Source organism: Paramormyrops kingsleyae, chromosome 15 (genome assembly GCF_048594095.1).
Source record: "Paramormyrops kingsleyae isolate MSU_618 chromosome 15, PKINGS_0.4, whole genome shotgun sequence".
NCBI classification, from domain to species: Eukaryota; Metazoa; Chordata; class Actinopteri; order Osteoglossiformes; family Mormyridae; genus Paramormyrops; species Paramormyrops kingsleyae.
Genome location: NC_132811.1, coordinates 27,907,113 through 27,958,650, shown reverse-complemented (window position 1 = coordinate 27,958,650; position 51,538 = coordinate 27,907,113). Strand labels below are relative to the sequence as shown.

At 40.7% G+C, this 51,538-nt stretch overlaps 2 protein-coding genes across 2 annotated transcripts; both read right to left on the bottom strand.

The window, feature by feature from the left end:
* Positions 1–2,550: 2,550 nt before the first annotated feature.
* Positions 2,551–18,608, bottom strand: LOC111838782 (claudin-18). The gene is made up of 5 exons (XM_023802090.1): positions 18,317–18,608; positions 4,139–4,303; positions 3,915–4,062; positions 3,218–3,328; positions 2,551–3,001 (listed from the first exon to the last, which is right to left on the bottom strand). Exons 1-5 carry the CDS (start codon positions 18,534–18,536, stop codon positions 2,860–2,862), a joined length of 786 nt encoding a protein of 261 aa, XP_023657858.1. The 5' UTR covers positions 18,537–18,608; the 3' UTR covers positions 2,551–2,859.
* Positions 18,609–42,939: 24,331 nt separating this feature from the next.
* On the bottom strand, positions 42,940–50,002 carry LOC111842965 (uncharacterized). Its single transcript, XM_072699908.1, has 5 exons — positions 49,953–50,002; positions 46,105–47,142; positions 45,855–46,010; positions 44,358–44,447; positions 42,940–43,574 (listed from the first exon to the last, which is right to left on the bottom strand). Exons 2-5 carry the CDS (start codon positions 47,125–47,127, stop codon positions 43,257–43,259), a joined length of 1,587 nt encoding a protein of 528 aa, XP_072556009.1. The 5' UTR covers positions 47,128–47,142; positions 49,953–50,002; the 3' UTR covers positions 42,940–43,256.
* Positions 50,003–51,538: the final 1,536 nt, after the last annotated feature.

The window sequence follows — 51,538 nt, the reverse complement described above, 5'->3', positions numbered from 1 at the left end:
AAATGAGTAACCTTAAATGGGAAATACTGTTCTGCAAAGCAAGAAAGTCTTATAGCAGGTTAACAGAACAGCTTAAGTTGTTAGAATGAAAGGAAGTTGGTTTACTTGGTTGAAGAGTGGGGGGGGGGGGGGTCTTGGCAGTTGATGGCAGAGCTGCAGAGCTGATGGCACTCAGGAAGGCGCGGCGTTTGGAGCAGTGGAGTGGAGCCCCTTTGGATTCTCTCTCCTGGTGAAGCTTTGTCTTGGGTGCTGTTCTCTGTTCAGCTGGGCCTTCACCGGAGGGCTTCTTGTGGGTTTCTCTTCTCCCGGGCTGATGGTTGTTCTGCGCTTGATGATCTGTTTGCCCCGGCTGATGATGGTTCTCCTCGGGCTGGTGGTTGTTCTCTGCGCACCATTGTTCTGAGGTGCCAGGTTTTTATGGTCTAAAGTTCATGAATAGGGATGACCAGGAATTCGACTCCTGGCCCAATGGCTGGCCATCCATTTGGCGGGCTTTCGGAAGGGGGTCTGTATCAGTCCTTTTGGGATTTATGGCCCGACTGATTCTCCCTTTACTGATGATTTTCATTAAGCTGTTATAACTTTTGATACATCCACTTTTATGGTAATCACTGACCAGATTTGGAATCAGGGGTGATTAACAATCAGTTTGACACCAAACATGCCATACCAGCTTCACAGGTACATACCTCATACCATCTGCATTAATTGATTAAACAATTAATTATTTTATCTATGTGACTGATTCACATCAGTATAGGATACAGGTGTTTTGGGTTGCACCTCAACAGATGTTACACTTTGTGCAGACATTACATCAAATATTCATATTACAAACAGCACATCTTATCCATAGATAGGCGTGGCCATTAGTTTGTGGTAATATCAATATAAGTTGCACATCTGGACACAACATATCTTGGTTGGTGTGGCTTATTCTAATTGATCTTCTCCAAAATGGATAATGTACACCTTAATTCAGTTCTTTTTAATATAGCATGGTAGAACAAAGAAACTTGGTGACGGTCCACCAAGATCAGATAAGGACCACAAAGGAATGTTGGAACAGAAGGGGGGGTTGTTAACAAAGAAGAAAACTCTCTAACTCTCTAAAAGTTAGGACACATTGGTTACACTCATTTTCCAGATTCTTCTGGTATACCATGAGAACATATATACAATGGTAGCTATACCTATCTATTTATTTAAATTTATATGTGTTCAAGTGCAAAGGGGTAAAATAGGTGATACTCCGTGAACATGGTTATAAGGGTGGCACACAAAACACTAAGATTGTCTAAGGACACATACAAACATAACCTATCTGTATATTGAGACTAGTAGTCGTGATTAAATCAATATACATGGTATACAGAAGCCAAACTTAAATGAAACTTCCTTTAGGGTGTTCGTCTGTTGGGTGAGTGATATGTAAGGCAGAATGTATGGGGAGGGGGTTGTGTGCCAAGTCGAGGGACCCCTGTCCTTGAGGTCCACTCTGCTTGTCTGTGGGTCCCTAAATCTTTGGGCAATAAAAGTTGGAGTGCTGGCCTCCCTTGTTATCTGTGTGTGTTTGTGTGTGTTTATGTGTGTAACCCCCCTTTGGTGCCTCTCGTACCAGGCTCGGCCTTGTCTCAGGCCACCTGGAATTCAGGCCCTGTGATATGTGCATGTGTGATCCTACAATGTGACATTGGATGCCTGTAATGAGACCTTAGAGGGTCTGTTAGGCACACAAGTTAGTTTCACAGTACAAGAGACCTGTGTCCCTTGATAGAAAAAATGTTTTCATTGACCCGCTACAAAAAACAGAAGTAGTCAGTAAAACTTGGCTGAAAGGACTGAAATCGCACACAGATGGCAGCATATAAATGTATACCACATAAGTAAAAACAAAAACAAACTTAGCAACCAAAAAGAAAAAGGAGAAAAAGGACAATGTCTGCTGACACTCACTACTCCATATAAGAACAAATATAAGGCATTAATTAGCCTGCCCCATGAATCATGTTTCAACAGGGGAAAACAAAACAGCCCTCACAGCTTTCACCTAGGTAACGAAAAAGCCTGATGAAACAGGCTGAGCAGGAGGTTGATGCTCAATCCACAGCCTGCAAGTAAAGGTTGACCAACACAAATTGCCTCTGTCAACCACAGGAACACTGTTGACACCGAATTTCAAAGCACTTCAACAAGAGGAGGTGGGGACCATACATGATGCATGCCAAGACAGATATGCTAAACTATTTATAGGCCATGGGAAATACCCTAATAATTAACCACTACATGTGTGATCCAAACACTGGGAGGAGCCAGCAGCCCAGTCACAAATAAATTATGGCCTTTTCAGGTGAAATCTAGTGTTCACCTGCACTGTATGAACAATATAGTGACTACACGAAGATTTGAAATTTTTAAGTGTCTCATAATATCTGCTTAAACATTTGAAAAAGAAATACGACTTTCACATGAACAGGTCAGGCAGAAAAAGGTTTATTATATTTATGTAATAAATGTATAATGGTTACACATCAAAAGGTCTTAGTACCACTATGACATAAAATGTATATTTTACTGTTTTGTACAGAAAGTAATAGATATTGGTGAAAGGTAGACCGACAACAGAATTAAATGTGTAAATGTAAAATGTAACAAAAAAAAACTCCTTTGACATATTTCGCAATTTTTCACTGCTCGCTAAAACATGATAGTATTCTGTTATGATTTGAGATGGTAATGTAATCTTTTTCCTCCATTATCTAGCAATTATCAAAGTTTTCTCTTGAACAACAAATGCCAATTTACACTTACTGCTATTAGTATAAATTTTCATAAGTTTAATAATGGATACTGAAAGGCTCAAACATAGTCATATTTCATGTTTGATCTCCTGCCATCTTCACTACGAGCCTTGTAGGAGTCATTGTAAATTTGTCTTTGTCTGTCCTCTGATTTGTAGATTGTATTATGGGAGGGAGCTTTATAAGACACTGCATGGAACCTGAATTAAAATGGAGAAAACAGAGACAAAAATGGAGTGATATTAGATTATGACATTTTATCCTATCAAAACTGATCTTGGATACATTTAAGGAAATCATTTAAAATAACATTTATCTTTAATCTATGTGGTTTAACGTTTTTACATCTTAATTTAGCTGAATAGAATTACAGAGAACTTATTCCTCAAATGTACATAAACCAAACTAAAACTTACTGAGATTTTTCAGGTTGAAGTCCCTTACAAGCCACACACATCATAACTCCACCCACTGTTAAGATGCCCCCTGCCACCCAGCCTACAAAAAGGGCAGGTCCAAAAGTGTACCTGAAACAAGAGAAACACTATATAATAATCTAAAATATCTACAGTATCACATTACTTAAACAGACTTAGATGACATCTTTAGTACACTAAGCCATGCATGTATATATGTATTGGTTCTGTTTGCAGTGGTGGTTTAATGGTTAGGGAAGTGCACTTGTAATTGAAAGATTGCAGATTTAAATCCCCGACCAGCAAGGCACCACTGAGGTACCCTGAGCAAGGTACCGCCCCCAAGCACTGCACCCCCGCGGCTTAATTAGCTGCCCTCTGCTATGTCACAACGTCACATATGGGTTAAATGCAGAGGACACATTTTGTTGTTGTGCATTGTGTCCTGTGGTGTGTCAACAATGACCACTGATCTCTAAATTCTGTACTGTAAATCCTATGTGCTGAACCACACTTCTTGTTGAATGTACCTTATAGGACTCTGGACAAACTTTGTCACAAGCATTTCATACATTATAGCATCATATTTTATAAGCAGTACATGTAAAGCATAGATAGCAACAAATATGATGGTTTTATTCAGAGTCACTAAGTCTCCGTAGGAAAACAATGTTCAAAATATGGAATTTTCTTTTACCTAGGAGTTAGTGGTGCCCCAATTCCTCCAATTCCCATTCCTGCCATTGAGCCCATTCCTCCAAATTCTGTAGTGCTGAAGGTGGTCATCATAAAACTGCTCACAACGAAATTAGCGAAGACTGAAACTCCAGCAATTGTACAAATGCCTGAAAGAAATAGACTATTCATTTAAAAATGGTAAGACTTTGGGTTACAATAGGTTAAAGACAGAAATTACTCTACCTGAGAGAATAAACATGATTCCAGATGTTAGTGTCAAGTTAGCCTTGACTGTGTCTTCCATACCACCCATTTTAATACACTTCAAAGCAAAAATGGCTATAAGGGCTGCTATTCCTGCAAGAACAACTCCAACTATCATCAAGGCTCTCACAGCTTGGAAGAGACCTGTAAAAAAAAATGTGGTTATAATGGGAATAAATTTTAAATAAATGAAGATGTTTCCTGAAAAGCAAAGCTGCAATACTCTATCTTATCTATCATTTTATGTAATTTGCTCTTTTAAGTACAATTGGCACATTTTTAAAAATCCTTGCAGTCAGTGACAGCCTGAAGGTTGGAACCCAATGCTGGGTCTCCTCCCTAGTGATACCTTGCCAGCTGTCTTGAGCTGGTGCCTGTTTGTTGGTCTTTCTGCTGTTACGTCGGCATGTGTATGTGCATGTATTCATTTTTCCCTTTGAGATCCCGTTCTGCAAGTCTGCTGATCCGGATCCACATTTTCCACTTCTCACCATGAAAGCAGTGTGAAAACTGGATGAACTGGTTTTTTGTCGCCTTGTTCCCATTTCCTGCCTCTTCAGTCATTGACTATAAAAGACACCTCACCACCCCATTTGATATCTTTTTGCTCGTGCTTTCTGTCTTTGCTTTTGTGTTTGCTTACTGTATTTCTGACCTACTGTTACGACCTATTTTTGGCTCTCGAGTCTCACGCTTTTGGATTTCGATTCGGTTTTGGTTATTTGGCTTTGGTGTTTGTTTAGTCCAGGTGAATCAATTTAGAAATCACCGCCTACAGCTGATGAGCAAGCACCTTAGTGAGCAGCTTAACATCGGAATTCATCAAGAATAATGGGTGATAGCTGGAACAGTCTGTGGGGTCTTTGCCTTGTTTAAGGAGTCATCAAGGATGAATTAAGAGAAGGATGAAGATGGGAAGCAGAGATAGCAGAATAAGCAAGGGGAAGAGAGCTAATTTCATACATGAAAAAGGGGGTGATAGTGGGAATTAGGATGTTTTTAATCTGTATCACATGAAGGGTAGTGACATGACCATATACCATATTGATGAAATAGTAGTTATCCTCAGAGAAGAGCCTATTAAAAAAGAACTAAAAATAAATGGACAAAATGTAACCTATGAAGTGGACACTGGCTGTGGATACACCATAATGTGAAAGAGGGAATTTAACAAACCCAAGCTAGCCAAGTGCAGGATAAAGCTCAGAACATATGGTGGTAATAGAGTTCCAGTATTAGGAGCAGCTAAAGTCAAAGTGGAACATGAAGGCATCAGCAAGATGTTAGCAGTAGAGATTGTCAAAGGTTCAGGGACAAGTCTAGTTGGACAAGGTTGGATTAAAGCTATGAAGTTACACTGGTAGCCTGTACATAACATAAGGGAGAGGGAGGATCCTCTATATGAAGTGCTTTTGAAACATGAAACAGTGTTTAAGGATAAGTTAGGGAGGCCGAAAGACTTCACAGCAAAAATACATGTAGCCAGGGATGCCACACCCTACTTCTATAAGCCAAGGTCAGTGCCTTGTGCTATGAAGAAGAAAGTAGAGCTGGAGTTAGAGAGGCTCTTGCAGGAAAAAAATACACATATAGCCGGTGAAGTTCCCAGAATGGGCAGCACCCATAGTACCAGTCCTCAAACCAAACTCCAGGGCACAAATTTGTGGATACTACAAGCTAACAGTAAACACTGTGTGTCACCAATTGAACAGTACCCCATTGCAAAGATAGAGGACATGATAACTTGTTTAACATGCAGGAGAAAATACAATAAGTGAGACATCAGCCATGCATGTCAACAGATTGTACTGGATGAAGAATCAAGAAAATATGTCACTGTAAACACACAGAAGGGGCTGTTCACATACACATGACTACCCTTTGGTGTGAGTTCCAGTCTAGTCATCTTCCAGCATACTATGGAGGGTGTACTGCATGGAATCAAGAATGTTGCAGTATACCTGGCAAAAAGTTACATGTGGTGGTCTCAAATGGATATGGACACAGAAAACAAGGTAAAGTCATGCACTACATGCCAAGGACATAGAAAGGCACCTGCATGGGCACCACTTCATCCCTGGGAGTGGCCTGAGTGTTAATTCAAGAAACACACCACCATAAACTTATGGAAATTACAGTCTATATTCTCGATCCAACATCCGTTGTCCACATGCTACACTCGACGATCGCTCCGCCCCCTCCCCAACACACGTGAGCAATCCCAACAACCACCGCGATATACAAAATATTTGAACACACAACTGAACAATTAAAAGCTAACATGAACAGTCTAAACATTAACATTTTCTTTTGTAAAACATAAACATGACAACAATCTCACTCTTCCTTTTTTTTTTTACAAGTGCCATACTTAAGAGTAGCAGAGCAGTTGCCCCTTTCTTGGTCAAACAGTTTGCAAGTTGTGTCTTGGTAGGTGACCACATCACACTCTGGACCTTTTCACCTTCGATCGTTTCTCAGTAACAGATTTTGTGGATCTGATAGCATCAGCTAGGGAATGGTTGTCTGTGATACAGGTTATGGGTAACCTCAGTCCATCTACATCACCTGTGATGAGCTCTGAATACAGTGTAGAAAGGAATATTGCATTATCAATGCCATCAGCCAATGCAAGAGTTTCTCCAGCAAAGCTACTGCGAACAACCCTCCTTATTTTCTTCAACTGCCAACATAGTGGTGAGAACTTGATGCTTGAGCATGATGAAGTGCCCACCTTGTGTGCCTCCATCCGGTAAATTTCCCAGCGATGCATCACTGAAAAGAACAAGCTTCAGTTTTTCTTGTTTTCACAAAAACTGAAACTTCAGCTTCACACAGTCAGTTTTCAATTTTCTCACAATTTTATTGCCGTCATGAAGGTCTTGTACCGTGGCATGTTTCACTGATGAAGCTAGGTAACACACATCGAACATGACATCAGGTCAACTCTGTCTTGCTATCCAGAGAAGCTGACCAACCTTAGATCTAAGTTGATCTACCTTAGCTTCATCAAGTACAGAATCACGCTGTAAAGCCCGAGTGGATAGAGGACAAACTCTTAGCATATCTTTCTTGCTGTACAAAGACAGTGTCATTGTCTGTGGAAACTTCCATGCCAATGTAACAGAAATGATCCATCTCCTCTCTGCCAACCTGAAAAGCATTTTTCATGTGAGAAATCACAGTGCCAGAGAAATCAGTTGTGCCTCCCCAAATGAAATCATCCACATGACATCCACGTACTCCGTTAACATTGCCCTTCTGATTCAACCAGTAAAACACAGCAGGATCCACCTGAGACACCATGCCCCCTGTTTTAAACACAGCGTATCTCATTCTTTTGTACCAATATAGTGAGGCATCCGCAAGTCCATAAACACATTTTTGAAGTTTCCAAAGCTTGCCAACACAGTTAGCTTCGGGTGGAGGATGAATGGAGATGTCACGGTCTAATGAAACCCTTTGCAGAAACGCAGATTTTATGTCCAAAGAATTGAGTTTCCACTTATTCTGGCACATCACAGACAGAAGAAATCTAAAAGATTCAGATGCACATGTTGGAGAATCCATAGGACGTTGCTAAATTTCAAGCTCTTCAAAGCCTCTAGCTACCAGCCGTGGCTTTGCTACAAGTCCATTTGAGGTCTCTTTCATTGTGCAGACCCATCTTGTTGAAATGCATTTTTGCCAACATCTATGACCTCTTCAAAAACATTATTATTCTTCCAATTACCTAACTCAGCCTGTTTTGCTACTTCAAGTGACGCATCATCCATCACAAGCATATCTTCCTCTTGACTGAATTGAGTCTCTGAGGTTTGAAATGGTCCAGTGCGAAGATTGTCCACACGTGACAAGTCAGCTGATCCAGATGTACCAGGAATACTAGCTGGTTCTGAATACTTCAAGTTGTACCAGTTACTCAGTTTTCCAGTTGTCTTTCCTGCACAACCAAGAATTTCAGCTGTGCAGCTACTTCCATTCTCTTTGCCAACATACTGAACAACCTGTCCTTTCCTCAGATTGAGGGATTTTGTTTGTGTCATTACTTGAGTGTCTGGAGCATTTCCCACCTCACCTGCTCCATCAGTGCTGTCCATGTCATGTCTTTCCATTTCCTCCTCACTTTCTGATGTGGAAAGAGTGTAGCTGTTGTTACCTCTTTTCTTTTGAGAGCATTCTCCTTGCATCAAATGTTGGCTTTCACACTCAGTTTCTGCTTGATTAGAGTTACGCACATTGCGAAGCCTTGTGTGATGTACACGAACACAAATGCCACCATGCCTGACAAATACAATCATACCATCTTGACCAATTACAGTGCCTGGTCCCTTCCACTCAGCACAATCCATACGCTTGTAATACACCTTGTCACCTACTGTGTATTTTGTGTCAGTATTTCGAATCTGTTTTCTCAATGCTCTCCTTATTCTCTCAGAGCATTCTATCTCAGTGAAAACTTTTCGCGCCGCATGTAATGCAGTGATGTGCTTCCCTACCCACTCAAGTGCAGGTGGGCTGTCAGTAAGGACCGAAGGAAGATTAGGATTGCGTCCAAAAATTAACTGGTATGGACTAAAGCCATGGACATATTCCATTGTGTTTTTTGCCATCAAAGCCCAATCTAGAGCAGTTTTCCAATCACTGTCATGATCCTTTTTGACTTTCAGCAGCACTTCTGTTAACATTCGATTATGCCGTTCGAGAAGCTCCATAGGCTGTATGCAACAGTGGTTTTAACTTCAATGTTAAAATTCTCAGCCATGTCTCGGACTTCGTCATTGTTAAATTCTCCACCATTATCACTGTACAGCTTTTGTGGTGGGCCATGCACAGCTATCCAACAGTGAATGAAGTGTTTCACAAACTCTGAGGATTTCTTTGATGTGAGGATGCTGCCAGCACTGAATCAAATGAAATGATCAATGACATGTAAGTACCATTTGCCATGTTCTAATTCGTGTAAGTCTACTGCAACAATTTCATTGTACCTAGTTGCCATTGGCAGGCCTACTGCTGGCTTCAACAGTGGTCTATTGCATTTTAAACATGTCTCAAAATTGTCTACTATCAGTTTCAAGATTGGACCAATGTCTTTATCTGTATTACCTGAACAGCTAATTAGCCTCTGCATTTTATATGCAGAAGCATGTCCAAATTGCCTGTGGAGCTTCAACAGTGTCTTCTGCCTTTCCTCACTGTCCATCTTCTCAGTCACTGTGAGGATTTCACAATCAGGAGTTTCATATTGTGCTTGCATTTTTCTAAACTCCTTTCTATTGTCATTGTCCATAATGTTAACACAGTAATGCCCTGAGGTAGTTACTGTAGCTCAAGAGAAATGGGTTCTTTAAACATAACAGCCTGATCATTCTATAAATCAAGCACAGCACCTGCTCTCTTCAGTGGAGTCTTGCTCAATAGCAGTGGAATGTTAACAGGTACCACTTCAGTCTCAATATGACACCTTGTTTGCCCTATTTTTGCTGGGATCCTAACTCTTTTAGTAGAGTGAAGAATTTTGCTATCACCAAATTTGAATGCCCTGTCACTAGGAGTGCAAAATATTTTGATGTTATTACCGTGATCAAATTCTCTGACAAAATTGTTAAGCCATTTCTCACCGCACACTGTACGTGTACAAGCTGTATCAATAACAGCAGATCCTAGTGCTTCAATTAGAAAAACTTCTGTATTAGAGGATGATTCTTCATTTAATAAAGTGATATTACACGTTTCTGTTTTTTCATCTTCAGCAAGTTTTACTTGTTCACTTTTATGCGGGCAGTTCTTTGCCCAATGAAATGTGCTCTGACAAACTGCACATTTCGTTCTCCTTCCAAATTTATCTAATGGATTTGTGCCTTGCAGTGGCGATCTCATTTGACTGTTTTGTGATCGCACGTTGCCCTACCACTTTTGTTCCGAAAAAAAATGTCACTCTGTTTCAGATGGATGGGCCTCCGAGTGTCGTCTACCATATCTCCAAAAATGAGCTTAAGTGCAGTTTTCATTGACTCAAACGTGAGGTTTGTGCAAGCAGTTAAAGCTAGTTGTTTATCTTTAATTTCCAGACGAGCAGAGTCTAGTAATTTGAAAGCTAACACCGCATCAGTCAGAATTATGTCATGTTTGCTCATATGAGTGTACCGCTGTTCAAAGTAAAAAATAAAGCGATATACAAAATATTTGAACACACAACTGAACAATTAAAGCTAACATGAACAGTCTAAACATTAACGTTTTCTTTTGTAAAACATAAACATGACAACATGAGAAGCCATGGAGAAGACTCCACATAGATTTTGCAGGTCCCTTTATATGTAAAATGAGTGGGCATTGTGGATGCCCACTCAAAGTGGCTAGAGGTATACCCAATGACCTCAGCTACATCAGCAACAAAAATAAGCTGTCTGAAGGACAACTTCAGCATACACGGTGCCCCAGAGATATTTCTGTCCGACAATGCCTAGTATTTTGTTAAGGAAGAGATCAAAGAATTTATGACATGTGATGACATGAAATGGATTCACACAGGTCACATCAGCACCGTACCACCCCTCATTCATCAGGTTGGCTGAAAGAGCTGTACAGATTTTCAAAGAATTCATGAAATACAGCAGAGGTGACATATTGGAGACAAAGTTAAACAAGGTATTGTTTAGCTACCACATCACTCCACAGTCAACAACTGGACTGTCACCTGCAGACATAATGATGGGTTGGAAGGTGTACTCTTGATCATATACACCATGACTTAAAACAAAAGGTGGAAACAAAACAAGTCAAAGTCAAAAACCTTTGTAGTGGAAAATTACCACCAAGTATGATGTCCGATGGTTACTAAGGAAGTTAGGCTGCAAAATAAGGTTGCTATGCTTGAAGGAACAGATGCAAGAGATTGGGGAGGGGGTTTTAGACCTTACCCATGTTAAGCTAGACAAGAGATGAATTTTTATTCTATATATGGTAAATATAAGATGCTTGTGCTATACGAAAAGCTTGTCCTGAGCATAGAATGTGCAAAAGCAGACATGGGTCTTCCGGTTATGGTTGCAGAGAAGGGTCATTTGTCTGTCAATATAAAATGAAAGCAGCTGCGTGTGCTATTTGGAGAACTTCTCAGAACTGTCTGTGGAGAGTCTCCCTGAGCTCGCATAGAAAGATATCTCAATAAATGAAACCAAGCTAAACTATTGGACTCATCTGTTCCTTCCTACCTCCAAATTTCCATAACAGACTTACCATGACAAACCTGCCAAAGAATGCAACTTATTGATAGGAAATCCTGTATATACCAAAATTATGGATGTAGACCTAAATTGTACCAGGACTGACACAGGAGATTACAGGAGCAGTTTCCTACACAGTGTTGCTGGGAAAGGGTAAAGTCATCAGGTGACAAGTGGATAAACTTTTCAGTAGACAGGAACAAGATGTACCAGTCCTAATACCAGATTCGACAGGGGATGTGGACTGTGTGGTACTACCATCAGTGATTAGCGGAGAACTACAGGACATAGGTACTACACAAGTGGATGACAATGTCGTCCCCATGGTGAAACATAAAGAGGGAAATGCACCTGGTGGTACACCAACTGAGGTGTTGTTCCAATCTCTAACAGGAGACTTCCAGCATATATGAAGGATTTTGTGAAGTAAAGGACATGTTAAAGTCAGATAAAATATTTTGTTTGAGTAGTATTTGTAGTTGTAATTAACTCATTTCGCACATTTCCTTGGGCATGCTTAGTGGAACTGAGTTGTTAAGGTTGTTCATGCTAATAATATTGTATAAAAACCACATGAGAAAGTGGTGAATTAGAAAGGCAGGGGTTTGGTGTATTGTGGATCGGGTGGCGGTCAAGGGAGGCTCTGGCGGTCCGATCCCCGGCTGACAAAACTGGCTTTCGGGACATGGAATGTCACTTCTCTGCTGGGGAAGGAGCCTGAGCTTGTGCGTGAGGCTGAGAGATATCGACTAGATATACTGTAGTCGGGCTCACCTCAACGCATAGCGTGGGTTCTGGAACTAATCTCCTGGGGAGGGGCTGGACGCTCTTTTCTTCTGGAGTTGCGGCGGGCGAGCGGCGCCGGGCTGGGGTGGGACTACTGGTGGTCCCACAGCTCGGTGCATTAACAACGGAGTTTACCCTGGTGAACGAGAGGGCTGTCTCCCTGCGCCTTTGGATCAGGGATAGGTCTCTGACTGTCATCTGCGCTTATGCACCGAATGACGTTCAGAGTACCCGGCCTTCTTGGATTCCCTTAGTGGTATGCTGGTTAATGTGCCACGATGGGGATTCCATCGTTTTGCTGGGGGACTTCAACGCTCACGTGGGCAATGACAGTGTGACCTGGAGGGGGGTGAATGGGAGGAACGGCCTCCCTGATCTGAACCCGAATGGTGTTCTGTTATTGGATGCATGGTTTGTCCATAACGAACACCATGTTCAAGCATAAGGGTGTCCATAAGTGGACATGGTATGAACATGCCCGGGGCTACAGGTTGATGATCGATTTCATAATCGTATCATCTGATCTGCGGCCTTCCATCTTGGACACTCAGGTAAAGAGAGGGGCAGAGCTGTCAACTGATCACCACCTGGTGGTGAGTTGGCTCAGGTGGCAGGGGAGGAAGCCGGTCAGACCTGGTAGGCCCAAGCACATCGTGAGGGTCTGCTGGGAACGTCTGGCAGAGGCTCCTGTTCGCTGGAGCTTTAATTCGCACCTCCGGCAGAATTCCAACTGCATACCGGGGGAGGTTGGTGACATTGAGTCTGAATGGACACTGTTCCGGACCTCCATTGTGGAAGCAGCCGTACGGAGCTGTGGCTGCAGGGTCGTCGATGCCAGTCGTGGCGGTAACCCCCATACCCGATGGTGGACACTAGAGGTGAGGGGGGCTGTCAAGCTGAAGAAGGAGGCTTACCGGGAATTATTAGCCCGGGGGTCTCCGGAGGCAGCTTACGGGTACCGGCAGGACAGGTGGAACGCGGTTCGGGCTTTCGCAGAAGCAAAAACCCGGGCGTGGGAGGAGTTCGGTGAGGTCATGGAAAGTGACTTTCGGTCGGCCTCAAAAAGGTTCTGGCAAACCATCCGGAATATCTGGAGGGGGAAGCAACTCCTGGTTCCTACTATTTATAGTAGGGAGGGGGTGCTGTTGACCTCATCTGCGGACATCACCCGGAGGTGGAAGGAATACTTTGAGGACCTCCTCAACCCTGCCTCAGATACATCTACGGACATTGCCTTTGAGACATCTGAGGGCACAGAGTCCGAGGGTGCTGGGGGGGGCTTGCCCATCACTGGGGCTGAGGTAGCCAGGGTGGTTAAAGAGCTACATGATGGCCGGGTCCCGGGGGTGGACGAGATCTGTCCGGAGTACCTGAAGGCTCTGGATGTTGTGGGGCTGTCATGGCTGACACGCCTTCTCAACAGTGCGTGGAGGTCAGGGACAGTGCCGCTAGATTAGCAGACCAGGGTGGTGGTCCCCTTATTTAAGAAGGGGGACTGGAGGGTGTGTTCCAACTACAGGGGGATTACACTTCTCAGCCTTCCTGGTAAAGTCTATTCCAGGGTACTGGAGAGGAGGGTGAGATCGATAGTCGAATCTCGGATTCAGGAGGAACAATGCAGTTTTCGTCCTGGCCATGGAACACTGGACCAGCTTTATACCCTTGCAAGGGTACTGAAGGAGGCCTGGGAGTTTGCCTATCCAGTCTACATGTGTTTTCTGGATTTGGAAAAGGCTTACGACCGGGTTCCCCAAGGTGCTCTGTGGGGGGTGCTTCGGGAGTATGGGGTCCGGGGTCCACTGTTGTGGGCAATTCGGTCCCTGTATGAACGGAGCAGAAGCTTGGTCCTCATTGCCAGTAATAAGTCGGACGTGTTCCCGGGGCGGGTTGGGCTCCACCAGGGCTGCCCTTTGTTATCGGTCCTGTTTATAATATTTATGGACAGGATTTCTAGGTGCAGTCAGGGTGTTGAGGCTGTCCAGTTTGGTGGCCTCAGGATTGCCTCGCTGCTTTTTGCAGACGATGTTGTCCTGTTGGCTTCATCTGCTGGGAATCTCCAGCATGCTCTGGGGCGGTTCGCAGCCGAGTGCGAAGGGGCGGGGATGAGGATTAGCACCTCCAAGTCCGAGACCATGGTTCTCAGACGGAATCGGGTGGATTACCCTCTTCAGGTCAGGGAAGAGATACTGCCTCAAGTGGAGGAGTTCAAGTATCTCGGGGTCTTGTTCACGGGTGAGGGTAGTCGAGATCGGGAGCTGGACAGGCGAATTGGAGCGGCATCTACAGTTTTGCAGGCGCTTAACCGGTTTCTCGTGGCTAAGAAAGAACTGAGCCGAAAAGCAAAGGTCCATCTTCGTCCCTACCCTCACCTATGGTCATGAGCTATGGGTAATGACCGAAAGAATGAGATCGCGAATACAGGCGACCAAAATGAGGTTTCTCCGCAGGGTGTCTGGGCTCTCCCTTAGGGATAGGGTGAGAAGTTCGGTTATCCGGGAGGGCCTCAGAGTAGAACCGCTGCTTCTCCACGTCGAAAGGAGCCAGTTGAGGTGGCTTGGACACCTGGTGCAGATGCCTCCTGGGCGGCTACCTGGAGAGGTTTTCCGTGCATGTCCTACAGAGAGGAGGCCCCGGGGCAGACCCAGGACTCGCTGGAAAGATTTTATCTCTCGGCTGGCCTGGGAAAGCCTTGGTGTCCTCCCCGAGGAGCTGGTAGAGGTAGCTGGGGAGAGGGAGGTCTGGGTATCTCTCCTGAAGCTGCTACCCCCGTGACCCGAACCCTGGACAAGCGGTAGGTAATGGATGGATGGATGGATGGATATGTGTGGTTACACTAGTTTTTGTTTGTGAGTCACGAGGACATCTGTTGTAGTTATTTTGTATCTGAGTCAATGACAAGTACAGAGTAGTTCAGAATTAAGAGAGGAGGGATGTTATGAAGTGACTATTGGAGGTTATTGCAGCCCAGGACCAATAGAGGGCACTGGTGTTATTTTGTATCACGGATTTACATCAGTAGTCAAAGAATGAATATGGCTTAGTCAGGCGAGGTCCATGTTCAGTTATATTATAACATTGCAAAGTTGTTATCTGAAATAAAGCCAGCTTATCTGATGATAAGCCATGTGCATCTGGTAAGTGATATAAGAATGTCATAACACAGCTTTCACCATGTTTTACAGATGTTGCAGTATGCTTTGGATCATGAGCTATTCCTTCAATTCTCCATACACCTTTTAGCTATATAATAATACTGCTCTATAACTGTACAGGCTGTTTAGATGTTTTATGGTAAAATGTAATGTGGCCTTCATATTCTTGAGAATTAGCAGTGGATTACACCTTGTGGTTAATCCTCTGTATTTACTTTCATGAAATATTTTCTTTATTGTAGACTTTGACAATGATATGTCTACTTCTCAGAGAGTGTTCTTGACTTGGCTAGATGTTGTGAAGGAGTTTTCCTTCGCCAACAAAATAATTCTGTGATCATTCACCAGAATTGTCTTTCATGTTCCTTTTGCTGTTGCTGGGCTAAACAATGTGTTCCATCTCTTTAAAGTAATGTAGCAAACTGTTGATTTGGCCACTCCTTCTGCTATCTCTCTGATGGGTTTGTTTTTTTCTCAGCCTAACGATGACCTGCATTACGTGCATTTCTCAGCTCGTTAGCTCTGATATTGACAGCTCACAACAGCAGCTTCCATATGCAAATTCCACAAGTAGAATTAAGACCAGACTATTTACCTGTTTAATTGTTAATGACATTACAAAAGAACAACCCACACCTGACAAAGAAACAGCTTGTCAGTCAATTCTCCAATTACTGTAATTCCTTAATGGCTATTACGATATTTTAGGGCTGGGCGATATCATATCAATATTATATTGCGAATTTGCAGCAACCACCAGAGCTTCAGATGACAGGCAAAAAATTTGGCTGAACACTAGCTTTTTGGTACTATTCAGACATTTATTTATGCCCACAATTTGTTAAGTAGATTAGTAGTAGAGCTAAAATATTAATGAGGCATTTTATGACACCCAAAAGTTAATAATAAGTATGAATTCAGCATATCCTTCTGTTTAATAAACATGTTGGACTTTAAACTGCAAAAAGTACCACCACACAACTGACGTATTTCTGCCTTTATCCACAAGTTTTTCTCTTTTAAAATATTTTGTGGCTGCTGAGCTGTTCCTTTCTCCACCACCACTTCAGTGCATGTCATACTGCAGTATACCAAACCATAGTATATCAAAACAATATTATGTGGTGTGCTCCACTAATCAAATTCAATAAACATAAAGATATGCCAGATTTATACAGATTACTAGCTTTTAGATGTCACAAAATGCACCTCATTAATATTTTATCCATACTATTAATCTGCTTAATAAATTGTGGGTGTATTATTATTTATTAAACCCCTAAAATTAAAGCTGAATATCTATATTAAATTACATCTTGATTGTTCCATTTTTCTAATCCATTGTGGTGGTGTACAGAGCCAAAATTATGATAATTGTGTCACTGTCTGAATCTTTTTCACCTAACTGTATGTGAAATGGTATCTGCATGCCATAAACACGAAAGGTATTTAAATTGTTAATGACCATCTATACATTTTCTTATTTGATTGATTGCCTTCTCTAACTGCTGTTTGCAGCATTAACTGGGACTTTATGTAAGGTATGCCTTTTGAATTTAGTGGAAACTCGATCGTACAGTAAATCTTATTCAGTACCCACATTTGTGGAGGAAAATTGAACAATTTAGGAAAATTTATGGAGAAAATGAGTTTTACATAGAAAACTTGGAACAATAATGGAGCAGTGCTATTTTAGTAGCATTGTTTCATATCATTATTTTTATGCAGAATTGTTCAGATGAAATTTCAAACAAAATTCAATTCTTAATAATTTGTCAAAATTATAAAACATAAACTACCAACATCATTACACAATTACATTTTTATATAATGCACACAGTTCTCCAGTGACTTGCCAGTATAAAACTGACTTATCAAGAGCCACTCCTAAACAGAGGTCTACTCATTAGCTAAAGCTAGCAGCAATTTATTATAGTCTACATAATGGATTTTGAAAGGATTTACAGATCAATTGAGGAACAGTAACATCAATATGAATTGTAATTTTTTTGTTTTTATTGATACATTTTGATTCAGGATATCAGTCTTATAAATCACATAAGTACGATGCCAACTGCACCAAATAACTTGCAACATATTCAATATTTAATAGTGTCATATGTTAACCCAACAGAAAACTAGCAAGGGTCTACAGGATACTGTAAATGGCCCAAAACAAAATAAAGAAAATACAAATCAAATTAGGCCATCTTATTGCTTCTTCTCAGGAAAAGTCACTAAATGGATATTGGTTCTGTACTCCTTATCACAAAAATGAACAAAAGGTATCCGGTCTTAGCCTGAAACTGGTCACATGGTGTTTGCACAGGTTTTAGTTTGGTTTTGATAAGGGATTTTGTAATTTTGTAACCATCCCACACATGTATAAGGTATTTTCTTCTATACATTTTTGTGGCCTTTGACTTTTTAATAAAAAAAAATGAATAACCCACAAGTATATGCTATGATACGATTATATATATATATATATATATATATATATATATATATATATATATATATATATATATAACCCTATCATAGTATATACTCATGGGTTATTAATTTTTTTTTATGAATTTTTAAATTCATTTATATATACATAATCGTATCATAGTATATACTCATGGGTTATTCATTTTCTTTAAATTAAAAAGTCAAAGGCCACAAAAATGTATAGAAGAAAATACCTTACACATGCGTGGGATGGTTACAAAATATATATATAAACCCATGAAGCCTGGAACAAAGAAAGTTATAAAACACATACACACACTACCCAATTTTGTTCTTTCATTCTATAAATGACTTCTTAGTAAATAAACACATGCAAACAACACATGGTAAATTTATTCAGTTTGACATTGACAGAATTGAACATTCACTGCCTCTTAAGTTCAAGAAAAATATTGTGCTGTTTTGCTAGCTATCTTCCTTTGTTTTTAGCAGATAATTCTCATTATCTTTTTAGTGTAGTTGTTTCTTACCTGGCAACCCAAGAATTGTAAAGTACGGGCGACACTCTGTGAAGCCAGAACTCTGTCTGACACAGGATCTCCATAGGCCCCAGTAGCTATAGACTGATGTTACAGGATTGTCAAAAAGGTCCTCTGTGCTCCACTGGTCCAATGCAGTTGCTACAATGGCTCCTATTACCCCCAAAACTCCCAGCACAAACCCCATCACCTGGCATATAGTGACTGCCATTTTAATTTCTCTACAACCAAGCTCAGACCTACAGAAATGAGAAGTGTTCTGGTGAACAACTCCTGTAGGGAATGGTACTTGACTAGTCCAAAGACTATTGTGTGTTTGTTTGACTTTCAGTGTTTAAACCAGATAGCTTTGTCTTTGGTAGAGCCCCACCTCTACACCTCACCATCAGAGCAATGTTCGCTCATGAGCTAGTCATGAAATTGGTTGGGAATGGGAGGAACTATGAGTTATGAAAATAAGCACGTCACTAGGAATTGTTTTCAGTTTTGGCGAAACTTTGATAACATTTTTTCTTAAAATGCAAATTGAAAGGCATGTTTTTCACCTTTCCCAGATTATTCTTGAAGTTTTATTAATATCAAATGAAAGCTATGTATTTTCTCATAAGATCAGATATTTAATATTACATTTAGCATTTAGACTTAAGTTAAAATTTAATATTAAACATTACACTTAAACACCTTAACAATGTTCAGGTTCATTTCCCTGTGCTGTTGATGCTGAAATACTGAGGCAGCTAATAAAAAGAACTACTCAACCTTCATGTTGCCCTATTTTTTCAAGTTTTTCAAAGAGGCATTTCTGTATTGATCATATAATATTGCAACATGTCTTCTTGTCAAGTGGCATTTTTCCAGTGCTATAAAAAAGGCAGTCATGAGACTTTTCCTGGAGAACAGTACTATGCTTGGAGACTTTAAGCCAAGACCAAATCACTGTTTCCTTTGAAAAAAAAATTGAAAAGTTTTTGTTTTTAAACAAATACATAAATTTTCAGGAGAAATAACATTATTATAATAATTTCAGTCTGGTTTGACGACTAATTACAGCACCAAGAATGCTTTAGTTACTTGGGCCTACTTTTTGGAATTCGCCCTCTAGTGGTTCGGACGCATACGTCCGAGTTTTCAATAACAAAGAAAAATGACATCCAATAAAAGAAACAAAAGTATAAAATCAACCATAAACAGCTTGTTGCACTACAAGAAACCTTTATTATAATATATGTACAAAGTTGCACAATTTTTGCGCCATGGTTATTTTGTAACAAGTTAAAACAAAATGACCATGGCAACCATCTTTAAACGGGTCGAGTGTCCGGAAGTGAAATATAAGTGTTAATAAAATGAAAACTAAGCACTTCGAACTATTTCTTTCACGACCAATAATTCATAAACCGTCACAGTATTAAGACAAAAGACACATTTTTCCATAAATATGATGTCAATGCTCTCAAATAGCTTGCTCACTCTTCGCAGAAAAATGTCAGTCGACATTGTTTACATTCGTGCTATGTTTTTCATCTTCGGAATTTTATAAGAAAACCATTGAACAGAATGACAAAGTTACCCTCGTTTGAAAGCTTGATCTCTTATGTACATAATTCAATCACTGTCATTTTTCATTGTCAAGTATTTTTTTAGATACATGCTCTGATTCCCTGCTAGCATACCATTTTTTACGCACTGAACCTTTGGCCATGGTTATGTTTCACCATAATAAACTTTTTGTATGAACATCAACTTTCAGTGTCATCTGCTTCATCCAATAGAGGTGCGTCTAAGGTTTGCAAAATGGTATGGGATGTGCTGATTGGGCATTGTTTTTCACGCTGGGGACATAAATGCGCAACTTATTCTCTGCTGGTGCAGTTTTTGTGGGAGTGTCTTGAGTACGCAGAGTATGCAACCCTCGACATGTAAGTACATTTATTTACAGTTTACTCTTTTATTCTATAGATTTTTATAAGTCCGTGATTCAGCAAATTATAATTAACATCTGCTTTGGTAACAATTGTATTATGGTACATAGGGAAAAGTTCCGCATCGCCTTTGTCAAGCTTTGCCTGTGCAAAGTAATGCGCAGCGCTTTTGACTTTTACTTGGACAAAGTTATGCAGGGCTTTGTTTGGGCAAAGTTATGCGGGGCACTTGTCACGCTTTGTTTGGGCAAAGTTATGCGGGGTTAGGGTTAGAAACAAAATGTTTCTTATGACCTGTAAGTGGTAGTGCATTTAGAAAGAAAGACGCTATCCCAAAAAACACTGCTAGTTACACTGTGGCCAGTTTGGATAGGTTTTGGATAGGTCTTGGATAGGTTTTGGATATATTTGGCACAAGTCATGTGAAAGGCTCCCAGTCGCACCATTTGTTCTTTCCTCTGTAAAACCTGTTCGGCTACATCAAATGACATGAAATTGGGCACACATGTAGAAAACAAGTTAGGGAACCACATATTGAAAATTGGACCATGTACTTCTTTAAAATATTTGCAAAAATCCAAGACACAAAGACAGATTTTTGTATTTTTCCAGCTGTTTTTGTTATATTCGAATGTCCATAAATTATACACGGTTATTCATTTTGGCTATTGAGCTTCCAACAATCGATTGTAAAGGGGTCAGCTTTGATTTTAGGTATCAGGCATGTGTCTGTGACTTTTACATCTGAAGTTATAAGGTAATTATTCCAAAGAGGGAAGGAATGCCCCCTGCAATGGCCTCCCCAATGGGTCACTCCAAAGAGTGAAAGTCAAAAAGAACCGATAAAGGTACATGCTTTTGACGATTGCGTTTTCTCCCCTCATCATCATAGTCTCGCCCACCTCGTTTAATCTGAAGGAGAAGGCACAGTCATGAAAGAAGTATAATTAATTAATAAAGCAAGAAAAGGAGGTTACACCTTCTATGATTTTGGCAACAACAATGTGGAACAGGGACTCCTTAATTTGCATTGTGAACCCAACTAAAATCCAAATCCTCATTGAATCTACCCTTGTGTCGGGATCAGGATTATCTTGATTTTTTTGGATTAAATATATTCCAATTCAAACACAAACTTTGGAACAACACATTAAAAGATTAAAAACTGAGATTGGATTGGGTGATCTGATCTGATTTCAGAATCCCTCTTTTCCCTTTGAACAACCCATTTTCAAGATTCAGTCTATTCTGTTATCCGAAATACCATTGGATTACTTTTGAACAACTGGGCCCAGGTGATCAGCCTTTGCTTTCCAGAAAGGGACAAGAAGTCCCATTTTCTAGTCAGTTGGGATGACACCAAATGGAAGCAAAGTTTGCCTTACCACCAGCTGGGAGAGGTTCACCCCAGATACCACAGATCCCTGCAGCTTTCCCTACCCGCAGCTGGTTTACCACCTCAATAAGTTTGGGTGGTTCACAGCTTTGGACCCAGAGAAGTCCAATGTTCTAGCCAGAGCATCAGTTTTAAATAGCTGCTCAAAGTAGCCGAGCCAGCATGTCACAACTGCAGTGTCATCCATAAGGACCATTCCATCACCTGCCCTGACTGTGACTCTCCGAGGAACGGATTCAGATGTGCGGAATGCAGTGAGCTCCATTTAAACTAGGGTACCCAAAACCCAAAAAAGTTATGCGACTAAACAAGAAATCCAGCTTTGTGTTACAGGTCCCAGTTCTCCACTTAGTTCAGGGCACCCCAATTTAAACAGACTTTATCTTTTTTCACTTACATTTAGCCCAGGGTACCTTAAATATGACAAATTATCAACCAAAAGCATGTCAGAGAGACTGTTGCAGACATGTTCACAACAGACTAGAACAAATATGTGTGCTTACAGGATGTTTTTGACCATTAAAGGAGTTAACACATTCCTCAGAGGATATGTGAACCTGTACTTGCTGATCATTTAATTGTGATTCTGTGTTTGTAACATTGTGAGACTTACTTGCCATTTATCTTGTTTGGTTATAGGAGAGGATTGCTGAGAATATTATTTTCCATCAGGCCTCGTAACTATGACAAATCTGGGAGATTTTAGATGAGAGACATTTGGACAATATAATTGAAAAGATAACATGAATTTGATTTAACGAGTAATGACACTTTACAGCAATGCCTTTTTTCTCTACAGTTGATCTGAGTAATGTGATGTCGATTCTAGCCCTAGTCTGTTTTCGGTCTTGGTCTTGGTCTTGGTCTCGACCAGTCTTGGTCTTGGTCTCGCCTTAGTGTGACTTGGTCTTGGTACCCACAAGTCTCGGCAGTGTCTTGGTCTTGATACCCTCCAGTCTCAGCAATATCTTGGTCTCGGTTTAGGTGGTCTTGACTACAACACTACCTGGATCATGTCCCCCCTTAGTCTCCTTTGCTCGAGGCTGAACAGATTCAGCTCAGCTAACCTCTCCTCATAAGACATTCCTCTAAGACCAGGAATCATTCTCGTAGCCTTGCGTTGCACCCTTTCCAAGGAAGCGATGTCCTTCTAAAGATATGGTGACCAAACCTGCACATAATATTCTAGGTGGGGTCTTACCAAGGAATTATACACTCACCTATAGGATTATTAGGAACACCATACTAATACGGTGTTTGACCCCCTTTCGCCTTCAGAACTGCCTTAATTCTACGTGGCATTGATTCAACAAGGTGCTGAAAGCATTCTTTAGAAATGTTGGCCCATATTGATAGGATAGCATCTTGCAGTTGATGGAGATTTGTGGGATGCACATCCAGGGCACAAAGCTCCCGTTCCACCACATCCCAAAGATGCTCTATTGGGTTGAGATCTGGTGACTGTGGGGGCCATTTTAGTACAGTGAACTCATTGTCATGTTCAAGAAACCAATTTGAAATGATTCGAGCTTTTTGACATGGTCCATTATCCTGCTGGAAGTAGCCATCAGAGGGTGGGTACATGGTGGTCATAAAGGGATGGACATGGTCAGAAACAATGCTCAGGTAGGCCGTGGCATTTAAACGATGCCCAATTGGCACTAAGGGGTCTAAAGTGTGCCAAGAAAACATCCCCCACACCATTACACCACCACCACCAGCCTGCACAGTGGTAACAAGGCATGATGGATCCATGTTCTCATTCTGTTTACGCCAAATTCTGACTCTACCATTTGAATGTTTCAACAGAAATCGAGACTCATCAGAGCAGGCAACATTTTTCCAGTCTTCAACTGTCCAATTTTGGTGAGCTTGTGCAAATTGTAGCCTCTTTTTCCTATTTGTAGTGGAGATGAGTGGTACCCGGTGGGGTCTTCTGCTGTTGTAGCCCATCCGCCTCAAGGTTGTGCGTGTTGTGGCTTCACAAATGCTTTGCTGCATACCTCGGTTGTAACGAGTGGTTATTTCAGTCAAAGTTGCTCTTCTATCAGCTTGAATCAGTCGGCCCATTCTCCTCTGACCTCTAGCATCAACAAGGCATTTTCGCCAACAGGACTGCTGCATACTGGATGTTTTTCCCTTTGCACACCATTCTTTGTAAACCCTAGAAATGGTTGTGCGTGAAAATCCCAGTAACTGAGCAGATTGTGAAATACTCAGACCGGCCCGTCTGGCACCAACAACCATGCCATGCTCAAAATTGCTTAAATCACCTTTCTTTCCCATTCTGACATTCAGTTTGGAGTTCAGGAGATTGTCTTGACCAGGACCACACCCCTAAATGCATTGAAGCAACTGCCATGTGATTGGTTGATTAGATAATTGCATTAATGAGAAATTGAACAGGTGTTCCTAATAATCCTTTAGGTGAGTGTATAATCGTAGCATCACCTCCCTTGACTTAAACTTCACACACCTACAGATGTAACCCAACGTCCTACTGGCCTTTTTTATTGCTTCCCCACACTGGCGAGAGTGGGACATGGAAGCATCAACATACATACCGAGATCTTTCTCATAATCAGCTACCTTTATTTCAGTGGAACCCATAAAATATCTGTACTTTATATTTCTGCTCGCTGCATGGATTACCTTAAATTTATCTATGTTAAATTTCATCTGCCAGGTATTAGCCCAGTCACTAAGTAAATCAAGATCCCGTTGTAGCCTCTGTGCTGCTAGTTAAGTATCTGCTACACCACCCACCTTGGTGTCGTCTGCAAATTTAACTAGTTTACTGTATGTATTGGTGTCAATATCATTAATGTAAATTAGGAACAATAGTGGTCCTAAAATTGAACCCTGCGGTACCCCACTATGAACGCAGGCCCACTGTGACATTGTGCCTCTAATAAGTACTCGCTGCTTCCTGTCTGTTAACCAGTTTTCAATCAAAGCTGCTACAATTCCTAAAATCCCTGCAGCTTTGAGTTTAAGGAAGAGCCGTTTGAGGGGGACAACACCAAACGCCTTCTGGAAATCTAAGTTGATCACATTACAGGCATTTTTGTGATCAATTTCTCTTGTAGCTTCCTCAAAGAACTCAAGTAAATTAGTTAAACAGGATCTACCTCTCCAAAATCCATGTTGACTATCCCTCAGAATGTTATTTGAATCCAGGTAATTAACATTTTCACTTGGTGTCCTTCCCCAATCGTCCGTTCCTTCCATGTGCCACGGCCCCTCGTTAACCCTGTGTGGATTCCCCATGTTTACCAGCTGTTCCTGTTTGTTGTCATTAGTTCATTGTATTCCATTTGTTTCCCCAGTCCGGTCATTGTATTGTCTTTTGCTTTACCGCTTGTGTGTGTGTTCCTTTTGCTCATTAAATCCCCGTATTTCCCCGATCATACGTCTCTTCGCCTCTGCTTCCCTGGTCAGCGTCATGACACTTGGATTATAGCTTCCATTACTTTTCCAGTTATGCAAGTTAAACTGATTGGCCTATAGTTTGCTGGATTACTTCTATCCCCTTTTTCAAATATGGGTGTTATATTAGCATGCTTCCAATCAGAAGGTACCACACCAGCAGATAAGGATTTCTGGAATAGTAAAGTTAAAGTTTGGCTAATAATATCCCTCATCTCTTTTAAAACAATAGGTAAGATGCCATCAGGGCCCAGCGATTTATTTATTTTGAGCTTAGCTAAGCTTTGTACCACATTAGCCTCAGTTATACATATATTGGTCATAAACGACGCTGTATTTGTACTAAATGGTGGTAAGTTTCTCGTGTTCTTTATTGTGAACACCCGTGTAAAACAATCATTAAACTCATTTACTATATCAATTTCATTTTCAATTATAAGGCCCTTACTATCAAATTAGTGATTTCAGCTTTTAGAGCTCTCTTGGAGGAGAGAAAGATGCTGAACTTCTGTGGATCCAAACTTGGCTTCTTCAGTAGTGGCCTCATTACTGCTAAGTTAAATTTATCACCTGATGACAGGGACACATTCATTATCACAGTTATAGGTCTTGCCAAAACTCCCAGGGATTCTTTAAGAAGCTTAGGGGGGATCGGGTCCAGTGGACAAGTGGTTATGCCTAACGACACTGCATCTATGGTCACTTTAGCTAAGTGCTTCAATGAAGACAAGACCTGGATGGTTGAAAATGTTTTTCAGTAAATGCTCAGAAAACCGAGATTCTGTTGTTTGGTGGCAAATCTGCAGATAGGAATGCTATAATATCTGCACTCCACTCCAAAGGGCTGAACTTTTGCCTCAGCAGCTCAGCCCAAAACCTAGGTATAATCTTAGATATGAGACTCTTATTCAAATCACATGTGGATGCAGTACTGAAGGTTTAGTTCCTACAGCTACACAACATCACCAAACTGCAATGATTTCTTACTATTCAAGACACAGAGAAATTGATACATGCCTTTGTATACAGTAGGTTAGACTACTGTAATGTTATCTGGGAGCACACACTGCACAATAAATATCTTGCAGTGTACTCAAAATGCAGCATCTTGAATTGACGCCAGGAGCAGGAAGTTTGAACACATAATCCCTGTTCTTTGTTCCCTGCATTGGCTTCCTGTTAGGTGCAGGACTGACTTCAAAGTTCTCCTACTTACATATGAGGCACTTAAAGGTCTAGCACTTGCCTACCTGCCAGAATTACAGCGCCCTCCACAATTATTGGCACCCCTTGTAAAGATTTGTAAAAAGGGTTAGAAAAAATCCACCTTTTGGTGAAGCAGCTTCATGTCACACTGAAAAATAAAAAAAAATCCAATCTTTCATTAACATAAACATAAATTTTATTCCAAGAAAAAAAACCTTCATTAAGAAATAATTATCTTTAACAAAAACACATGTGCCATGACTACTGGCACCCCTGCTTTTAATACTTTGTACAACCTCTCAATCTCACATGCAACGAAACACAAAACACTAGACCTGTAAGGTTATCTGCAAGGAAAAGGCATCAGGGTTCAAGGTAGTCAGAATAAAACCAATATATGAATTAATGTGTCAAATAACGGTTCAGCCTTGCATTTGTCATGTCTTCTTGTATATGTGGTACCTAGATAAAGTGAAAGGTTCACAGTCTGTCAATTTTCCTTGTCAATTTACCTCGACTTTTTATATTAACCCAAGAGCCTTTCCACTGTTGTCGTTATCTCCCGGAGAACAGAATCAAACAATCAATATATATATATATATATATATGTATGTTATTTATTTGTTTATTTTTCTTAAATAACCTATGGGAAAAGGAGGCATCACACAATAGTGATGCACAGTGGCTAACCTCTCTAAGAGAAGACCACAGCAACCTCCCTGAGCAGAACTCAGTATCCATCCAAGAAAGACTCTCAGGTATGAAAAACTGGACAGCACCGGGACCTGACATGATCCACGCCTACTGGCTTAAGAAGTTCACTCCACTCCATGAGTGCCTGGCAGTACAAATGAACCAACTGCTAGAAGACGGGACTCACCTTGAATGGATAACTGAAGGGTGCACAATCCTGATCCCCTCAAAGGGCACAGTCCCATCCAACTATCGGCTAATAACCTGTTTCCCCACAACATGGAAGCTCATGTCAGGCATCATAGTGACTAAAATAAGTGGGCACATGGATCGATACATGAGCACAGCACAGAAGGGCATCGGCAGGGATACCAGAGGAGCCAAACATCAGCTGCTGATAGACCGAACAGTCGCTCAAGACTGCAAAGCCTGACACACCAACCCGTGCACGGCCTGGATTGATTACAAGAAAGCCTATGACTCAATGCTGCACTCATGGATCATCGAATGCTTGGAGCTGTACAACATCAACAGGACTCTAAGAGCCTTCATTGCAAACTCAATGGGGATGTGGAAAACCTCCCTTGAGGCCAATTGCACGCCAATTGCACAAGTCTCAATCAAATGTGGCATATACCAAGGAGACGCCCTGTCCCCACTGCTGTTCTGCATAGGTCTGAACCCCCTCAGCCAAATAATCAACAAGACTGGCTATGGATACCGACTCAAGAATGGAACCACAGTCAGCCACCTCCTCTACATGGATGAGATGTATGCCAAGAGTGAGCGAGCCATCGACTCACTGATCCACACCACCAGGATCTACAGCACTGATATCGGAATGTCATTTGGACATGAGAAGTGTGGTCAGATGGTGACAAAGAGAGGGAAGGTAGTCCACACAGAAGGGGTCTCACTCCCAGAAGGAACAATAGCAGACATTGAGGACAGCTACAAGTACCTTGGTATTCCACAAGCAAATGGCAACCTCGATGTGGCCGCAAGGAAAGGAGCCACAGCCAAATACCTACAAAGAGTAAGGCAAGTCCTAAGAAGTCAGCTCAATGGCAAGAACAAGATTCGGGCAATAAACAGCTACGCCCTGCCAGTAATCAGATATCCTGCAGGAGTAATAAGCTGGCCGAAGGAAGAAATACAGACCACAGATGTTAAGACATTCTAACCATGCATGGAGGCTTCCATCCCAAATCCAGTACCCTGAGACTGTACACTAGCCGTAAGGAAGGAGGCCGAGGACTAGTGAGCATGACAGCCACTGTCCAGGATGAACAGATAACTGATAACTGAAGTGGCTGATATCAAGAAATCCTACCAATGGCTAGAACGAGCTGGTCTGAAGGATAGCACAGAGGCACTCATCATGGCTGCACAGGAGCAGGCCCTGAACACCAGAGCAACAGAGGCCAAAATCTACCACACCAGACAAGACCCAAGGTGTTAGAGAACAAGCGAGCCAAGATCCTGTGGGACTTCCAAATCAAAAATATATAATGTTAGGAAGGCTAACTTCAATTGTATGAGATTAAAACTAGAAACTGCGAACTGGATGGAGTTAAATAACAAAACTGTTGAAGAGGCATGGGAATTTTTTAAAAGCAAATTATTGCAAGTGCAAGAGGACTTCATACCTGTTTCCAGCAAGAATAAATCTAGGAAATTGAAACCTAGGTGGTTTACTAGGGAAATAAAGTATAAAGTAAGGAGGAAAAGGGCTTTGTTCCAGAAATGGAAAATAACTGATGATGACAGAATAAAGCAAGAGTATCTAAATCTACAGGCTGAGTTAAAAAATGACATTAGACGAGCTAAAAGGAATGTTGAAAGAAAGATCGCATTGGAGGTTAAAAGTTTCTTCCAGTATTTTAACTCTAAAAGAGCTGAAATTACTAATCTGCAGGATAGTAAGGGTCTTATAATTGAAAACGACATTGAAATAGTAAATGAGTTCAATTATAGTTTTGCACGGGTATTCACTGTTGAGGACACTAGTAACTTACCAGTTCTTATTACTAATCCAGCATCGTCTATAACTAATATATATATATAACTGAAGCTGATGTTTTGCAAAGCCGAGCTAAGCTCAAAATAAATAAATCACAGGGCCCTGATGGCATCTTACCTATAGTGTTAAAAGAGATGTGTGATATTATTTGCCGACCCTTAACTTTACTGTTTCAAAAATCCTTATCTGAAGGTGTGGTACCTTCTGATTGGAAGCATGCCAACATAACGCCCATTTTCAAAAAAGGGGATAGAAGTACCGTATTTTTCGGACCATAAGACGCACCGGACCATAAGACGCACCTAGTTGTAGGGGAGGGAAATGAAGAAAAAAAAGATTCTGAACCAAATAGTGTCCTACAATATTTTACGTCAACCATGTACAGTGAACAGTAGTCAACAGCAGCATTAAGAACCTATCTATGGATAAGATGTGCTGTTTGTAATAGGAATATTTGATGTAATATCCGCACAAAGTGTAACATCTGTTGAGGTGCAACCCAAAACCCCTGTATCCTATACTGATGTGAATCAGTCACATATACTCACCTAAAGGATTATTAGGAACACCTGTTCAATTTCTCATTAACGCAATTATCTCATCAACCAATCACATGACAGTTGCTTCAATGCATTTAGGGGTGTGGTCCTGGTCAAGACAATCTCCTGAACGCCAAACTGAATGTCAGAATGGGAAAGAAAGGTGATTTAAGCAATTTTGAGCGTGGCATGGTTGTTGGTGCCAGACTGGCCGGTCTGAGTATTTCACAATCTGCTCAGTTACTGGGATTTTCACCCACAAGCATTTCTAGGGTTTACAAAGAATGGTGTGCAAATGGAAAAACATCCATTATGCGGCAGTCCTGTGGGCGAAAATGCCTTGTTGATGCTAGAGGTCAGAGGAGAATGGGCCGACTGATTCAAGCTGATAGAAGAGCAACTTTGACTGAAATAACCACTCATTACAACCGAGGTATGCAGCAAAGCATTTGTGAAGCCACAACACGCACAACCTTGAGGCGGATGGGCTACAACATCAGAAGACCCCACCGGGTACCACTCATCTCCACTACAAATAGGAAAAAGAGGCTACAATTTGCACGAGCTCACCAAAATTGGACAGCTGAAGACTGGAAAAATGTTGCCTGGTCTGATGAGTCTCGATTTCTGTTGAGACATTCAAATGGTAGAGTCAGAATTTGGCGTAAACAGAATGAGAACATGGATCCATCATGCCTTGTTACCACTGTGCAGGCTGGTGGTGGTGGTGTAATGGTGTGGGGGATGTTTTCTTGGCACACTTTAGGCCCCTTAGTGCCAATTGGGCATCGTATAAATGCCACGGCCTACCTGAGCATTGTTTCTGACCATGTCCATCCCTTTATGACCACCATGTACCGATCCTCTGATGGCTACTTCCAGCAGGATAATGCACCATGTCACAAAGCTCGAATCATTTCAAATTGGTTTCTTGAACATGACAATGAGTTCACTGTACTAAAATGGCCCCCACAGTCACCAGATCTCAACCCAATAGAGCATCTTTGGGATGTGGTGGAACGGGAGCTTTGTGCCCTGGATGTGCATCCCACAAATCTCCATCAACTGGAAGATGCTATCCTATCAATATGGGCCAACATTTCTAAAGAATGCTTTCAGCACATTGTTGAATCAATGCCGCGTAGAATTAAGGCAGTTCTGAAGGCAAAAGGGGGTCAAACACCGTATTAGTATGGTGTTCCTAATAATCCTTTAGGTGAGTGTAGATACAATAATTAATTGTTTAATCAATTAATGCAGATGGTATGAGGTATGTACCTGTGAAGCTGGTATGGCATGTTTGGTATCAAACTGATTGTTAATCACCCCTGATTCCAAATCTGGTCAGTGATTACCATAAAAGTGGATGTATCAAAAGTTATAACAGCTTAATGAAAATCATCAGTAAAGGGAGAATCAGTCGGGCCATAAATCCCAAATGGACTGATACAGACCCCCTTCTGAAAGCCCGCCAAATGGATGGCCAGCCATTGGGCCAGGAGTCGAATTCCTGGTCATCCCTATTCATGAACTTTAGACCATAAAAATCTAGCACCTCAGAAAAAAGGTGCGCAGAGAATAACCATCAGCCCGAAGGAGAACATCAGCCCGGGAGGAGAGAAGCCCACAAGAAGCCCTCCGGTGAAGGCCCAGCTGAACAGAGAACAGCACCCAAGACAAAGCTTCACCAGGAGAGAGAATCTAAAGGGACTCCACTCCACTGCTCCAAACGCCGCGCCTTCCTGAGTGCCATCAGCTCAGCAGCTCTGCCATCAACTGCCAAGACCCCCCCCCCCCCACTCTTCAACAAAGTAAACCAACTTCCTTTCATTCTAACAACTTAAGCTGTTCTGTTTAACCTGCTATAAGACTTTAGGGTCGTGTTTCCACAAACTGTGCTTGCTTTGCAGAACAGTATTTCCCATTTAAGGTTACTCATTTAAAATCCGGTCATTGCATTTTCATAATTACATCGTTTGTTTTATTCCGTTATTTCGTGTTTGTTGTTTGTGTTAGGTGTAATGTCTGTCTTATGTTAGTTGTAGTGCTAGCTAGGAATGCATGTCTTTTACACAACTTCATCCTCCGTCATTGAGTACTCACACTAAGTTCCTGCCTCTGTGCGATCTTGCTACACGCTCTGAACCTCAAACTCGCCTGGAACATCGCGAGACTCTCTCTCATCGGCCGTGAGGGGAGCTTCGCTACCAATTGTTTACATTACCTGATGATGCAGCTGGACGAGCCTTCTAACCTAGGTTATAAGTGATATTGGTAATTAGTCAATCCCGTTTAAGTCTCACATTAACAGACTTACGGGGATACTTCAATTGAGTTTGGAGGAGCCGACCATTCGGCATAACAATTGGTTAATGATCAGCATTAAATAATACTTAATTAAACTTTAATTAATTTCAAACATATTGGTGGAGAATATTAAAATTTATTTGAGCTAATAATTCCTACAACACCAAGGTGGGTGGTATAGCAGATACTGAACTAGCAGCTCAGCAGCTACAGCGGGATCTTGATTTAATTAGTGACTGGGCCGATACCTGGCAGATGAAATTGAACATAGACAAATGTAAGGTACTCCATGTAGGGAGCAGAAATGTAAAGTACAGGTATTTTATGGGACCTACTGAAATAAAGGTAGCTGATTATGAGAAAGACTTTGGTGTGTATGTTGATGCTTCCATGTCTCATTCTCGCCAGTGCGGGGAAGCAATAAAAAAGGCCAATAGGATGTTGGGGTATATCTCCAGGTGTGTGGAGTTTAAGTCAAGGGAGGTAATGCTAAGATTATACAATTTCTTGGTGAGACCTCACATAGAATATTGTGTACAGGTTTGGTCATCATATCTTAAAAAGGACATTGCGGCCTTAGAAAAGGTGCAGTGTAGGGCCACAAGAATGATTCCTGGTCTTAGAGGAATGTCATACGAGGAAAGGTTAGTTGAGCTAAATCTGTTCAGCCTCAAGCAAAGGAGACTGAGGGACATGATCCAGGTCTATAAGATTCTAACAGGTTTGGATGCTGTTCAACCGAATAGTTATTTCAGCATTAGTTCAAATACAAGAACTCGTGGTCATAGGTGGAAATTAGCGGGAGAACATTTCAAACTGGATTTAAGGAAGCACTTCTTTACACAGCGTGTAGTCAGAGTATGGAATAGTCTTCCTGATAATATAGTGCAAGCTGAATCCTTGGGTTCCTTTAAATCAGAGCTACAGTAGATAAGATTTTAACAACTGTGAGCTAATTGTTAAGTTCTCCCCAAGCGAGCTCGATGGGCTGAATGGCCTCCTCTCGTTTGTATAGTTCATATGTTCTTATGTTCTTATCCAGACCCACAAAATGGTGATTGCGAACCAACCGGACATGGTGGTGGTGGATAAGCAACAGAGCAAAGCCTTCGTGATTGATGTAGCAATACCGAGTGATGGCAACATCAGGAAAAAGGAACACGAGGAACTAGAGAAACACCAGGGCCTCAAAGAAGAACTTGAGAGAGCCTGGAGAGTGAAGACATTGGTGGTGCCCGTAGGCATCGGGGCACTCGGGGCAGTAACCCTCAAACTGGGGGAGTGGCTGAAGCAGATCCCAGGATAAACATCAGACGTCTCACTCCAGAAAACTGCAGTACTAGGAACAGCTAAGATACTGCGCAGAACCCTCAAGCTCCCAGGCCTCTGGTAGAGGACCTGAGCTTGAAAAAGGACGAGACCACCTGCGGAGGGTGAGGAAGATCATTTTTTTTTTCTTGAATAACCTATTATTAAATAACCTGGGTTAGGTTAAATCAACCAAAGTTAATCTTTTATGAAATTTTTCTTTTATGTCCTGTTCCAGCAAAACACCAACATTCTAATGAACTGAAAGTTTGCATTTTAATGCAACTTATTCTTTTAGGTTTGAAAGGCTGCATTTATTCAAGAAGCCAATCAAGAAAAACAAGCATATTGGACCACCTGTTTCTATCTAATGGTTATTTATATAAAATATTTTGTCACCTTATTTTCAATCAAAATTATCAAAAGACAAAAGGTGACAATGAAGAAAATTTGATATTCTTAAATAAAACCATATTCAGTTACAATACAAAGCACTGCATTCACAAGGTGATATACCCTTGGTTCCCATGTCCAATACTGTCCAATAAAATTAGTAAGTGACATCCTCTAGCTAATGAAGCATTATTTTTTGTAAAACATATGCCAGTTTTCTCTTAAACAGAACACATTACATGTTTTAGCATGTTATAATTTTCAATTAAGATCGGTCATAAAACCTTTTATCTAATTTCCAGTCAAAATGATAAAAAAAAGTAACAAAATACAAGTGACAATGGAAAAAAAGTCTTAGATAACGTAAACAAACTTAAATAAAATTCAAACACAATTGCTGAGTCACTCAAACTGAATTTAGACTTCAAAGAAACTGGCAGAGCTTTCTTAAAATTTTCTTAAAACTAAGGTCAAACACTGCTCTGTTCACTGCCCTTCTCAACATTTCCTAATGCAAACACTTAACAAGATCTCAAGCATACTGGTTACTGGTCAATATCTTTCTTAAGTTCATCCAGGGAGGCTGGTATTCCAGAAGAGCGAACAAGCTTTTCGCAGTCATTTTCTCCAACAATTAAGCAAAGCTTTATAGGGGCACCCATCATTCACAGCTACTCCTGTGGAAGGGAGAGAGAGGGGGAGAAAACAGTGAAAGACCAGAGACACATATATACTCAGATTTAGAAATACCTGCTATGTAGCTTTAATGCCTTTTAGATTAGGTACTCAGGCTATTCAAACACTTTTCTTATCAGTATCAGGGCATAGGTACTCAGCTTATTATTCAGTTACACAAGGACAAGGTAAAGCTCAACTTATTCACTGTTTTGCCTCACAGTGAATACATTTTTTTAAGGTAACCACCCGGAAGAGTCCAGCCCAGTGGCGGCTGGTGAAAATTTTTCCGGGTGGGGCTAATGTGACAATATATTTCTTTGCTTAGTCCAATATAAGAATTCAAATCAACAGTCAGACGATGATTACAATTAACAGTAATGATTTAATCTCCTCCTCAAAATCACCAGTTTCACAGATAAAGTAAATGAACAAATTTCCATTGTATAATACACCATGCATGCTTAAGAGAGTATCAAATGCAATAATCAACATCAAAGGGTATGATCAGCTGGATCACCTTTCAAGCAAAGTTGCATCTCAAAGTGGTTCACACAAAGAAAAACAGTTTTAAAAATGCAATTTAACACAATAGTCTAAAACAATTAACAACTGCTATATGTCATTACTACACCCTTGTAATCAAGTTAGCAGTGTGTGAGTGAGTGGGAGAAAGATGGGTATGTTTGTGTTTCTAAGGTGAGTCTAATGTGATGACTGAGTGAAGGGATATACAGGTTTATTTGTACAGGAACTTTGCTCGTCTATCTTTCTGAGTGGCAAATTTTTCAATGACTCTGGTGTTGAAATCAGGGATGTCCCGTGTTAGTTTTTTCTCTATGGAAAGCATAGCCAGTGCGTTGAGGCGATCTTGTGCCATTGTATTCCTGAGGAAAGTTTTTAGTGTTTTTAAAGTTGAAAAGCACCTCTCTGATTCAGATGTTGTCATCGGTGTGGTGATGAGGATGTTGAGAAGACTTACAGTTTCAGTAAATGTGTCCTGAAGGTTATTCTCCATCAGAACCTGAAATAGAGCCAGTGCACCACAGCAACTCTGGAACTCCTCGTTGCTGTAAATCAGGGACAGTTCTGTTTTAAGTCTGGCCTTGTCCAGTGAGGGATAGGCTTCCACCGTGGTATCCAGCGCTGAATCTGGGAACGTCTTGTGGTGTTGTGGGAACAAGTCTCCTTGCAGCAGAGTGGCACTGACCAGGTGTTTGGTGAAGGAAAACCGCTCCTTGGCATGGCACATAATGGTGTCACATACCAGACATGATATATAAATAAAAAAATAGGTAAGAAGTAGGTTTTGACATTTTATTTATAACAAAAGGCTATAATTCTCCTTTCCTTTCCTGTATACCTATAATTGTGTAATGAGCCAATATGGCTTACACTATATATTCATATAATAACATGACAATGTATATTTCAGTCAGTAGCACTATTGTGGCCAATGTGGTGATAAGTTGTTGTGCCTTCTATCCATTTGTCAGCAGGTGCAAGTATTTACCTCCAATGCCAAATGGTGTTGCCTGTCTTCTCCCAATGTCCTCAGTTTCTTTGTGGGTGGCTCCTGTTCAGGTCCCTGGTACTCCTGACCCTCAACTAGAGAAGGGACAGCTTCCCTGATGATACGGAAACAATTTATAAGTTCTAAAAGTCATTTCTGAAAATTGGTTACTGTATAAGATAGATACGTACCGTATATATCTATTTATTTATTTATTTATTTATTTATCTTACTCCATCCTTATTTTATTCCATATATATATATATATATATATATATATTTATTTTTATTTTTTTTTGCTGCTGGAAATGTTAATTTCCCTGAGGGAGTCATCCCAAAGGGATCAATAAAGTTAAGTCTAAGATATATAATCCCAGGACTGTATTAAATCATAAGTCCTTGTATTTGCATATTTCAAATTCATCATAATGTTACAGATAAATTCATTGTTTTAACAAGATGAGAGATTAAACATTCTATTTTGAGTCTATTCAAAGAGAATTAACATTTGGTAACACTGTGCATACATGCATTACCTGATAGCCTGCATGTTGTCAGTGAATCTCTGGATGATTCCTGAGATGTAGACAGAATCGATGTTCCTTTTCTGCAGCTGGTTATACAGCATGTCCACATGTGGCATTATTTTGTGGAAGAGGGCCAGGAAAAAACAGAAATCATTATCTTCCAGCATTCTCACATAGCCGCCAGACTCTCTCTTCGTGGGGCCGTCAAATTCAGCTCTGTTCCGGATGATCTCAAAACACTTCACCAGATCCGCCTTGTGTTCATACACTATGTTAACAGCGCGGATGTTGAAGTTCCAGCGCGTTGCCGATGCACTTGGAAGTCGATGCGCCACCACCTCATCAAGCACTGCCGTTCTCTTGCTTGACTTGGAAAAAAACGAAGAAAATCCCCCAATATCAGAAAAAAAGTGACTGATCTGTATGGAGGACTAGACATGACATAATTATAAATAAATAAATGTGTGAATAAATAAGGAAATACTGAAATAAATAAACACATAAATACAGTTTGGCCATGAAAACTGCTAAATGGATTCCTATATTTGTTTATTAACGTATTTAAATGTTTATGAATTTCCACATTTCGTCATTTATTTATTTATGTATTTCCACATTTCTACATTCATTTATTTCTGCATTTCTGTCTCTGTATGTTAATAAGGTGGGCGGTCCCAAAAGCATGATTGGTTAAAAGTCGAGGCATTACTAATTGAGTCGCAAGGAAGCTCGACTTTTAACCAATCATGCTTTTGGGACCGCCCACCTTATTAACATACAGAGACAGAAATGCAGAAATAAATGAATGTAGAAATGTGGAAATACAGTAATAAATAAATGACGAAATGTGGAAATACATAAATAAATAAATGACGAAATGTGGAAATTCATAAATATTTAAATACGTTAATAAACAAATATAGGAATCCATTTAGCAGATTTCATGGCCAAACTGTATTTATGTATTTATTTATTTCAGTATTTCCTTATTTATTCACACATTTATTTATTTATAATTATGTCATGTCTAGTCCTCCATAGATCTGTGGGATGTGGGATGTTGCTTGTTGCATTACAAGGTTTAACTGGTGGGCATAACAGTGAACATAGTAAGCATTTACATAGGTGTCCTGGACCTTAAGTTGAACTCCTCCAGTGGCACCCCTCATCACTGATGCCCCATCATAGGCCTGAGCGATGAGCTTCTTTTCTTGTCCCTCGGGAAGGATGGTGCGCAGCCTTTCCAATAAGGCACCAGCAATTGCATCCGCGTTTGCAACGGAGAGCTTAATAAACTCAAAAAAATGCTCCTGGACATTATGGGTGCTGTCAATGTATCTTAGTACCAGGACTAACTGGCAGTGTGTGGAAATGTCAGTAGTTTCATCAGCTTGGATGGCTAAAAAGTCAGCTGTTTTTACTTCATCCAAGATTTTTTCTCTCAGAACTGCCAGCATACAGTCCAGTAACTCATTTTGTACCGTCTTTGAGGTGCCTCTAAAAACAGTTGCATTTTCAAGGTGATCGTTCAAGTCCCAGTCAATGGATGCCATCAAGTCGACTAAACCTCTGAAAATTCCGGGGTTTTCAGAAGTGTCCCTTTCATCATGTCCCCGCAATGCAAGTTCAAAAGCACCACAAAACTTAATACAGTCAATGAGTTTAGATAAAATATGACGATTCTTATCAACCTCTTCATTGTGCCTTCTTACCGCGACGCGGTGTCCTTCATCCAGCTGCGCTGCTATGCTAATTTTTCCTAGCACAGCTAGCTTGATGCAATTTTCCATATGAAATTTTGATCGTTCATGCTTTTTTATGCGTTCGGAGAAGTGCTTCAAGTCGGTTTGTCCTGACTGTGTCCACGTTGAATCACATTTTTCGCTTTTAAAAAGAATGCAGGGGAAACAGAAAAGTGCATTGGCTATTCCACAGCCCGTCAGCCACGACTTGCGCTCGAACCAACTCCTGCAAAAACTCCGGTTGTAGACCTTATTTTTCTCCTTGGTCTGCTGGTTAATGATAAGGTCAGGCTTGTCAGGTCCCAACTCCTTAACCCGGATTTTCTCCTCCATCAGCCTTCTTGTAAACGGGTATATTAATAAGGATCTCACTGAATTTGGTGGAAACTGCTCTTCGCTCGTTAAGTTCGCCATCATTACTCTGATTGACCGCGCCTCAAAAGAAAAAAGAAACTTAAATCTCGCGGAATTTTCTGCTGCTTGGGGCAGAATTTTCAGCGCCCCAAGACCATAAAATTCTGAGAGACTGATTGGCCGCATATTTATTAATTTACCCTAGCAACAGTACATGACGGGCTATTTGCCTGGACTCAGGGGCGCTTTTTCTCAGCGCCCCATGACAGAAACTCATTGGTGAATGAATGTCACTAGGTGGGAAATGTTGTATATGTTATTCATACCGCATGTAGGCACATACTGGTGGGTAAACCGAATTTAAAAACTTAATTTGTAAAAATATATTTTAAATTTTTAGCCCCTCTTATCAGGGAGGGCGGTGCCCCAGCGCCCCCTAGGGCCGGCCGCCACTGATCCAACCTTATAAACAGCAAGAGGATGTGGGTCTCCATTCATTGTGAGAAATCTTCTCTTGTAGAAATCAGTTCAAATGCCTGAAAATGCTCATGATACCACAACATCATTTTTTACATTAAAAGTCAATTAATCTTTAATCATGCACATTTGTGTAATTTCTAACATACAAAATCTGCAAAAATGTTCACTAGAAAAGCTTTCTACAAAGCTACCCATAGAATGTGTAGCAAAATTATCAGTGGCATTACACTGTACTGTTCCCTTAATAAATGTCCCCAAATGCTGTAAAAACACCCAACTTTTTTCTAAATTGATAAGATCTTGCAAATAGATAAGATTTTCTTGTAACCATAAGTCTTAACATCTTGTTTTACACAACAAAGCAAGATAAATTGAGAATAGTTTTGACTGAAAATGTGATGATATGTTACATTAAATCCAGTAGACTGCACATAACTCGTGCTTTTTCTGGGAAGTTCCAAGAGGGTTGCATATTTCATCTACATATATGCAAATGAATTCTCTCAATTGATCTGCGAATAATTAATTTTAAAATGCTGAACATCTTGATTTGATCTGTACACACAGTAATTTCCTATCTCTTAGCATTGAGCATTATGACTTTCCACTAGTTTGTCAAGCAAATCTTTTTGACTGAGAAGTTGTTGCAAAGACATCAACAAGGGAACATACTGATAGGTGCTCTTCCCCTGGGTGTCAAGTACACTGTATTGCCAATAGTATTGGGGCATCCTCCAAATCATTGAATGCAGGTGTTCCAATCACTTCCATAGCCACAGGTGTATAAAATTAAGCACCTAGGCATGCAGACTGCTTCTACAAACACCTGCGAAAGAATGGGTCACTCTCAGAAGCCATGGTACCATGATAAGTACCATGATAGGATGCCACTTGTGCAATAAGTCCATTTGTGAAATTTTCTCACTACTAAATATTCCATGGTCAAATGTTAGTGGTATTATAACAAAGTGGAAGCAATTGGGAACAAGAGCAACTCAGCCACGAAGTGGTAGGCTATGTAAAATCACAGAGCAGGGGCAAAGCATGCTGAGGCGCAGTGTATCTCAAGAACAGTGCATGGAGAACTTCATGAAATGGGTTTCCATGGCTGAGCAGCTGCATCCAAGCCTTCCATCACCAAGTGCAATGAAAAGCATCAGATGCAGTGGTATAAAGCACATCACCACTGGAATCTAGAGCAGTGGATATGTGTTCTCTGGAGTGACGAATCATGCTTCTCTGTCTGTCAATTTGATGGATGAGTCTAGGTTTGGCGGTTGCCAGGAGAATGGTACTTGTCTGACTGCCTTGTGCCAAGTTTAAAGTTTGGTGGAGGGGGGATTATAGTATGGGGTTGTTTTTTAGGGGTTAGACTTGATCCCTTAGTTTCAGTGAAAGGAACTCTTAATGCTGCAGTATTCAAAGCCATTTTGGACAATTTCATGCTCCCAGCTTTATGGGAACAGTTTGGGGGTGGCCCCTTCCTGTACCCAACATGACTGCGTACCACTGCACAAAGCAAAGTCCATAAGGACAAGGATCAGCAAGTCTGGTGTGGAGGAAATTGACTGGCCTGCACAGAGCCCTGACCTCAACCCAATAGAACATCTTTGGGATGAATTAGAGTGTAGACTGCGAGCCAGGCCTTCTCATGCAACATCAGTGCCTGACGTCACAAATGCTCTCCTGGAAGAATGGTCAAAAATTCCCATAAACACATTCCTAAACCTTGTGGATGACCTTCCTAGAAGAGCTGAAGCTGTTTTAGCTGTAAAGGGTGGGCCAACTCCATATTAAAGCCTATGTATTAAGAATGGGATGTCATTAAAGTCCATGTGTAGGTAGGTGCCCCAATATTTTTTGCAATATAATGTATGTATTCCACAGAATCTACTTTGCAAAATTCTGTCTATAATACCGGTTCCATATAAACAGAGAAGTCAATGAACTACGACTTGCAACTGCCCTAAGAAAAGGGTTTGTGTCACATAATGTAGTGGTGAGCTCTCTAATAACAGGCTTATCAACCTGCAGGTTGTGAATGTTGAATGTTTCACTAATGACACTTTCCGAAATGGGCTGAGATGCGGATACCAGCAAGAAATGCAACTCTCATAACGCATCCACAGTTGTACTTAGTAAGACTTTTCCATCTGCAACAAAATAGAAGCCAAATTCTCTGGCACTCTTGCTGACACATCAGCACCAGAATCATCTTCAACATTGTCTAATTCTTTTGCTGAAACTGAATTCGCAGAACTTTTAAGAAATTCTTCTGATCTCTCTGCTTGTACTATGTCAACTCTAAAATCTGGAAAGGAGAACTTGCTATGTTTTCTGTTTTCGTGAGTCTGGAAAGTGGCATACATATTTGTCTTATATGAACAGTCCTTAAATATACAACTAACCGTTTCATGGTTCCTCACATGGTTATATACACTCACCTAAAGGATTATTAGGAACACCTGTTCAATTTCTCATTAATGCAATTATCTAATCAACCAATCACATGGCAGTTGCTTCAATGCATTTAGGGTTGTGGTCCTGGTCAAGACAATCTCCTGAACTCCAAACTGAATGTCAGAATGGGAAAGAAAGGTGATTTAAGCAATTTTGAGCGTGGCATGGTTGTTGGTGCCAGACGGGCCGGTCTGAGTATTTCACAATCTGCTCAGTTACTGGGATTTTCACGCACAACCATTTCTAGGGTTTACAAAGAATGGTGTGCAAAGGGAAAAACATCCAGTATGCGGCAGTCCTGTGGGCGAAAATGCCTTGTTGATGCTAGAGGTCAGAGGAGAATGGGCCGACTGATTCAAGCTGATAGAAGAGCAACTTTGACTGAAATAACCACTTGTTACAACCGAGGTATGCAGCAAAGCATTTGTGAAGCCACAACACGCACAACCTTGAGGCGGATGGGCTACAACAGCAGAAGGCCCCGCCGGGTACCACTCATCTCCACTACAAATAGGAAAAAGAGGCTACAATTTGCACGAGCTCACCAAAATTGGACAGTTGAAGACTGGAAAAATGTTGCCTGGATTGATGAGTCTCGATTTCTGTTGAGACATTCAAATGGTAGAGTCAGAATTTGGCATAAACAGAATGAGAACATGGATCCATCATGCCTTGTTACCACTGTGCAGGCTGGTGGTGGTGGTGTAATGGTGTGGGGGATGTTTTCTTGGCAAACTTTAGGCCCCTTAGTGCCAATTGGGCATCGTTTAAATGCCACGGCCTACACTGAAAAAAAATTGGAGTGACATTTACTTAAAAAAAGCTAGGCAACTTTTTCCACACAGAAAGTGCTTGTAATCTTTACTCGGGCTATTTCTAAGTAATATTTACTTACTAGAACCACTTATTTTTTATGTAAAATACACAAGTCAATTGCACTGGCAATACTCATCTATAGATTGTAATTTTCACTCAGATTACCATTGCATCCAATTACAAAACCCAAGTGAACATTGCTGATATTTCTTTGTGTTTCTTACTCATCTATTCTTTGTTATATTCTATGTAATTATTAAGTAATATTTATTATGAATGTACTAGTTAATATTAATCGAATTAAGTAAATATTTTTATTATTCTATTAAATAATAATTCAATATTTTCCAAAACAAATATTTGCAGCTTAAGGGACACTTTTATTTCACAGTTGAAATGGCATAGATATATTTAAAATATCTACATAACATTATAACCACAAAAACATGGCCATCGAACTTCTTGCTCGCAAATTTCAAAACAGAGCATACATACATATACATAGAGTCCATACATCAAGGGAGTTCAGAGACCATTATAAAGCTCAAAAGTAAAGCAGTATAGAATTTGAAAAATTAAATGTGGAATAACAAAGCACCAACTGACTTTAGGACTGATATTCCAGCATACAAAGGAATACAGTGTTAAGAGTTGACTTTTCCCTTCCAATTCTGTAATTCCATCAATTGGGCTCTATTACAAACAAGTTTCAACCAATCAGATAGCTGGCCTTAGCATGGGGGGAAAAAAATGCTATTCAAAAACTCAGTGTGCACTGTCCCCTTTCTTCTAATCAACTCTCAGAACAGTAAAGAATACATACATCAACTCTGTCCATTAACAGTTGCAATCACTACCTTTGCAGACATTCTCAGAACGTTCAGGACAGAAAGAACTTATATAAAACTGAGCAACACTTGAAATCACTGTCAGAAAACAGACACAAAATGCAAACAAATTGTTTGTGCTGGACAAAAGCACAAATAACACTGGCAAGTTTCTTGTGGAGAGACTGGACATTTGCTGACATTCTCAGGTGATCAGAACAAACAGAGCTTATATAAAACTGACTAACACTTGAAATCACTGACAAAATCTAAAGAGATAGTTTTTTGTGCTGGACAAAAGCACAAATAACACTGGCACACTCACACTAAAAGTTTCTTGTGGAGAGACTGGACCTTTGGTGACATTTTAAGGATGTCAAGCTCAAGAAACAGCTTCTCAAATATTTCAAACGTATATTTCAGTTTCAGTGGGTAACTTAAGTTGACGGCATAGATGACACCCATGAGCAGGAGGCAAGCGTTTGTCACACTTCCGCAGTCCTCCAGAATTTCTGTCCCCTCAATGATGACTGACACGTTCACGGGATCTTGGTTTTCCTGTGCCACATTGGGATGGATGACGATGATCTTCATCATGTGATTACTGCAGTCCTCTTTCAATGCTTCTTGGCTGACGTCCTGTGAAAACAAACAAACCACAATTAGAAATAACTAGAATAGATTCCAAGTAAAAGAAAAGGTTAAGAGAAAAAAATGTGAAAATAAAAACAAAGAGGTATACTCAATTTAGTATACTCAAATCAAACAATATTCATATGGCACTTTTCACACGTAAAGTTACAGAACGTGCTTCACAGAGGCTGACCCTGAGACAAAGAAAGTCACTTTTGGGGGCCATCCAGACTGAGAGGGGTCAACGCCCACGACCACAGGGAGTGCCGACACAGTGACCACCCTGGCCTGGGCAGACAAGAGGTTCCACACAGAGGTGCAGAGCCCTCCAGCCACCCAGGCTGGAGCTGTCCATGGGACGGCACCCGTGTTGGTAGACCAGAACTACTCCCATTGTGGAAGGTCCCCATGGGGGAAACACTGGAGTTGAAAACTGCGGGATTAAATCATTAAAATAGGTTATAAAGGTATAATCAAATTAAATACTCTTTTGCTCATAAAATAAAGTTAATAAGTGATCGTTAAATAGTCAGAAAAAAAGAGACAAAAGGCAAGTTAAAGTTTAAGGCAGATAAGATAAAGATTAAATATGATTTAAAAAATAAAGGGTAAGAGCATAAAGATTTAAGAAATCAGTTAAAAGCCTGATTAAAAATATTAATCTTGAGTCTCTTTTTAAAAACATCACAAGTGTAGAGAATCTTTGACCTTCAATATAATATCACAAATGAAGACCAGATTATAAGGCTAGACAATCATTTTAATATAGTCATGATGATCATCAGATACCTGATAGTCTTTGATCAGCTCCTCTCCACTCTCTCCAAGATACTCAACTAAGCAACGGATGATAATGTCCCTTCTGCCATCAACATGATGCTATTAAACACAAAAAGAAAATTTATTGCAGAAAATACATAACATAACATATGTAACATACATACATAACAGCACATACAGATGTAAACAGGAAGTTACCCATGGAGAATGTAAGCCTGCAACTGCATTCTAAAGTTGTGAAGTGTACAACTTAACATGAATTTCTCAACGATGTGTGTTGAGACAAGAGTCACTGTCTAGTGCATGTCATAATCTGTGGGCCTAGAAACTGTCTCTGCCCAGTGAGGGAATTTTTCTGCCTCATCACTGGACATGCAAATGAATTTTTCGCAACATAACAGTACCTCCTATCACAAAATGAACCAGGCAAGGACAGGAATTCACACACACAAGAGTAATATTTTGGGAAATGATTGTATTGGAGTCTATGGGCAGTAGGAAGGGATCTCGCTGCACTCAGAGGGTCACTTTGAAAATTCTGTAAATCTCTCTGCTTTTGAGCACATATTAAGGGAGAGATGACAGGTTTGTATACACTTGTGGAGAAAATCATGTGCATAAATTAATTGTGGCCACAGTGACAGGATCAGGAGAACAGTTTCAGCCAACACAGACACTGATCAGATTAAAGGACAAGTTCGGTATTTTACACTTAAAGCCCTGTTTTCAGATTGTTTATGATGAAATAGAACGATTTTGATTAAAATTTGGACACATGCTGCTGGCCCAAGCTTTTTCGGTTTCTGTGGTAGCACACCCCCACCTCCACAATGGCTGCATAGGTGCACTGGAACAATCCTTCCTAAAATGCATTAAACTTTCGTTTACAAAGACGTGAAACTCACCGAGTGGTTAGGAGTGTTCACTGATATGTTCACACAAAAATCGCTGCAAAAGATACTTTCCAACAGGTTTTATCGTAGTTTTTGTCCAACTCCATTGACTTGTATTAGATGTGCTGTGATGTACGGTATTAGTCCGCCACTATTCTATTCTATTATTCAAGCTCTCAGCGGAAGAATGTACGGGTGTGAGGCGTTTGGAAAAATAGGTCCACAGTTTTACAACGAATGGTAAAACACCTGTTGGAAAGCATCTTTTGCAGCGATTTTTGTGTGAACATATCAGTGAACACCCCTGACCACTCGGTGAGTTTCACGTCTTTGTAAACGAAAGTTTAATGCGTTTTAGGAAGGATTGTTCCAGTGCACCTATGCAGCCATTGTGGAGGTGGGGGTGTACTACCACAGAAACCGAAAAAGCTCGGGCCAGCAGCATGTGTTCAAATTTCAATCAAAATCGTTCGATTTCATCATAAACAATCTGAAAACAGGATTTTAAGTGTAAAATAACGAACTTGTCCTTTAAATAAGAGTGATACATCCTCAGTGTGTATGACCTCATCTCATCATTAGATTATGTAATTAAAATAATTTGAAATTTTACCTCATTCAGTGAGTCCAACAGTGGTTTTATTTTGGTCCCTGCAGTCCCGCCCTTCCTCCGAAATATCTCCAGGAGTTTGGTGGTGTACCCGTCCAATCTGGACAAAAACATTTGCTCCAGATGAATTGTGGTTATTCGCTTAAACTCCTCTTTGATCTGAAATGAGAGATAAAAACAAAAAATCATGTCAAAGATGACTCATGAGATCTCACATACACTTAGTTGCTGCACGAACAAGAACTGGATTTACCTGATTTTCACAGAACAGAGAAGGCCATCTCTCTAAGAGGTCTTGGATTGCGGGGCAATCCTTGACAACCTCTGTTCTTCTCATAGCGAAAGACTTCTGCATTTTCTCATTAATTGCCCTCTCATTGTTCTTCTTCTTTATTTCCTTCAGCAAATCTAGTCTCTCCTTCTCTAAGGTTTCCTCAGTCTCACCAAATGGCAGTGGTGGCAGATAGTTGACTCCAGCTTTTTTTGCCCTTTTAAAGCCTTTAAGTGAACCCTCTTCATTGGAGCATCGTCTCTTCAGTGTGTTCACCTCGAGCTCTGGAATGGCTAATTGGCGACCTCTTAACTTTGCCCTGTAGTTGCCCATTTTATACTTTATCCTCTGTTGCCAACCATATAGGCCATTAAAAGACCCTGGCTCTTTGAGGCATGGGTATTTTTCTACCAAGGCTTCAGCAACAGCTAAAATCTGGACACCAGTTGGATATGCTGTGAAGCCAAATATAGTCTCTGCAAGCTTCTCAAGAATGCTACTAGTTACGCTTGGGTTGTTCAAAAGTGTGCCATCATTTTCATAAGTTTGCTTTCCTGCTTCCAGTGCAAGGTCTATATCATAAGAAAAGTCTGGTATTTCAAACTTAAATGGCCATGGCTTAGACCTGTAGGATGGTCCACTCTCATCTGGGGAGGACAACAGGATTGTGTCGCATCCAGATGTGGAGGAGCTTGCTTCTGTAGATAGTGGAACTGGAGATTCGACTTCTGACATGTCCACAGTAGTGAGACTCAAGATCACTGGTTCAGTTTTTACTACTTTGAGGTTAGCTTTATCTTGTACTTCCTCAATCGAGGTCAAAGTGAAGAACTGGCCGTCGAAATCCATGTCCTGGTACATAACAGTGAATGGTCCTGTAATATCAAATGTCTCTCGAAGAACATCATTGAGGTCCTGAAGTGTGCTTGGGATGCCTGCAGGTAAAAGTAGTTTGCGGACATCATCCTCCCCAAAAATTATCCGCAGTTTCGCTGAGGGTGCCATATCAACAGGAAGAAGCTGCAACAACAGTGAAGAGAAATACACAGACATTTATTCACAAGCTTCTCTCCTCACACTTAAAAGGATAGGCAAATGTGGTGCTTCAAAGTTGTCAGGCGTCTTCCTGCAAGGGTGTATGAAGCCAAAGGATAAAAATCTTTAAGCTCTCTTTGCTCAAGTAACTGCACACTCCCTGTGTTCTCCAGCTCATAACTCCTCAGGTGTTCATTGTACCATGTATTTTGTTGTCTCACGAAAAAAGTCAGTTTGTTACAAATCACCATTATCTGTAACACTTCAGAAAAGTCAGGCAGTCCTGCAGTGGAACCACAACACAACAACATTCCCACTGCATAGTTGGTGCCTAAACTGCACACATTATTGGCAACATGCACAGCCGTAACAGCAGGGAATCTGCATTTCACCAGGTCTTTTAGATCATCCTTAAGCACATCTAAAGAGACCTCTGTTGTTTTTGTGACTGCAAGTGATGGTTTGACAGAATGTGATTGATGGTATGCAACCATGAGCTGGTGCTTATTTGCAAGGGACAGCAAAATATTCCTGAAACAACCAATGTGTCTGACCACCTTCTTGAAAAAGCTGTGTTTGGCCTCGAATCTCATTGTCCAGAGGGCAGCTAGGGGGCCAAATTCCCGAATGAGCTGAGGATAGTGCTCAAGGAAATGGTGCTTGGGAATGAGCTTATGTTGGGGGAAAACATCAAGGAATCTGCTTCGGTGTTCTGAAATGATGCTGTCAAGATAGCAAATGCTTTCTTCGGTATGGGCTCGAGACATGACAAGGTCCACAATGTCTTTCAGTGTCATCAGCATCTGCCATACAGGCTCTTGTTCGGGTACTTTTAAACCTATAATCAGAGGCAAAAGACGTAATAAGCACCAATTTTCATGTGCGTTGCCCCCTACTGATTTTCGAGTTGAAAAGTTAGCATGAATGAGATGAGGGCGATTTGTTTTATCACTCCACTTGTATGGGAAATTGCAAATGGCATCATTCAGTTCCATGAGAGAAAAATATTTTTTCTTGATCAAGTTATCAAATGCCAAAGCCAGTTCCACTGGAACAATGCCCTCCAGCAGATCATGTAAAACATCTGGAGGGTAACCAGATGTAACATGAAAATGCTCCAGTTTTTCTGACAATGAACACTGTTTTTTTACACCATAACAATGAGGGTTATCTGGACTAGACACAGCTGTCTGTACATGCAGTGTATGTTGATCTTTGGTTCTTTAATGAAAAGACCCAGATCTCACTTCATTGGACTGAAACTTGGATCGTTCCCCAACACAAAACCGGCAGACGTATGACCCTGCAAAGCTTTCGACAAATCCTGCCACAGAGTGCGCCCCCAAATTATCTGCCACCACACTGACCACAGTCCCTTTAATGGCTTTCCCTAATGCTGGAACAAAAAGACCATCTTTCTCCAAGGTTTGGATATCTGTTAACAGTGGCTCTAAAACTCGCTGGAATCCAAACTGCTTGGTGTCTTCAGCCTTACACAGAATTGCAAGGTAGATTGATGTCAATGTGGAACGTAACTGCACCGGAATGTTTCCCAACACCCAATAGACGGCTGTGACTTTGTGCTTTTTTCGAGATGTCCCAAGAGGATTACATACCTCAAAGTCATCAATGTACAGGATGAGACTCACTCTGTTCTCCTCTACAGAGAAAAACTAGTTGTTTTGATAGTGAGATCCATCACGAAATGTCTGGTACTTAAAGTCATTTTCAGTTTTTTTTTCACCTTCAAATGTGTTTTCTTGAAAAGACTTACTTAGGACCTGCACCAAGGAGGGCAATATTGGGACATACTGGAAGGTTTTGCCCTTTTTTTTGATCAAGTATGTGTTCTTCTGGTTCAACAACTGAAAAATGCTTCTTCATAAATTCTCTTCTCTTGTATGAAGTTGTGAAAGGGCCACCTGTCCCCAAGGCAGTACTTATAGGGTGTGTCTCACAAATATTTTTCACTAAATCTGAGATAATGGCTGGATCCAGATCACAATTATGGCTTTTCAAGGTGGACACCACCACATCTCTTAAAAGTGGACCAGATGCAGAGGTGGATATAAACTGAAGCTCATCTACTATTTCATCAATGCATTTGTTTGGGACATTGAACATGCTTTCCAACTTTGAAAATAGATGGCCAAATTTCTCTTTTATATCTTGAGACAACTCCTGTGGTTCCCCATCCCAAAGCTCTAAGCTCTCTTCCACACAGGTCTCATCCTGAGCAAACATGGGTTCATTAGGTTGGCTTTTTAATACTTCAGTTTTAAAATCCTCAAGGGTGTGTGACTGGTGTTTTCTGTGTCTATGTGTAGCAAAGGTGGAATAAATATTTGTACTGAAGTTGCAGTTTTTGAAGACACATGCAACTGCTTCAAACTTCCTTAAGTGGTTGTTAAGATGCTCAAAATACTGCTTCTCTGAATCAAAAAAACCAGAGCAGCAAAGTAGACAAGTAAATGAAAGAGGTCCACTTTGTGTGACCATCTCCACATGGTGTCGAGACAAATGGGTCTTAAGGGCATTAAATGTTTTAAACGAGCAAGGGCAATCAGTGTGAAGACAAGGGACTGACTGGCTGCGACCACCATTTCCATGCTTTAGTCTGTAGTGTTTTAACAATCCCAACCTCTTCTCTGACTCAAAGCTACATATCTTACACATCCATCTCATGTTGTGGCACCTTAAACAGACAAATTAACCATCTCAAAATTAAACCAAACTGCCACACATAAAGAAATTATGTGACAAGTTAAACCTAATCGTTACTAATTTGATCTTACCTTGTGTCAGTCGTGGAGTTCAAATTAGCAGTCAGAAGGTCCTATGTTCTGTAAAAAATTTAAAAAAAGGTTATCTATATGCTTTTCAACTAATTTCTACTAACTCAAGGATGCACACTGATATTTCATTTTTTAAAATTTACATATCATGTCAGCTCGGTGTCGCATTTAAAACAGGTCAATATGAAGACTTGAGTGAAATCGAGTGCATGTACACGGAGGCCACACATTTGTCCGCATCAAGTACGTACATCGTTTTTTTTTTTTTTTTTTTCCTTTTTTTTCAAAATACACCTCATGGCAGCGGTGCAGCAATTATTTCAAACTGGACCGTGGTCGTTTTATTCACAAATACACATACACAATCTTAAATTCCGTGCTGAAGTTCAGGCCCTGCATATTATATATATACATATTATTATTTTATTTTATTTTTTTGTTATTTTTTTAAGACGTTAGTTAAGGCAGCAGGCGTGTGTTGTTTAGGCGGCTGTCTAAGATGTAAAGTGCTGTGGGAAATTCTGGACATACCTCCTGCCAGCAAAGTTAGTTAGCAAGTTAGCTAGCTAGCAGGAAAATACACTATTTGCTAGCGCAGCAAGCGCCGCTGCTTTCAGTGCGGAGAAACTGACTTAAGTAGGTGAGCCAACAGGAACGTACAAAGTGTGTTTCGCTTAAAACTTACCTTCATGGTTCCATATTCACTTCTTCCCGTTTCCGTCAACAAGTCTGCCAACCGTCGAAATGTGGACCATGGTACATGTCTGAGAAAGACCGCTCAAATGTGGGGAGGGGCTTTGACGTCATGCTCCGAATGCAGAGAAGGTTGCCAGATTCACTGATGTCACTCCATTACATTTTACTTGGAAATATCAACTAATTAAGCCAATGAACTGGTTTAGTGAATATTACTTGGATCGAATGATTCAATTTACATACAAAACTGAGGACACATAATTACAAACAATCACCAAGTAATGCACTACACGAAAAACTGCTATTTTAAAGTAATAGCACTGAATTGGTATTTTTTTGTAGAATTTATATAGATAATTGAAATAATAATTACAGGGCCAAAAAAACATTTTTTTCAGTGTACCTGAGCATTGTTTCTGACCATGTCCATCCCTTTATGACCACCATGTACCCATCCTCTGATGGCTACTTCCAGCAGGATAATGCACCATGTCACAAAGCTTGAATCATTTCAAATTGATTTCTTGAACATGACAATGAGTTCACTGTACTAAAATGGCCCCCACAGTCAACAGATCTCAACCCAATAGAGCATCTTTGGGATGTGGTGGAACGGGAGCTTCGTGCCCTGGATGTGCATCCCACAAATCTCCATCAACTGCAAGATGCTATCCTATCAATATGGGCCAACATTTCTAAAGAATGTTTTCAGCACCTAGTTGAATCAATTAGTATGGTGTTCCTAATAATCCTTTAGGTGAGTGTAAATGAGCAATATATTCATTGAAAGAAGCAATTTCACCACAAGAGCAAACATGACAGTTGGGTGGGTGTTGAACACTGCCAGGGCTATCACTGATCTCGTTTATAACTTTTATAAACACAATATC

Bases quoted from the DNA above. Each gene is read 5' to 3' on its own strand.
- LOC111838782 (XM_023802090.1), bottom strand. From the start codon at position 18,536: ATGGCAGTCACTATATGCCAGGTGATGGGGTTTGTGCTGGGAGTTTTG. The intron at 4,063-4,138 runs GTAGAGTAATTT...TATTTCTTTCAG, and splicing joins AATCATGTTTATTCTCTCAG to GCATTTGTACAATTGCTGGA. The intron at 3,329-3,914 runs GTAAAAGAAAAT...CTCTTGTTTCAG, and splicing joins GGGGCACCACTAACTCCTAG to GTACACTTTTGGACCTGCCC.
- LOC111842965 (XM_072699908.1), bottom strand. From the start codon at position 47,127: ATGGCACCCTCAGCGAAACTGCGGATAATTTTTGGGGAGGATGATGTC. The intron at 46,011-46,104 runs GTAAATCCAGTT...CTCTCATTTCAG, and splicing joins CTCTGTTCTGTGAAAATCAG to ATCAAAGAGGAGTTTAAGCG. The intron at 44,448-45,854 runs GTAAAATTTCAA...TGTGTTTAATAG, and splicing joins TGTTGGACTCACTGAATGAG to CATCATGTTGATGGCAGAAG.